Source organism: Protomyctophum parallelum (genome assembly GCF_964188405.1).
Source record: "Protomyctophum parallelum genome assembly, chromosome: 2".
NCBI lineage: Eukaryota > Metazoa > Chordata > Actinopteri > Myctophiformes > Myctophidae > Protomyctophum > Protomyctophum parallelum.
Window position 1 is genome coordinate 7,873,775 of NC_139699.1, and position 72,089 is coordinate 7,945,863.

Below are 72,089 nucleotides of genomic sequence, written 5' to 3' on the forward strand. Positions count from 1 at the left end.
TTATTGAACAACTCATTTGTATGTCAAACCTCAGCACTTTTGCACTTAACACATAAATAAATGCTGTCTGTCTACACACTCTTTCTCTGCCACTTCTCCACCACACACACACACACACACACACACACACACACACACACACACACACACACACACACACACACACACACACACACACACACACACACACACACACACACACACACACACACACACACACACACACACACACACACACACACCAGATGGAGAAAAAAAACAGCATGGAATTTGAAGCTGTCTGCATGTGTCCACGTGAATTCCACTTGGTTAGGTGCATGTGCTTCTTTGATAGTCCATCGCTGTGACACATGGATTCGCAAATTACCCCGCAAAGATTGCCTCTGTGTGGGTTGAGAGATGTGTTGTGCATTCACGACGTGGGCGGAAGCTGGCACACCCAGTACTACAAATTGCCAGAAATAAGAGAAACAGTTGGTCTCAGATTTCAAGGGCGTACCTGCTGATTCACCTTGATCTGGGCTGTTTCGTCCTGCGTTTCTCTTCATTTCTGATCTCAACAGTTCTGTTCTCATGCCTATTACTGTGGAATCACAGCCGCTATATACTGTACCCAGCCTACACCTAAACCAGACAACGCTAACACAGCATCTCTCACCTCGACATGCAATATTGTACATGAACAGGCTCACATTACTGCACCAACAAATAAGGCTTGTTGGTAACAACAGGCTCACATTACTACATTAACAAATAAAGTTTGTTGGTGCCCTGATAACAACATTCATGTGCAGTTCCGTGTGATGAAGGGGATAAACATCTTAATAACGATAACCCTGCTTGAGTTCTGCCATATTCAGCTGCTATCACCTACAAATCTGTTGAACAATAAGCCAGCATTAACTAGAGCACTGGTGAGGCCCTGTAAAAGAGATTAAACGTGACATCACACCTCTGGCAGGGCGCCATGTTCTGAGTGCAGACAGTACAAGGATAGAAGGGAAACCCAACTCAATTTGGGAACAAGTTCCTGCTGCTTAAAGACGTCACTGGGCTAATTTAACAGACCCGAAAGGCAATCTCCTGTGGCGTATGGAAAAACAATTTGCCTGTTTCATGCAGAATGAGGTGTTTATGGTGTGTTTCTGCAGACTCAGCCGGAAAGAAAGCTGTGGAGAAAGTTATAGTTCACAGTCACTTGAGATGATGAGAAGAACACGGCAGAAATGGACGTCATTGCATGTTGGACAAATTGGAAGGGATTTTTCCGTATAACCTGCATCTGCCACCTCAATTCGTTCTAAAGGCTAGTTCAGACCAGAGATTTCCGATGAGACTAAACCATTTAAACATAATCTACTGTATGTTAACAGCATCTGCAGTAACCAAAATCTCAAGCTTTGTTGCAGTGTTGTTAGCTTGTACTAGATCTGCTACTTTTGGTGTGTGACACCATCGTACGACAGAGCATAAAAAGTAGAATGTTGTAGAGAAAACTGGCAGGGCCTGAATTACCCCTTACAGATGCCAAATGCCTAATCCTGATGATATAACCACTCCATGAAACTGTCAGACACCTCGATCTCAACGTCTCTGGAACTTCTCAGCAGAAGTCTCATAAGCAACTTTTGAGTTCACTCGTGTTAAGCATCTTCCCAGATGTTTAAATGCTCTTGGGAAAAATTGAGAGGCTGGTCCTTTGCATGAATGCATCACATGTCTATCGCATTACATTGTTAATATTTTACGAGCATTTTAAACATTTTTGTATACACCTACAGTAAAATCCGGAGAGTTCATGTGATGTTTTTTGGTTTAAATAAGTGTGATACCTCACTTATTTTAGCCTCTCTCCAGCTGTTTACTAAACCTTAAATGCATGTTCAGGTCAGGATACCAGTTGCATCCAACAGGATAAACAGATACTGTAGAAGTGTTGTGAGCAGACAAAATTGGAACAAAAATAAATATTTTAACCAAACACCATCACTTACACAATATTTTAGTGAGACAACTCACGAATAGATTTAACCAATATTTATTATAGAATGAGAATACAAGTGTGCATATAATATATTATCTTATTATTATTATATTATATATTATCTGCTGCATTTCCCCCCTGCTCGGCACAATCAAACACCATCCTTAAGAGCAGGGAGATAGATATACAATTAAAAAAAAACATGGGGAGCATAAATAACAGAGCCCACTGGTGGTGCTGGGGTGGTGGTGGGAGCAAACATCACATAACAACCAGGAACCATAGCGGAAGGAAGGCAGGAAGAGCATGCAGACTAGTGAGCTTAAGTAGCCTGCCCAATTGGTCAGCTGACTGCCACATCAGCGAATGACATGTGGGTCTTGCACACACTGAATACACCCACATAGTAAAGCAGCATATTAACCCCTTGAGTATAGTATGCGCCCTTGAGCACGGCATAAAACCCCTCGAGTATATCTGACTGAACTAACTCCGCAAGCTACATATAATTTATGACAAAACATTTACACAATTTTGATACCGATATGGTCGAAAATTATATATGTAGGCCTATGTTTGTAACATGTCCTTAACATGTAGCCTAATTAAAAATGTTTTATTACACTTTCTTGCTTCTAAGATTGAGTTCCAAATGTATATATTTTTAGGCCTCAAGTATGTGTTTTCTTTTTCTTTTCATTAATTTTTTTCACCTAAGCATCTCTGAAAATCAAGTTTCACTAAAGCATGGCATGCATCAACTGCCCAGCTCACCTTAATGTTGGAGAACCAGAGGTCATTCTCATGTAGTGTGGCCACATAGATACAGCAGAGAAGACCCAGACCCACCGACACAGACCAACCAACCGATGTCCAGATAATTGAACCCCACGACCAATCACCTGCAAAAATATTAAGGTGACATTATTAAAACAGGTGATGCCAAGAGGAAATGTTGATTTTTGTTTCTACCTTGTACTTATTAGTATACAGTGTCTTATAGACATTTCACAATATTCAATCAAAAATGTAATTTCGGGGGCACGGTGGTGGCTCTTTGTCGTGCGGCCAATAGCGGTCGTGGATTTTCTGTGGCACAGAGAATGCCTGCACAGAGAATCAGCCAATCACAATATGCCTGCGCTGAATTATCTGTGCCCCAGTCAATCACAACAGGCAGAATTTCAGAGTAACATGTCTGGATAATAACAAACCACACGTGACCACAACACCACAGCACCTCTTCACCTCTTCAAGACAACTTTTTTATTTGCTTCGATCATCAAGTCGGAATGACCGTGAGTTAAATCTATATTGTTATTGTCTGTTCTGTTGTATAATGTGACACGTTGTCTTTTGCATAGCGTATTGCATAGCCCATAGCGTATGGGCTATAATGGACCAGAGCGGGTGAGATGGTTTTGCCACATTAGGAGGAGTTTTAATTTCAGCACAAAAGTTCGGTTATTGCAATAAACGGAGTTAACAATGTGACTTTCTAGGAGCCTCACATAGCCTGTGCAATGCATCTGCCTGTGCAATGCATATCCACACAGTGATATTATCCTCTCTAAATGTTCTGATGAATTGAAAATGGTGGACCCTATATTGTAAACAAGTAATGCTTTGGGGAATCCAAGCTAATAGAAACTGCAGGCTTTCTAGTCCAGAAAAGTTGCAATGCGAAAATGGAAGCCATCATTCTCATGATAATAAAAATCTAAATATTTTTACAAAAAAAAAAAAAACCTGAACTGCCCACAGCCCTCCTATGAGACACAGACTGAGTAGGAAAGAAATGTGCTATTTATCATGAACATTAGTGAGGATCAATTATATGAAGATAAGTTGAAAAGTGGTCCCCTAATTGTCACGCAAATAATTTCGATTTAACAAGTTAATTGTGTTTTTGGCATTGGACATTGTAACAAAAAAGTTTGCTTTTGAGGCAAACAAAAACTGCACAGAAGCAGAATTTGGAAAGTAGGCTATGTAGTATGCAAGTATACATGATTTGAACATGCGTGAACCTTTGATATTTAAGGTTTCATATTTCTACAGTTGCTACAAAACCTGTGGCTAGCCAGTCATTATTGGCACAATTAAAGCCAACTTAACATAGAGATGTTACAATGTTTAGGTGCACTCTTCCTGCATCTGCAGAAATTACATGTACAGTATATTTATTATGTAGTCTTCTTTGTATTTACTATGTAACCTAAGTAGTATGTGTGTACTTGGGTCACTCACCATTCAGGATCCTCTCTGAATGCTGAGCAGAACAGTTGGGTTTCTTGTTCTGGACCTCTGCAGGGCCAGGAGTCACCTCCTTCCCCTTACTGCCCTTTCTCTGTCGCACGACTGTCATTATGGAACTCTGCAAAGATCAGGGATATGATGTATGATTTGCTACATGACATGTGCATAATACCTGGCCAGCTCAGCTGATTCACACAGATTGATTGATTGATTCATTCATTGATTCATTGAATACTTTATACTTTATTAACAGTTTATTAACAGTGTGCAGAAAAAAAGCCCAGAAAAGTAGCCTACAGTATAGGCCTACAGAGTACAGCCCAAGATAGCTTATGGCTTATTTCCATTGGGATCCTTCTTTCATATTGCACGGACACTGTCGGGCAGAGAGAGAGAGAGAGAGAGAGAGAGAGAGAGGTCCCGTGAGAGGTAGGCTAATGCAAACAGAGACGTTAGATGTCACAGCTGGCACCTATATCAAGCTCATTAAATCTCTTAATATAGGTAGGATAGGCTAAGGCTACACCAGTTGTAGTCGAGTCCAATACATTAACAAACCGTAGACGAGAGTCACGAGACGACAAAACTCACGCATGCACAGTCACAGATGAAATCAACAATCAGCAGACCCAGACAGACACTATAGTGGCTGGCTGCGTGCGTGCGGGAGTCGGAGTGTCAGTGTCTGTTTGCATTGTTTTCATTCATTGTGTGAAAGAAAAGACGCAACGGGCCTGCTCTGCAGCGGGATTTCCTAAGTCCCGCCGCTGCTAGAATGACATGAAACCTCAGATCCCATCACTCCGGTAATCTGGGGCTGGGCCGCCTCGAAAGGACAGCACCGGGTCGACAACATTGATTCCGGGATACAGGATCGCTCCCATTTGCAAACGCTAACAAAACTACACACACACACACACACACACACACACACACACACACACACACACACACACACACACACCACACGGATCTCTCACACACACACACACACACACACACACACACACACACACACACACACACACACACACACACACACACACACACCACACGGATCTCTCTCACACACACACACACACACACACACACACACACACACACACACACCACACGGATCTCTCTCACACACACACACACACACACACACGGATCTCTCTCTGAGTCTCTCACACACACACACACACACACACACACACACACACGGATCTCTCTCTCTGTCTCACACACACACACACACACACACACACACACACACACACACACACACACACACACACACACACACACGGATCTGATTACACTATCGTACATTTAAGCCTCACCCTCTCCTACGGCGCGTTGCAGAATGGTCCTCCCTCTCTCTCTTTCTCTCACTCCCTCTCTTTCTCCCCTCTTCCCCTCTGGTTGATACTCGATACATACAGCTGCAGCTGAATGGATGGTAGGATGCGGTCTGTCTACTAGCAGTAGCCGCTATTCGTAGAAGCGCGCAGCAGCTGTATGTCGCATGGAAGCTGCACTGACTGAGGCGGGTTTATTAATTTGTCTCCTCCGGCTCCGCTCCATTTCCAACTGCACTGCGCGTAACGCAGAGTAGCCTAGAGGCTAATAGATGGGTACCACGTCGCCTGTCTACAAAAGCTGTACCTTGACCCGATCTGTCAACAGAGTGGTATTTTATTTATTCATTATCGTGTGTCACTGAGTCCACAGCCAGGCAGGCTACTGCTTACACTACAGCCTATGATGGGACATATGGCTAAACTGAATTCAACAGATATCCTGAACATGCTTATGATCCCCCAGCTAATTTATCCCCTGTTAGGCTATGTTACAAAGCCCACTTTATCAAGGCTATTTAACTTTCACTTTCAAGTATGTTGTGAAATAGTCCTACTCACTCAGACTGACCAAGGCAAAGAGAAAATAAATTATGTACACAGTATCTGTATCATTTAGAATCACTGTAATATAATGTCACTAGCCTTTCCGATGTCACATGACGGGTGCCAGTGAATACCAAAACACAGTCACCTCAGGCGTATACAGCTGGTGTAACTGCTCTGCCTGGTATTCCGTAACCTCAGTAAACTATGCCTAAACGGTTAAACCTAACCTAGTAACCTATAGTAATTCCAGTAAAACAGTGCATGCCAAAACTATTCGTAAACTTAACACCAGTAAAACTGGGAACAGAGTGACATTCTGACGCACCACTGTAATGATTTAAAAGGGCGACCATTTCTAAGGCATCTAGAAGTCTCATATAATCCCTTTGGGTGGTGGGTGAAGATCCCCACTGAGTGGATGGCGTGAGGTCAGCGGGGGGAAAAATGAGGGCGAGCGTACCGGTCAGTCAAAGAGGTCTATCACACACACCCAGTAAGGCAAGTAAACCTAAGAAAGAACCTCTGTCCCAAATTAAATCTGCGTTATCAGGCCGAATCACGTTTTGACCTAGAACTCTTTCAGTCAACAAATGTTTGGATCATGACGCAACTCCCCATATATACAGTAGGCCTACCTCCTGACTTTATAGCCGACTATAGATTTCTATAGACAGTTAAGGTGGTTGCACGCTGGACACGTTTTTCGGGAAAAACAACGGAAAAGGGCTGCTAGTAAAAACAACAGCGCCACTTTTGCTTATTGGTAAACATAGGGGACATACAGACATAGGGAGGGACGGACATTGCTGTTCCTTGGAGTGGCTGCACCACTCAAAAAGTGTGTTCTGCAGCGGCGATATGCTGGGTCTGGAAGGTGGGTAATGGAGGCTTTAAAAATGTACTGCTGGCTACAGTGCATATTTAGAAACAGATATGTCTGGATTATGGCCTGTCATTGTTGCTGCAGCCACCACAATAATATGAGTCAATTAGGCCTACAACAGGCGCACGAGGGGCTTGTGCTATCCTCGCGCCTCGCTCATTCGTTCAGTTAATTTGGGAGAAAAAGAAAGCAGTCAGTCGTGTGTACAACAACACTGAAGGAACAGATCGATAGACAGACACAAAGAATAGTTATATAATTCCATTCCCTATACTATACAACCAAAGATAAACAAGATAGACAGACAGACAGAGCTCCCTATGCGCATGCAGCTGATTTGAACTGTTCAGATGACCATTCACATTCATACATTCAAATGGTGATAATAGATGTTTAATTTTGAGCATTGTGTTTTATTTCATGGCACTTCATCCTGGCGCTGTGTACCCGCCTACAGTATATGGGCTGTGTAAGTTTCAGCATCAGGGTGCGAGGGAGCTGTAGCATTTGTACATTTGGCTCCCCCATATCTTACAAGTATGATTGAACCCTACAAACCCTCCCGCGCACTCAGATCAGCCAACGCAGGGAAACTGGAAGTACCCTCACTAAAAACGCCGGGACAACGCTCCACACGTCCCAAACTCTTCTCCCTTCTGGCTCCAAAACTGTGGAATGCACTTCCCATTGCAGTCAGAACTGCAGCATCACTCCCAATCTTCCGCCGTAGCCTGAAAACCCACCTTTTCAGACTCCATCATGGCCCATAGCACTTACCCTAACCCCTTAGATAGAATTTCTGTTGGCTTAGATAGCATTTGACTTAGACTTATAGCATGTTATGTAGACAGCACTATAATTGTATTGTATATAGTCATAGCACGCCATAGTACATATGTATAGCATAGTAGTGAATATGTATAGTTTATTATGTATAGTGTATGTATAGTTTCATCATATAGATATTCCACTGTTACCTTCTTAGCTTACGCATGTTTCATGATAAATGCTTTTATGTGATGTATTCCCATGCTTTTGTTCTTGCCTAAATGTAAGTCGCTCTGGATTAAGAGCGTCTGCTAAATGCCTAAATTGAAATTGTAAATTGTAAATTGTACAACATATCAACATTTCGCATTGGTGGCGCCCCTAAAGGGCAGAAGTCAAAGTGCTTTTGGAGCCCAACCCTGGTGCATGGTGTTTGGATATTTTCTTTACCCTGAGCCCGGCCACCAAACCGACACCAGAAATCATTCAATATCTGACAAATGGGGACAAGACACCACAATGGCTGTGTTCATGTTGCCAGGCCCATTTACACACCTTTGTATGCATACCGTAATCAAATATTCATATTTATTTAAAATGAATAACATTGAATAAAATAAGCCTGTGTTGTCTTTTAACTGGGTTGGGTTGATGTGATGTGGAGGCATGAGAGATTGCGAGGACAGGGGAGCTTGCTCTCTCTCAGTTGGAAAAGGGAATGTGTGTTCTGTGGGCTGTAGCCAATATGAAAGGCCTGAAGATTAGAAGAAAGTAAATTGGCAGGACGCTTGTTGGAGAGAGGGATTATTGGAGAAGAAAACTGTAAATGTTTAATGGTTCTCTTCCCCCCCCCCCCACCCCTTGTTGCTGTACTTGGAAGGGCCTTGTTTATATATTGTTTTTGATTTTCACACACACACACACACACACACACACACACACACACACACACACACACACACACTAGGTCTCTGTGTGAGTGAGCAACATGAGACTCCCACTAGACCCAATTGGAATCCCTAAGCCAGTGTAGGATTGAACATTCTTTGTGATTCCCTCTCGTTTTTATCCAATTGAACAAAAATATGGTTTCTAAATTCTGGGGCAAGGAAATATGGGCATTAGCCATTGCACAAGTTGAGAACTGATCGCGACCTGGTCGTGCAAGTCACTTTAATCATTGCTTTCTTGCAGATTCAACAGTTCCCCTCTCTCATTGCCCTCTTTTCATTGCCACAAAATGTATTTCTTGATCTCCACTTTCATGGTATATTATAGGCCCTAAAAGGTTTAGGTAGAAACCTTGACTGTGAAAAAATAATTTGTACGCTATTTATTTTTATTTTTCCCGAGCAGCTGACAGAGGGGGTCAGGGATTCATGTAAAGTGAAGGGATTACAGAAGCAGATATGTTTCCTTTCAAAATGAGAGCATGTGCTTGCTGTGCACACACAGCCTGCATGGTGGGTCTTTGTGTCGTTAAGGGGTGACACTCACTTTGCTTATCACCGCACCACCAGCCCTTGAGTTATTTCCCTTCATACTAACTTATTACAAAACACAAAACGCACTTTTTGCTGTGAATACAGGTGGCGATATTATGTACACCTGAAATTGATTTACGACTTATTTCCTCGAAGGCCCATGTAAAGCCCCATTCTAACAGCATTTGATTTCCTCTCCCTATAAGTCCAATTATTGATTTAATATAGGTTTAACCTTGCAACAAGAATGCAATACAATGAAACGCTATACGGTCTTTGGTTCACCAAGGCAAGCATGCAGTAAAGACAAGGAAACGTACAAATGGGCATAAAAAGGATGATACTTCCTAAAAGTTTCCATTCCATTTCCATAAGGTAAAATGAAAATGCTACATGCTCATGTCATGAACTATGATGCACCTAAAATCCACACAGCACTTATAAGAATATCCACCACATAGCTCATCGTCTTGTAAGAGAACTGACTGGAGCACTACACCACATTGCTTATTCTGACATATCTCTGGCCTTTTATCTATCCAATTCTTTTCCCATTCAACACGAGGGGCTGTGAAGAAAGCTTGTTGGAATGGAATGGGCTGCTGGATTCAGCCTGAAGATAACCGCAATTATTATTCAGCTCAACGCCCAGTTCCTGAGGGTAAATAAAAATACAAAAATGTGTTTCTGCCTGAGGCAAGGCTGTCTACAGGCCCTCACTGTTCCATGGTGTCTCTTTCTCTGGGGCTGGGGCTTTGTGGTCAAAGTGCTGCGGGATGCGCTTGGATGTTCTCGGAGGAGCATAATGCAGGCACGGCACGTGCCCAAAGGAGTCAACCAACCACCAGTGCCCAAGCACCTGCCCCATTGCCTTAATTGGAGAAAGTGCCCCTTTTCACGCCTACACAATTCCTTTTCTTTATTTATATTGGGTCACACTACAGTTGCTTTCCTCCACGGTGCCAAGTACGTATACAGTATAAGATAGGTTTGTTTTCTTTGCCTTGTGTCTTGCCAAACTAAAAAGTCTTATGACTATGAAGGGGCATGTAGCTCTTGCCCTAGCCTCGATGACCTTGCAGGCAATTAGATAGCATGTTATGTATAGACAGATGCCAGGTCATCATTGATCTGCCATTCTATAGCATTCTATAGTGTTTATAGTTTCAATGTGTGGATATTCTACTGTTAGACGAATGGTAAATTGTATGATTGGGCGCCAACCTAAAAGACACAAGAAATTGTAAATCAGGTCATCAGCCACTCACACATGAATATTACAGTATGTAACACTTTTGATAATGCACAGCAGCAGAAGAAAACAGCCCTATACCTTTGCAGTGTTTCTGAGACATGTGGGTTTACTACTACAGTAGGTTCCATTGACACTTGACAGGCTTTTAATCAGTGAAATGTGAAATCACTTCAGTCTGGTCTAAATTCAATGAATATGCAAAAACTATGTGGAATCAATTTAGATATACAGTATATAAACTGTATATTACAATTGTTTAATAACACCATTGCAGTGTCAAGGCAAAGATTTGAGGGCAGTCCGTTGTGCTGGGACAGTATCGGGATTGGTTTGCAGAGCAGTTTTGAAGCGTATATATTGAATTAATATTTCACCAGACATACTGTACCAGTATTTTCCAGTTTTTCCCTCGGTGGGCACTGCAACATACCTCCCGAAGATTTTATGTTTCAGTGTACACTGCAGTGCACAGAATAATAGTTATATTTTGAACAGGGCATCTGTGCCGTAATGTAACAATGTCAATTACTCTGGAAGCTCATTGGCCTTGTGGTTAGAGTGGACGCCCTGAGACTGGGAGGTGGGGGTTCGATCCTCGGCCGGGTCATACCAAAGACTCTAAAAATGGGACCCAGTGCCTCCCTGCTTGACACTCAGCATCAAGGGTTGGATTGAATTGTCCCTGCGACATACTAGCGTCATGTCCAGGAGGTGTCCTTGTACATCAAGCTGCCTCACGCTACAGAAACAGGAGATGGGCTCCTGCCCTATGGGCCTCATGGCTCGGCAAGGCTACTTACTATCCTGTTTGTGATTTTCATGGTGGATGGCGAGGTGTAGTCGTGGTGGAGAGGGTATACATATACAGTTCGGTGAGCTAAGGGTTGCTTCACTGCTTTAACTTACTAACAAATAGAATATTAATAATGGCATAGAATACAAATCACACCCAGTGTGACGTGAGCGGTGCCTTTGATGAGTTTGTCCCTGCCCCCTCCGACAGACATCAAACAGGTCTTTGATGCTTTAATTGATTAGAGACAGCACTAACGAGCACAGAACATGTTTGACACTTTCATGGCCCAATCAACTCAACTCAATTAAGAGCTCTGGCTGAGCTCCTCCCTCCCCTCACAGAAAAACACGCCAGGGATGAATGTAAAAATAAACAGTGGAACAAAACCAAAATACAGCCAGAGGGATGTGTGTAACTGCAAGGAAACCAGCACAATAATATAGTGGCTATGATAGAGAGACATTAAGGCTAAAACATTGATATACATATCTAACTATAAATGCACCAAGTCTCTGTGTGTACATGCATACATCTGTAATCCACATAACTCGAGAACCGTTTGCTCCACCGACTTCAAATTCGACACACGCGTAGTCGCGTACCACACCACCACAGGGAGGGCAGTGCACAGTGTCGCGTACCACACCACCACAGGGAGTGCAGTGCACAGTGTCGCGTACCACACCACCACAGGGAGTGCAGTGCATTGACACACGCGTACCACACCACCACAGGGAGGGCAGTGCACAGTGTCGCGTACCACACCACCACAGGGAGTGCAGTGCAGTGTCGCGTACCACACCACCACAGGGAGTGCAGTGCACAGTGTCGAGTCGGACCCACTGTGGCCCCTGCCCAGGATCCATATATGGAGCTGGCCTGTTCTGACCTCACAACACTCCATATTTGGGCATGTGCCTGACACAGAACTCCATAAGCTGGCCTGTTCGTACATCCCAACACTCCATATTATATTTGGGCATGCCGCATGGCTGACACAGAACTCCATACAGTGACCAATAGGCACTGCCGTAGAGGCACCACTACTAAATAAGACTTTTGGCGTTTTGGCGCAATTTATGCCATTTCCACGGGTCACACTTTTATATCGAACTCTTCCTAGCAGAATGGTCCGTTCCAAATGAAACTCGCTCAGAATACACAAAATACCACATAATCACATAAGTTTGTTTGTCATCTTACATGTCATGATAAGATCAGTTAAAGTTAGATATAATGTGTTATTACTTCATATATCTTGTATGTATGATTGTATGTACATTTTTCTTTAATGATATTAATAATATTAAACACATTGAATATTTTAAAACATTAAAACATTGTATCATCATGGTTAAAATAATATAAAGATAATAACATACGTTGACAAATTAATGGAAGTATATTCATTCTTTTTATGGATGATGTACGATGACAGAGCCCCTCACTTCACACGGGTGTGATTTTTTGCTATAAGTTTTGAACAGTTTGTCGTACAGACCTTATTAGCCCCGCCCCCTCTTCTGATTAATCAATATGTTAGTCTCTGCCATAACCTTTGAACAGTTTGTCGTACAGTCATGAGTCACCTCACTGGACTCAGTTGAAAAACCTTTTCATTCAGTAGAGTTACTTAGCTCTGCTCCAAGTTCCGATTGGTAAATATTTTAACTAGAAATGCACTCTGTCGAGCTGCCAACTTGCGCTTTGCACACATGTTGGCCTACTTGTGTGTGAGCAGAGCGTGCAACTTATCTCTCACCACTACAATGGTTTCTAAATATTTTAAGTTTCCTATATAAGTTTGAAACTCAAATTGGTTAAATCATCCACATATGTCAGTGTCGTCCCTCGGCCGAACGACGGCACCAACATACGGAGCCAATCCAATTGGCCGACATACGCAGCAAGTTGCCAACTTGCGCTCTGATTGGCAGAGTGACCAAAAATACACAATCCCTGATTGGATTGGACATATATACGCAGCCGAAAACAGTACTTGCGCTCTGCTCTCGCAAGTAATTAAGGTTTGAAGTTGGTCAGTCCCATATGCATATGCACATGACCATATATGGGCCATTCCTGTGCTGGTACAGACAGACAAACACATAGGGTCAAATGTTGGAGCAGCTAGCGCCTTTCCCCCCATGTCATATCGTACACAGGTTGTGTTGTATATCTCCCTCCGGGGGACTAACAGTGTAATCACTAACGTTAGAGAGGGTTTAGACCTGGTTTACAGTCCTGTGCACACATACACACCCACTCCATATTTGGGCACGGTTCAGCTCAATCAGATGCTTGTTGACTTCAGAGCATACAATGAAACCAAATGGACCATAATGGTGCTCTCGAGAGTAAAAATCTGCATTACTACAAGAAGTTTACACAATTAGAGAATGGAGAAGAATGTGTTATTTTGACCAACATTTGCCTGTCTCTCCTAATGGCACACAACATCAATACAGCGTGGAATTGTGGACAAAATCGTGTCCAATCGTGTCTAACAAAATATTTGTTAGTTTTGGGTCCTAGAGGCTCATTAATGCTGAATAAATAATGGACCTTGATGTGAAAAGGGTTGAAAAACACTGCAGGACATGTGGGAACTGGTATGGTATAGGACACGCAAACAAAAAGAAGGTATTCGATGCGAGTCTGGGGAACGTTTGAACAGACAGACTCAGAACAGTCTCTTTCCACGCTGTGAAAATGGTGATTAAATAATTGTCTTTGACAAAATAAATAAAATGCCACTCCTGCATGATATCCGGCCAATCACAATTTGCTCAGTCAATCAAATCATCGCTATTAACACAAACACACAAAGCTGTGCATAGGAGGGGCTAGCGCTCCTCAAAAATAAATGAGACAAAATAAATAATTTAGTTGGGTTGTTCCCTGTATACTAGTGTACAGAATGCAGTGGTGATGATGATGATGATGATGGATGGACCCGTAAGGTCAGGGGTCATGATGGATGGAAAGTCCTTGAATTTAAAAAAAGCTTGAGATGCACTGGCCTATGATGCATATGAAATTGCGGGGGTCACCTGGTAATGTTTGTTTAACTGCTATTAACAAACATCTGGTTTAGTGCCCTAAACAAACATTAAAAGTCCATATACTTGGCTGTACCATATGGTTTCAAAAGCCAGACGTTGGAAGGGCGTAGTGCGCCATCCTCAAAAAAGGACTGCCTGAGCTTGCTCTAAGCGGGCTTCAGCAAGGCATTCAACAGGACCTCCATGTTGTCCACCCTGCCGACGTACTCGCGTAACACCTGGATGAAGTAGGGCATGGCGGAGTCCATGATGTTGTTCTTCCAGGCTAACTCCCACACCACGTCAGGCCGCAGCAGGGTGTGGCAGTTGAAGAGGCACGCGGCGAAGCACTCCCTATTGCCACTCTGGACGAACCAGGCCAGCAGCTCCTCGCAGAGATTCTGGTCGCCCGAATGCGCTGCATACTGCATGGCGTCCTTGTACTGCTCGTCCTTCAGGCACACCTCCACGCTTTCCTTCCAGCGGCCTCCGGCCTTGAACAGAAAGCCGGCGACCACGCGAAACTCGCGCAGCTTGTGCCGCTGCAGCCGCTCGGCCAGCGCCAACGCATCAAAGTTGTCGTGTGACTCGACGGAGGCGTGCAGCGCCGCGCAGTCGCGCTCGGCCACGTGCAGTTCGTTGAGCGCCTCGTTGACGGCACGGTCGTTTGTGCCGGCGTGCTGCGCCGCCAGCAGGTAGGGTTTGACGAGCGTTAGCTCGTCACTGTGGGCGAACATGTCGATGATGCGGCCGTGGTCCAGCCGTGGCGTCAGAGCCACCAGGAGGTCGTTGAGCGCAGCATAGCGCTTGGACTCCCAGTAGAAGCGCACAGCCTCGTAGCACAGCTCCACGTCCTTCACCTTGACCAGCGTTTCGGTGAATGCCAGCTCCTTCCAGGCTGCCGCCGCATGGCTCATCATGACGCGGGCGGCCTGGTCGAAGTCCTCGCGCTTGTCATGCAGGAAGAACAGCTCGGCCCAGAGGTGGGCATCCTCGACGACACGCAGCACCGCGGGGGCGTCGAGGCGCTCCCAGAACACCTCCAGGTACTCGTGCAGCATCTGGGGCTTGAACTGGGCGTAGAGCAGGGCCAACTCTGTGTACATGTCGCCGTGCGTCTGCTCCTGGCCCAGGGCCGCCTCCAGCGCTGCAGTTAGCTCCATCGCGTGGCCACGCTCGCGATAGTATGCCACCAGCTCAGCCAGCTCGCCAGCACCGCACGCCACAACATGCAGGGCGCACATTTGCGCCAGACGGAACTCCTTGACGTCGACGCAGGCGAAGCACACCTCCTTCCACACGGCGGTGCTGTTGGCCCGGCGGGCCGCCTCGGCCGCCGCCAGGAGCTCGCCCATGTGCGCCAGAGCCGATGCCACGCGGCCGAAGTCGTTCAGGTTGGTGTAGAGCACACGGGCCGCCGCGTACAGCCCCTCAGCGTAGCAGCGCTCGGCCGCCGTGCGCACGTCAGCACTGTGGGGTCCGTCCAGCAGCTCGGCCAGCTCAGCCAGCCGGTCCGTCTTGGCCAGGCAGAACAGCAGCTCCGTCTCCACGTATGACTCGTGGCTCTTCTTGCGGGCCATCTGCAGGAACTCAGCCAGGACCTCCCAGTGGCCGCTCTGAGCCGCGGTGCGCACCACCTCGGCGCAGGCCGACGCGTCGCCGGCCTTGATGTAGGAGGCCACGGCCTCGCGGACTAGGCCCTTCTGCAGCAGTGCCGCGGCCAGCGCGCTCCACACGGCCGGCTCGTCGACACAGCCGCCGCAGTGCTCGGCAAACTCGTAGGCGCGTGTCAGGTCACCCACATGCTCAATGAGCACGCGCACGGCCGCGGCGTTGGCACGGGCTTTCTGCAGGACGGCGAAGGCCTCCTCGTAGAGGCCGGCGGCCAGGGCCGCATCAGCGACCTGCGCTGCATCGTAGCCGTCCAGCCGCTGCACGTAGTCCATGACGCGCGCGCGGTCGGCCATCTTGATGGCTGTCAGGAGCAGCAGGTTCTGCAGATTGCGGTGCTCCAGGAAGCCGGCCATGTTGTTGTCCAGGAGCATCTTCTCCAGCAGCTCGGCAACCAGCGTGTCGGGCAGCGCGGCCGCCACGAACGCCTCGACGACGACCGCGACCTCTTCGGGGTCACGCTCCGTCGACTCAGTCTCCGACAGCATCGTCTGCACAACATGGTCGACGAGCGGCCGCCGGAAGGGGTTGGACTCCGCCAGCACGCTGGCCCACAGCTCGGGTGCGTTGCGGCGCACCAGGTAGCGCGACAGGCTGGCGAAGAGCGAGTTGTCGTTGCAGACGCTGACGATCTCCTGGTCGCACTTGCCACGCATGTAAGCCATGCAGGCCAGATGCGGGTCTTCGCGCTTCTCGCAGTACTTGCCCACCACGCGGCTGTCGTAGTAGGGGTTCTCCATGAGGAAGCACTCAGGGCTCTCGCCCGTGTCGATGTAGACCTTGGCCAGGGCATTGTGCGTGGCAGGCTCCTCGCACCCATCGCGAAGCCGCGCCTCCAGCCAGGGCCGGAGCAGGTTCAGCCGTTTCCTCTTCTCCACCTCGGCTACCAGCTCGTCGGTGGAGAACTGCCCCCCTCCTCTTCCTCCTCCTCCTCCCTCTGCCGGTGCTGCGATCAGGCCTCGGATCACGTCCTCGTGGCAGTCGGCGTCCAGCAGGGCTCCGACCACGGCAGGCAAGCGGCCGTGGTTCACCTCGCGCACGTACGTCTCGATGTGGCCATGCAGCTCATTGCGGTAGAGGTAGAGGACCAGGTCACGGACCATGTCGAAGCGGTCACAGACCAGGATGAGTGGCCGCGGGTCCGAGAGCTTGGCCTCCTCCATGAGGAAGTTCTTGACACGCTCAGGCTCGTAGTGGTTGCTCTGGGCGCAGACGGCCTCCGCCTCCTTAACGTGGCCTGTGCGGCAGGCCGCCTGGATGTACCTGAAGTGTACCTCCGGGTCCTGGCTGGAGGCCACCACAGAGTCCAGGAAGAGAAACAGGCCGTCGGCCTCAAACAGCTCCATCAGGGCATTGGTGGAGAGACGCTCGTGGTGCGCCGACGCCACCTGCACGCAGAGCTGCAGGTTCTGTGGGACCGACAGCATGGCCCTGAGGCACTCCAGGCAGTCCGCCGGCGACAGCGAGCCGAAGAAGGTGAGCAGCTTCTTGGCGTCGAACAGCCGCGCCTGCTGCCCCAAGGCCCGCTTGACGTCCGACAGGTCTGCGTAGTGCTCCAGCGCTCTCTGCGGGAGGCCCGCCTCCTCGCAGAGGCGGGCAACATGCGCGCGGTCGTAGTGGGTGAACGTGTGCTCGACCAGGATGGCGTCGGCCGCGCGGGGGTCGCGCAGGAGGTTCATCTCCAGCAAACGGGTCTGCAGAGCACCGTCTGAGGGTCGGTCGCCCTTTAGGGCATCCAAGAGGAAGGAGGTGCACTGCGGGATGAGGTCCAACTCCACGAACACGTCTGCGATCTGCGCCAGGTCCCCTGACGACATCTGGTCGTCACCGCGGCGGTCGGCCAGCAGAGTCTGGGTGAAGCGCAGGCCCTGCTCCGGGTCGGCCCGCAACACATTCCTGAAGCTCTGGACCACCTTGCCGTGGACATTGGTAGTCCTCGTGTAGACGGTGAGGGCCAGTCCGGGGTCCACGGGGCTCAGCAGGTCTCCCAGCTCCTCCGAGCACTCCAGCTTGTCCTCCTTCAGCCACTGCTCCAGCAGCGGCTTGCTGTCGCAGCTCTGCTGCTTCTGCAGCGTTGCGCGGCAGAGCTCCAGAGACTCCAGGCGGTTGAGCTGGCCAAGTTCCATGAGGACGCTGAAGTACTGCAGCAGCGGCGAGGAGCTCTGGCCCGACGAGGGCGAGGCCGGCCTCATGCACAGGAAGCGTCCGACGGTGTCGGCCGTGCGCAGGAGGCCCCGGGGTGCTGCTGCGGCCACCCGGGCTGCCTCGGCGTAGTTACCAGCGGAGACGAGCTCATCAAAGTGGCGCACGAACAGCTGATCGGCGCCGCCCAGGTTGCTGCGTGCAGCGAGCCGCAGCGCCAGCTCGGGCCGCTCCATGACCTCGCTGATGTACGCCACCAGGTTCTTCTCCTCCACGCTCACAGAGAGCACGGCACCCTTCCGATTGACGCCCATGATGCCGGCGGGCCCCGAGTCTCCGCCTCCGAATCCGCCGTGCCACGGCGTCGTCACAAAGATGTTCTCGTCGCTGACACGGCTGGCGTAGATAGCCGTGGCCGTCTCCAGGTCGTGCAGGTGCACATAGCCGTACTTGGTGACGAGGAAGAGCACGTCTTGGCGCGAGCCCACCTGCAGCGCCACAGGAAAGTCGTTGGCGGCCTCGGCGGGGAAGCGCACGTCCACCGACCGCTTGGGGAAGGGCCGGTTGCCGGCCGGCGGTGCTCCCACCTCGATGACGTGCAGCCGCCCGCCGGCCTGCCGCCGCACCGAGAAGCAGAACAGTATCGACTCCTGGCGGTTGCCGTCCATCTTAAAGCGCGCAAAGGCGGCGGCATGGCCCTCGATGTGCTGCGACACGCGTCGCTCCACCGAGTAGAGCTGCATGGCGCCGACCACACGGCCCTGTGCCGGCGATGCTGAGATGCCCACCAGCACCAGCCAGCGGTTCCCGGCGTCCGCATGGTAGTTGATGATCTGGCAGCCCGCCAGGCTGCCGTGCCGCTCGAACACCTTGGTGGGCTCATCGCCCTCCGCCATGCCCCAGTGGTAGACGGCGTGCTCAGTCACCAGCGCCACCGTGTCTTGCGACAGCCACTTCCAGAAGGTCACGTCGTCCGTCATGGTGTGCGCCTTCACCTTGGACATGAGCTCCATATCAAAGATCTGCAGCGTCTTGGCCGCCTTGAGCGCGATCACGTTCCTGATGGGGTTCATGATGGCGCTGTCGGCAGAGATGGGCCGGCGGACGGGCGTTTCGGGGTCGGCCAGGTCCACGATGACCACCTGGGCCGTGTCGCCCACCTTCTCACGCACGCAGATGAAGCGCTCCGACTCCATGGTCAGCGTGCTGAAGCCAATGTTGGCCGGGTTGATGCCCAGACGCTGCAGCTGCAGGTGCTCCTGGAAGCGGATGGGCAGGAGCCGAGGAGACGCCATGACGGGGGCGTGGCCTCTCTGCCTTCCCTCCTGATCCTCCTTTTTCTTCTCTTGCCGATAAAGTGCAGCCTGGGAAAGGCTTGTCTACCGACCAAATGAGTAACTTTTGCGTGTGTGTATGTCCATGCGTATTATACCTAATTGGTGTATAGACTGCCCACGACAATGTGCAGCGCTTATATATTTGTCTCCCGAAGCAAAATGTCATCATCCAGTATGCTGACGACACACTGGTTAATAACTTGCAATCATTTAGCTGGGGACCCCCTTGAACACCAATTAAATACCCCCAGGGGTCCCTGGACCCCACGTTGAGAACCATTTATATGTAACGTTGTCATGACCTGGCTCTAGGCCATAACAAAAAGGAGGAAGACACAGCTTTTAAAAGTGCACAAAGTAATATTTATGTACAACCCTAACCCTAACAACTTAATCATGTGGGGTGTGTTAATCAGTGAAATCAGTAGTCTAGGTGAGATTGGTGAGTGGATGTGTGGTAAATGTAGTGTGGGGTGTTGAATGGTGCAAACCAAAGGCTAAACTAAAAGTGTTGCCAACAGGAAGAGAGAGTGAGTGTGGCCAACACCCAGCCCTTTATAGAGCACACTGGGGCCAGGTGCTCCCAATGTACTGATTGGCACCCCAATTTCCCAACCTGCAGGCCTTGTGGAGACAGATAGAGTAGGCAGCACAGACCCTGGTAGGCCAAGCTACAGGGGGCTGTGACAAACGCCATTACCCGCCGCCACACTGATGCGCTGGCTTCCCCGTGCCGCCTCTTTCAGATTCATTCAATTCGGCGGCATATCCGACACCGGCTTCTGCCGCATGCCTCTCAACAAGGCCTACTCCGAAGAACATCGGAGCTCTGTTGTGTGTGCGGCTGCTAATATTGGGCACGGTTGTGACAGATGTCACCACCGCATAGCTCGTCCAATCCGTTCTTGATAACGTGTAGCATCATGTAGCCGGCCCGTGACATCACTCACCTGCAGTCTGTCTATTATGACATGCAGTACCAGTAAGACGCCTTGAGGGCGTGGCCGTGTGCTCGCATCCGCCTGGGCGACAGCAGACTACTGGGCGAGCACTGGCCCTTTGGCATCCGCCTGGGTGACAGCAGACTACTGGGCCAGCACTGGCCCTTTGGCATGGGAAGGTCAGATCAACATAGAATTAATTTTCTACTGGCCATATACTGTATGGAGCATGTCTTGAGTGTACAGGGTTTGATGAGGTCAGTTCAACATATGGAATGTTAGAACAGGTCAGCTCCATATGGAGATCTAAGGGTGGCAGCGGACTTTGGAACAGGCCCGTCTATGGACAGGTATCAAAAGGGAGACATCGAAGAGGAAGGATGGATGGGGAAGGATCAACATATGGAATGTCAGAACAGGTCAGCTCCATATATGGAGATCTAAGGGTTTGAGGTGAGATGTAGGGCACGTTCGGAAATAGCGCACTGTGCAATGCAAACTAATAGGCGAGTGCTGGCCATTATTGATGACATCAGGGATCTCCATATATGGGCTTAATATGATGACATCATGTGATGTCATGAGGCATGACCATATATGGGGCGTGACTGACTGAAGGGAAATACACAATTTCATAGATAACTGCGACCTGCCATCGCAATAAAATAATCACACCTGTGTGAAGTGAGGTGCGCTCATCAGACATAATCTCATTCCGGCCAATGAGAATTTGCGTCCTCACCTTCATCTTTAATGTTTGTGTTAGGGGCGACTGTCAGGAGGTAGAGCACGTCGTCCAATGATCCATGGGTCAGCGGTTCGAATCCCGGCTCCTCCTGTCTACATGTCGAAGTGTCCTTGGGCAAGACACTGAACCCCAAATTGCTCCCGATGTGCTGGTTGGTTCCTTGCAGGCATAAGCATAACTCATCCCTCGTCTGTCTGTCTGTTTGGGGTACAAACAGCTGCAAATAGTGAAACATTACAAAAACGTTACAAATGTTTAGGGGTAAGGCTGCGCCCTTAATGTTTGACACATCACATGAACAAAACACAATCACGTCTTTTATTTCTCAGTCTTTATTTACCAAAAATACAACAGCACGGTCGTGACGTAACACTGCCTATGATGTTTCAAAAATAAATAAAACAGAGCAAGCATCACAGCGGCCTGAGACCGCACCAACGGATGCATCAGCACAGAGATCCATTACATATCCTCCAGCCTCCTTTGGTTTCAATGCACATAGCTCGTTGTGCTTCGTTTAGCTTAAAATTGTCAGTTCCCTCAAATACACTATTAGTAATAATAATAATTACAAAAAAAGTCCCATCTTTTGATAAAGCTCAATTTCTCACCTTAGTGTTTTTGTTTTGTTTTGTTTTTTTAATACAAGATAATTAAAAAATACATTTTGCTTTTCTTAAAAAAAAATGAATTCTACAGTATTCAACCTCAGTATTTACAGACTGAAATTACAGTACCAACTGTTGGGTTTTTTACAGGGTAAAATAGCTGGAAATATAGTAAGCATCTGCATCTTTCAGCTTTTGCTTGAACAAAGTTCTGCACCGATTCCTCTATGATTATTTTCAAATTATAATGTTAGTACATGTTACGAATGAACAAATACAGACATACATTAGAGTAGACTCGGAGAACGTGCAGAATGACATTTTGAACTAAAGGCACCATGAAGTATGACGAAAACAATGACACTCTTTCTTCGACAATCAGGTTGATGGGTTGTTTTTCCAACAAGACCATCAAGGCGCCTGACACAGAAGAGACAGCTGTCTCCTCGGTGTCTCCTGTGTCTTCTGTGTGTCGCACCGTTCACATTTTCAATGGGAGTCACGTAGTTTGACGAGACAAGCTTGCTCCCTGGCTGTCTTCTGCCCTCCTCCTCCCATGGAGCAAGCTTGTCTCGTCAAACCACGTTACTCCTACTACAATCCATTGCGAGCCGTGCAACACAGGAGACAGAGGCCCCTTAGAATGGGGTTAGACTAAGATATTCTGAAATTGGGAGATAAACAGTTTACATGTGATAACTATACATCCACAAAGGCGACTTCTAATTCATCAATGGGTAAATCTGAGGCCACTAACCAGGAAAGGATGTGAGCACTACACAAGGCTATGACACTAGATGGCAGATGCACTAAGAGTGCTTTTCAAAGTTGTAATTAATTCAACATCGTGTACTTTGACCACCTGTTTCCATGAAAGAGACTAAGCCAAGTGAATCAGGAGAAGGCAAATACTTCCTGTGGGTATAGAGTTGACCGGGGATTACATGTTCTCTCAAAAGCCATTGATGAGTTCAAGATACGTATACATTTTGTTCTGCAAGATAATCTTCAAAAATGAAAACCTGTTTCATTTTTGAAGCTTAAATGAAATTGGCAGAAGTAAAAAGATAACGTTACGACGCTAGCCTATGAATGAAATGCACCAAGTATTGACTGTCCCCACCATGAATGCTTCGCTTGCGTGTTTGGCCTGAGGAATAATAACAGAATAAAAATGTCGTAGCATTTACCACTTCGACATGTCAAGAAAATCAACCAACTGCCTTAAACAAACCTGCTTTGTGAGGCGGTATTCGTTTGTTAGAGCTGAATAATTGCAAACTGTGTCAAGAGGCAAGATGCTCTGTGTTGTAATGGGTGAGACCTGGACTGTCACAGTCATCCGCCAGACGGTTCTGCCAAATCTTTTTTTCGCCCAATCTCATTTAAATGCACGCTATGCAAATCGGACAGGAGGAAGAACGACTTTTTTTCATTCCCGTTCTTTTCTACACACAACACTGTTGCCGTCCTCTGACACATGCGCTTTGAATTATGAAATGGCAAGGCAGACAATAACGATCGACTATGATCATTTGAATTTCAGCTCAGGCAGTTAGGTCTTTGAGATACAGAATTAATATGGTTTTGATACACCTACTGTAGTTACACGTACACACGACATGTGAATGCACGGCACGCACACACGCATGCAAATGCAAACTGGTCAGAGGGGGGGCAGGGCCATGAATTATGGATATTACATTTCCTCGTATTAATTCCCTCAGCCTCTATCTCTGCAGGCATAAAGCAGTTAAGGGAATGCAGATGACTTAACGCGATGGATGCTCTGCATGACACTTATTGCAGCCTGGGGTGAGCATGACAAAATGTTGCAATCTGAATGAATGCATCTACAAACATTTTTGTTCTGCAACTGACTTTGAGGTCACCTCGTGGTCCAGTGGGGTTCAGCTTCCACTGGACGTTCAGAAAACATAACAATAATTTCAGTGAAAGGGAAGAAAATACAACCCAGAGTGATCGAACACTCTAGCAAGGTAGTCAAGTGTTCAAACCAAACAAAAGGTTGCTGTAAATGAACAAATTAAAGAACCACTTTACCACTTTTCAACCTATCTTCATATAATAGGTCCTCACAAATAATCATGATAAAATGGCACGATGTTTTTCTACTCAGTTTGTGTATCATAGGAGAGCTGTGGGCAGTTTATAAAGCGTCCTCCATTGACATCATTAGGCAGATCTTTTTTTAAACAAGATCTTTTTACAAGTTTTTTAATTTTTCATTATCGTGAGAACGATGGCTTCCATTTTCACATTACAACTTTTCAGGACTTGAACGCCTGCAGTTTCTATTAGCTTGTATTCTTAACCGATGATGTCACTGGAGGACGGTTTCTGAACTGCCCACAGCCTTCCTATGAGACACAGACCAAGTAGAAAGAATTGGCGCCATTTTTTCATAATTATTAGTGAGGACCTATTACAGTATATGAAGGTTGAAAAGTGGTGTAGTGGTCCTTTAATAATCAAACAATTTCATAATCTGAATATCACCATTCTAGCTCCCCTAAAAAATATAAAGAATTTTAAACACAAAGGGGTCACTAATAACATCGGCTAGCAGCCAAGCTAACTAGAGTCCTCTTTGTGAATCTTAGCAACACCTGCTATAAAATATAAGTGATAAATTTGGCAAAATAACACGTTAAGATTACAAACATAACTTTACATATAACCTCTCAACTGAGACTAGCACTAAAATGAAAATGAGGTTCAACCACATATTCCTGGTTAAAATTAAACACACAACAATTCAGTCAATATTAGGCACCATTACTTCCCTTTATAACATGTCCTTTTAAACCTCTGGTCTCATACACCAACAGCTACTACTACTGTGGGCCATATTCACCATTGTTACGTCGTCATCTTCTAATGTATTTCCATCAGGCTATACATTGCCGTAAATTCATGCTGACTTAACAAAGCTCCCTAGAGATAAAAATGTACAAGTGACAAAAACAAATGTAAAAAAATAATTTGCTTTTCCAAACTGAAACAAAAATGTACTGTATATGTTATGCATTTAGGCATCTGAGTTTAAACACTAGCGCACATGCCTTCTTTCCTAAGCTAGAGTCTACACTGTGTGGGATTAAATACATTAAATAATAATTACAGTAGCGATACTAGAGCTGCCTCATGGTCAATATACAAGTTATGCTGGAAAAGAAAGGAGATAATTATAATTCCATTTCTGATGAGGGTCTGTGTGGTTTTGTGAGGTATCAGCTGGTTTGAACTCCTTGTGTATGGACATGCAAACTTGGGTTAGTTGGCATTCTTTCCCCTTGAAGTTAAATTCAATGCCCAACTCCAAACCAGACTTGATGTAGAAATTAACAACTAATGCTCATGCAATATTTCCCTCAAGCTTCATCTCCCTGACACCCTGCGATTAGCCATTTGATTTTCAATTAGATTTTTCCTTTTATGAATTGCCCTCCTCCACTTTCAATGCCACTCACTAAAAAAAAACTATTATGGACAGCTTCCTGTCATTTGGACTCTTCCAATTCAAGCCTAATTTATAAGGCTTTATACGAAAAATAACATCATTTCATCTAAAAAGCCAGCTGAAGCCATAAGGTGATTAATCTCTCGATGAGCAGTTTGGTGGCTTGCATGGCTGCCTTTGGCGTGGGTGAGTGAACGAGTGTATGGGTGAATGTAAAGCATACATTCCTTTGAAAAGGGCACTACAGAAATCCTGTCGACTTACCAAGACACGTGGGGGTGGCATCACTTCTTTCTACGTAGGAGATTTCAAACTGGAGCTTTAAATACACTAAGACGAAAACAGAATGGCCCCCGTCACTGTCACTATGGTACAGTACAATGCAAACATAATAAGTCAAATAAAGACAACGTGTAATTTTAACAGGATGAAACGCATTGAAATGCTTATTTTTTTCTGTGAATGATATTTTGGAGTCTATAGCCAAATTCCAATACCCAATATCTCGGCCACTCGCTCACGCACACTCGCTCACTCCAGCATGGCAAATGACGGTGAAATTGGTGACCTGCCAAATATGTGACCATCTTGTTCACACAACTATTACATGGAAGTCTTTAAATACATGGCCTAAATACAGTTAGGTTGAACTCTGCTAATGAACAAACTGCAACAATTGACATTAGGACACATTTACATTATGTGATTGTCTACACGGTTGTCACATATTTCAGCAGGTCACCAATTCCACCATAACACCACCTTGCTGGAGTGACTGAGTGCGAGTGAGCGAGTAGCCGAGATTCTGGGTATTGGAATTTGGCTTAAGACTAAGGACTGTTGCATTAATGACAGGAAGGAGGAGTGAATGCAAATACTATGGTCTCACTGCGCTGCACCGCCCTCTGCTGACTGGAGGCCTAACGCCTGCTGTTCCGGGGGATGCTGCTCTTTATTGAGGATGATGCTGATTATATCTCCCTCGTGGCCTTTCATGTGCTCCATCAGACACTCTTTACTCGTGGACTCGAAGCCGCAGATACAGCAGCAAAAGAGCAGCATGCAGTACTCCATGCCTGGGCCCGGGGTGAGGCCCGTGTGCAGTTGGCCTCGTGGCTGGGACTGTGCTGGGTCCTTCCCAAGAGGGCTGGAGGCTTCGCTGGGCCACTGTGAAGGGTCCACGGTGGAGGAGGGTAAGTGAAAGCCCTCCGAGCTGTCCACTACCAGTCCCAGGCCTGCTGCCGACGTGTGGGTTGGGTCTGGCAGAGCCGTGTCGTTGTCTCTTGGTGGCTGAGCCGCCCCATGCCGCTCTGCTACTGGCTCCAGGACCGAGGACAGCTTCTGAGGGGCATTGGGCGTCCTGGGGGACATGGAGGGGGGAAGAGAGAGACATAGAGAGGTATTAGGGACAGTCAGGAGCTTTTTTTTGGGGGGGGGGGGGGGGGGGGGGGCAAATGTACTACATACTGTAGTACATTTTTTGGGGGACCTTGACTACAAAGTACTATTTATAGTAGGCCTACAAACTTTTGGATTGCAGTAACCCCACATTGTTTCTTCAATATTAATATTACCTGTGCTTGCTACTGGATCTGCTCCTGCTGTCAGTACTTGCAGGGTCTCTGCTGGCTTATTATCCAGGCTAGCTAAGTCTCTGCCTCCTCCCCATCTGTCTCACTGTCAGTCTCAAGCAACTCTATGGTCTCAATTTGCTCTGCATCTTCATCCTCTGGCGTTGTTTTTCTAACTTTTTCTTTAACTACATTATCAGCTTGTTCAACTTTCTCTTAAACAGTTGAGTTATTGTTCGTTGCATTGCCATTTTGCTTAACCCATTCTGACCTGAGATCAGATTCATACGAGGTTTCCACTGGACACACACTGGTCTGATTATAACCCATTCTGACCTGAGATCAGATTCTAAAAATGTCAGTCATTCTTCGATTTTTCAAAAATAGCAGACCTACAAGCTCGTAGCGCGCCACTCGGTGGCGCGCTATGAGCTTGTAGATCAATCAGAACTAAGTATTTCGCCGTTTCAGTCTGTCAGCCAACCAAAATAGCATTTTGATAGCTCCGGTGCGCTCCGATTCTCCTGCTGATCTCCTTCTCCGTCCTCGCCTCACTCGTGAACAAGACCCGAGATACTTAAACTCCTTCACCTGGGTTAATGCCTCATACCCTACCCGGACTGCACAATCCACTAACTGAAATAGATTTCTTTTTTGGGGTCAAAACTAACTATAACTGGCCTGGGCCGGCCTAGCGGTCCGGGCACCTAGACTGGTAATCCTGATCTCGACGCCCTTTGCTGCATGTCACTCCTCATCTCTCTCCACCCATTTCATGTCACCATACTGTACACTAACCTATAAAGTTAAAAAAAAACTAAAAACAAATCCAAAACTATTATAACCTTATTGAAAGCAAACCAACATTACTCACCGACAACTCTGGGAGATGGCCTCATTGATGGCTTTGTTCACCTGCTCATAATTATAGTTCTGGTCCCCAGCGTGCTTCCACATGTGGGACTTCAGAGATGGCGGATGGCTGCACACATAGCCACACAGGGAACACCTGGACCAGAGCACATGGGAAGGATGCAAGGGAGAAAAAGATTCACGGAGGAAAATGAGCAAAAGAGGGGGCGTAATGAAGATTGTAGCAAGACGGGACGGGAGGGAGGACGAAGACTCATTTGGCTTCATATTTATGCATGCTGGTGGTACTAATCCTCTTTTCAATCAAGAGGAATCCAACTAACTAAAGACCCTGCAGGGAGTCTCAGGGGAGTCGAATGCATGAATCCAATTCTAGAAATGCCTTCTAAATCAGTAGTTCTCACACTTTCAAGATTTCTCAAAATGTTCCAAAATAGCAGCTGTATAAGCTGGGTGCGGTGCGTCACGCATCATTGAACAGAAACACGAAACCTGCTACCTGCTGCTATATTATCATCATCACAACATAATATTATATCATTGACCTAAATGGCGTTATATCAACAAGGATAGTATAATTTAAAAAAAAAAGTTTTTTCAGAAATGACTTTTGACAGGTCAGGTGTAAAACTTTAGCAAAACTTACAGAGTGACTTTACCTGGGTTATCTTTTGATAGTTATACTTGAATGTTTACATGAAAGATAAAATAATAATCCAGTTTAGTCTTTCATTAGCGCAAGCGTATGGCTGCAGCTGTTGTTGCTGCACACTGAACACACATGGACGGTAAAGGCTTCGACAGTGATATCACTGTTAGTGTTATGCTATGCAACACAGAAGTAGCAAGGCCTCAAAACGGTTTATAAATCACAGTCAGTGACGTGTCGCATCAGACATCACTGATGAATCCTTGGTAATCTTCATGCAACCAAGTCAACTTGTCACCGCTGGAGAATCCTTGTGACGCAAGGTTATATATTCACGGTCGGTCCCTTCTCGGCTCCCTTCTCTCAGTGATGTCTGATGCGACACGTCACTGACTGTGATTTATAAACCGTTTTGAGGCCTTGCTACTTCTGTGTTGCATAGCATAACACTAACAGTGATATCAACCAGATATAATCAGGGAAAGTTTATGCACACACACTATGTGAACTATGTAAACTCTAAATTTCCATTTCCCAGCCATATAATAGAAGGGGGGTGGGGGGGGCACAGGTTGAGAACCCCTGCCCTAGGCATGATCATTAATTAATCTCGCCCTAGGCGGGGAATGAGTTCAAGATCAACTGCAGCTAATCAAGTTGAAATACCCTTTCAAAAAGAGCTCTCCATTGCCGTTTTGCTGCCAAAACCTCATCCCTAAGTGATGCAGCAATTTAGCCACAGAAATCCAAGTCTTTATGGATTCATTATGAGGAATTGTACAGGTGCACATATTATTTTACTTGTTCAGCCAATGTCTCCTCAAAACCATCCACAGTAGTTTCTTAGCTGTGCTCCCGCTCGTCGCCGCACCTGCATTTAAGTGCCGCTTAGCCATGCATCATCCTGGAATATTACAGTCTAGTAGTCCCTCATAATGCCACAATATTTCCATTGAATGTGTGTGAGCGCGACAGACAGCGAGAAAGCTAGACCGAGATTACAGTACCCTGGACTTACTGCTTATCCATTGGTTATTCAATAAGATGCTTTATGCACGTCTGGAACCGAAAACTACGTTCTCTGCATTTAGCCATATACGTGTTCATATCAAGCTAAAGTAAGTACAACCACACATGCTTCAGGTGCGCTCCATCCGGTTTGTTGCGGGACGCCGTGACGGTGCGGACACTTCTTATGAACAACCTTGTACAAATACAGCGCTCTCTGTTCAGAACAGGAGGACGTGTGGATGTTCTCACCTGTACTGCTCCAGCAGCTGTACAGCTTGGTGGTCCTGGGGGTGCCTCCGCATGTGGCTTTTTAGGCTGTTCATGTTTGTGGTGGCAAAGTCACAGCTACAACACCTGGTACACAGAGAGGGACATGGTGGAGAGGAAGCTTTTTAGGCTGTTCATGTTTGTGGTGGCAAAGTCACAGCTACTGTACAACACCTGGTACACAGAGAGACGCATGGTGGAGAGGAGGGTGTAAAGATGGAGGTGGATATAAATGACAAGGAAAGAGAGAAGACGATCACAGAAAGGGAGGAGAGATCAGAGGGTGGCGGGAGAGGTACGGGTAAGAATAGAGCGGGAGGGAGGAGAAATAAAGAGAGACGGATAGAGAGGAAACGCGAGCGAGCGAGAAGGAGTCGGGGAGATAGAGACAGAAGTGAATAAGGGAGAAAGCCTGCAGTTTAACAAGCTGTTGTCTGTGGTCAATATGGGATGCTATTGGTGTTGCCCGGAGGGAATTAGGGATTTAGAACAAAACACAGAAAGTTGCTACTGTAAGGAAACAAATACTAATTATTTTTTTCTACTTGGTTGCACTGTACAGTAGATGTTTTAGTTTGACGATGAAGCAACCTTGTTAGTTGCCTCGAGGGTACAGAGAAAAACACAAGGACTGGGAAGGCATGCTCCACTCATAACTCATGGTCACCAAGACGCATAACGAATGGGACTGTTCCACTCCGTAATGCTGCTGCAGCACGTCGATGCTGCTACAGGTCAACGAATGGGACTGTTCCACTCCGTAATGCTGCTGCAGCACGTCGATGCTGCTACAGGTCGAATGGGACTGTTCCACTCCGTAATGCTGCTGCAGCACGTCGATGCTGCTACAGGTCGAATGGGACTGTTCCACTCCGTAATGCTGTTGCAGCACGTCGATGCTGCTACAGGTCAACGAATGGGACTGTTCCACTCCGTAATGCTGCTGCAGCACGTCGATGCTGCTACAGGTCGAATGGGACTGTTCCACTCCGTAATGCTGCTGCAGCACGTCGATGCTGCTACAGGTCGCACAACCTGATTTGACGAGCACTACAGTAGTGGATCTCTTTCCATACACATTTCTCATCTCACCAAAGGGTCATTGCTTGTTTATCAATGCCATGTTTTCACCATTTGAAATATAAAACAGTAGAAATACAACAATTAAATGGTGCATGTATTTAGCGCCTTCTATTCAACACAGAACACCAGAAAACTAAGCAGCCAATCTACCACCTGAGCCACGGTCTTTTTACAAGAATGAGGCCCATTTCTCATTCTAAAACAATGTGTGCTTGCCACCCCTTTATTTCTAAGTACTGCCCTCATATGATATGAAGCCCAGAGAGGATCTCCCTATGGAAAACATTGGAAAAGTTGCCACGCAACAAACTATGGGCTGTATTGTCTTCATACCGGTGCATACAGTAGCTCTATTCTTTGCAAAGTGAGAATTGAGTTTTTGCTGATGTACAGCGTTGTTTCTTCTGCATTTTGGTGACTCGCCAGGTACAGAAGTAGACAGTTGAGGGTGTGTCATTAGCAATCCAACATTGTCCATATTGACATACCCAAATAAGACATATTGACACTCATCTTTATGCAGGAAAAGTTGGCTTAAAGCAAAACAAAATCCCAAGACTGAAAATGATTTTTTGCAAATCTGCACTGATCTCATTAAATGACCCCTATGAAATCCTCAGGACTGAAATCCGTTCCCAGGACTGAGAACTTTAAGCCCCGTCTTTATGTAATCTAGGATTATCTGTTTCACCTTGATTCATATCAATATATCCTCAAGATGGAAACAACATTTTATTTTTGACAAATGACGGAATTACAAAGTTGTTCTTGGCCTGAAAAGTAGGCCTACTGAGGAACTATGAATTATTGCGCTAATATGCCGCAAGGAATGGGAAAAGCATCTCTCCCTGACACAGGTTATTGGCTAGATCGAGCAAAGCTTGAAGTGTTGCCAAAGAAAACACAATAAAATAAAAGCATTCATGCTAGACTGAGTAAATGCTCTTGCTTGCTATGTTTCCAAAATAATGAAAGCACCAGTGAAATAGCTTTGTTAGTTAGAATGATAGACCACTATTTAGTGGTTGTGTGTGACATTTAGTGTTCAAACTAATCGGTTTAGTCGATTATAATTTTTTTCAATGTCAATGTGTTGATATCTAAGAAACACTATGCAAGTATGCATATAAAAAGAAACTTGATGGGGAGAGAGTATGTTTTGCACTCTGTCTATCCGTGTGTCCGTCCGTCCGTTACAAGCTAATCTCCGGCACCGTTAAACCGGTCGATGCCAAATTTGCAAACACACTCCCTAGATGAACCTCTGCCCCAAATGGTCCAGAATGGCCTCTTATAGCGCCACCAGGAGGCCGACTTTTACTCCTGCAGATTTTGTCAAAATATCCTGCAAATTGTTACACAGTATCTATATAGTCATGTGCTTAAGACGGATCGGTCCGATATTTCAGCTTTCAAAGTTTGCAGGATTGCCCCGTTTTGAACAAAAATCCTCAAATCATGACCTGGCCTGGTTGAGACCTGTGCCCCGAGGGGCACTTTTTCTAGTTTATAATAACCTTATGCTACATACAGACAGACACGCTTACACTTACGCACACTCACACAGACTCACACACCCACACATTCAACTGCACAAGTGTATTTGTTTTTGTCATACCTTATGTTTGACTTTGTTTAACTTACCGTTTGTAAACTTTGTTTATTATTTTAGGTGAGAACCATGTATAAGCCTTAAATGGGTTTCCTTTATCTCTTTTAATAATATTTACCGTTTTGTACTGTTTTTATGTGCGAATAACAACAAAAAACTAAAATTGGTTTCTTCAATATTTTCTCGTCTAATTGCCCAGCCCTAACTCCAAAACGTTCGGGGTTGTTTTTACAGCACAAAAGGAAGTCCATCAACCACAGTAAATGTAAGACAGAGTTTGAATGAGTGCCACAATTATAAATGGGTTCACGGAGGCAATGTGCAGCTTCACCAACCCACTGAGTTTACACTAGCTTGTTACATTTTAACCCACTCTGACCCGAGATCAGATTCTAAAGATGTCTTCTACATCCTGACTGTTTTCTGAAAAAGCTATGTTTCTACGTCAGTCCTTCTTTGATTTTTCAATAGCTAAAGCATAACGTAATGATAACACCAAAAGGGGTTCCCGCCCAAAATGGGTTAATGTGACTAGCCACCAACAAGCTTTTCTTGCATAATTAATAGTTATCCGTTACTCGCCAGTTGCCACACAGAAATTGTGAAATATGAAAGGGAATATCTAAGGGTAATCTAATCACCTGCCTTCATATTGAAGTTGTGATTGGGATTAGGCATGCCTTCGAGGTGTTTGCATTTTCACATTATTAAGATTTTGTATGGTAACGTTTTTTCCCCATTACTTTGTGTTAGAATGAGATTTATTCCTGTGATATGATTTCCAATTGGACACTTAGTGTAATGTTATAAGTGCTAATTATAGTGACAGTGCTATCCTCAGGAGTTATACAGAAGAGAATCAGAGAGCAAAGTGTTAGGGCAAAAAAATCAATCCATTACAAACCCCTTTCCTCCCAGGTGTTTTAGTTTGAAGATGAAGCGTCCTTGTCAGTTGCCTGGAGGGCACAAAGGCAAACGCGGGGCCTGTGGAAGCAGACTACGCTCGTAACTAATGGTCCATTGTGCAGCAGCTGACTGCCGCTGGTACATCACGGAAGCCGATTTGACAAATCCTTCTGTAGTAGAGTTTTTCCAGAATAATTTCCAATGACACTGGCCCAGGTTTTGGAATGGGTACACGACTACACGGGTTTCAGAGACCAATTTCAGCTGTCTCCTGATTATTTTAAAATAATCTGTGAACATAATTTTGGAACATGGCATATGTTCTTGGGGGTGTTGGTTCTAGATTGAGTATACGTATTAAGTACATTTAATTGCAGTTATTTAATTGTGAGTCAAATACTTTAAGTCATCAGTAGGAACATGAATAAAAATATTCTTATTATATGCAATGTTAGTGTTAGGAAGAGTAATTCCAAATTAGGGTTTTATAATTTTGCTTTCACAGTGAGAGCCATTTACTCAGTAACCTTTCATCAAGAGAGAGGTTCACTCTGTGAGTTCTCAGTCTAGGCACTGCCAAGCCCAAACCACTGCTAAAATGTTTTCTCCATCAGGTACTAAAGATTCCTTATGACAATATGGACTAATGGAAAGCAAAAGGGAGAAATTCCCTCACATAGGGATGCCTTAAAGCATGTGGAACCTGCAGAACAAATGCTTTCTGTAAATGTGACTGTTTCCTACAAATGTACACAGTCAGCAGGCAAATTGGATTTGCCCCGGATAAATTGAATTTGCCCTTAAAGTCGGGCCAGAAAACTGTCAATCAATTACAGGGGGAATTGCAACTTTGCAAAGGCAGAAAATCGAAATATGCAAGATTTGTACGTGTTTGCATGTGTCAGGGTGTACCCGGGAAATGGATTTAAAAATGGCTAAAAAGCAAATGTTGACATGTGGTGTGGTAACTGTGGTTGAGATGGTCACAACCTGGGGCAGAATACCAAAATAACCTTACAATGTTTCTGTTCAATTACAATAGGGTGGCTAGTGGACTGTGTGAAAAGGTTATCAACACATGGATTTAAGCAGTGGAAAGCATTTGAATGTTTGAATCTTTTCCGTGTCTACAAGTGGACAAGTAAAGTGGTTCCCAAATTGGTGGGGCTTGTCTGCCTTTATTTGGAGGAAATTATGTGCTTTGATTTGCATCCGCTTAGATGCAAATCCGCAAGATGTTTCAGATGATGACAGGGAAAAGACTTGAGAAGTCTTCAGTTGCATTATACGTGTCCACTTTATACTGCAATATATATTAGTCAATACTTAAGACCTATTCTGGGGAAGGGAAATAAATATCTGTGTGTGTGTGTGTGTGTGTGTGTGTGTGTGTGTGTGTGTGTGTGTGTGTGTGTGTGTGTGTGTGTGTGTGTGTGTGTGTGTGTGTGTGTGTGTGTGTCCTCTGGAGCATAGCTTAGTGAGACCTCATCTTAAATAAGCCAACATCAAAACCAGTGTTTAAACAAGACAGCTGCTACTAAGGCAGGAGACCATGTGCTTGCTTGGAAAAAATATGACAGCACCAGACCTGACTGAGCTAACCAAGGCTTTAGTGGGCATCTACTGGCACCTAGTGGATATATAAAATATCTACAAATTCTGTACAACAAAATATGGAGTATTTAAATCAGTCAGTCAGTCAGTCTCTCTGTTCCGCATGGTTCTCATCAGTGGGTTGAGCAATTTATCTGAACTTGCACACAGGCACTGACCGTTGGCAGTAGTTTACCCACATTTAAGCTGTTTATTTGCATTTTTGTGTAAACACCAGCGATTTGGAGTTCGTGGACTTCGGGCTACAGGTCCGCATCCACCCACAGACACTGCGTTTTATGAGTGAGATGGTGCTTTGGATAACATTTCCATAGCACTAGCACGCACACTGAAGTTAGAATCCACTGTGTGTGATTAGCACACACAGTTTAGCTCAAACATTGTAAACATCAATGCTCATGATTGTGGGTGGCAAAGATTCCACATTGGGTCCTAAATGTCCCCACCCACCCCAAACCTACAGGATTAAATCACTGTCAAAAACTTTTTTTTTTTTTTTAACGAGCCCGGAAACTAGCGTCAGCACATTTTAGGCCACAGAGCCGTTTTATTGAGTCATCTATGACTATTGGCAGAGTAAAATGCATAGCAAAAGTGTATTCACTTCTAAGTGAAGAGAATAAACTTCCTAATTAAAATGGAAGAAAAGCGTTCCTTTTTGCTATGCTGATCTGTTGAGCTCCGATGCTCTGTTTTTTACACTGCCCCTCATCAACTTGTTCCCTACACAGTGCATAGAAAATATTCCTGGCACAGGCGGGCGGGCATGTGTGTGAGAGAACAACTTGTCTCAGATTGCCCCACATCATGACATTTTGTCTATATTGTGCAGCCCTAATTGTAGGGGGAGCAAAGTACATTTATTCAACATTGTTTTGACAGTGGAAATCAATAATGTGTGCTAAAATGTGTTAAGTGTGTGCGTGTGCATGTGTGTGTGTGCCAGCTTCTATGACAGCCAAATTATGTATGCGCTCTTGTGCACAACTATTAGTCACACAGTGAGACATAGTAGGAAGGAAAGTTGTTTTAATTCAAATCTGGATAAAACATTAATGTTATTAAATGTTGTTCTCTCTCTCACAGAAACACAGTATTCCAGGCATAACAGCTGCCAATAGTTTATAATTGTACACATTATGGAACTTCATCATGTATTTGTATAAGTTTGAGTCCTTATATATTTTATTATTAAATGTTCTGATGAATTGAATATGAAGGACTCCAACGGAGGCTTTCTTGGGACGGGTGTTTAAATCCTCTTAGCAGACCTTGTATTGACCTGTATCAACTATAACGTATTCATAAAGTATTATAGGGCATTAACCAAAAAATCGATCTACAGTCGACACTGTAAATCAAAAATCGAGTACCGTAATCGCTAATATTATTTTAAATATGTTTTACGTTTCTTTTGTTGTATTTTTTTCTTTTCTACAGCAGATATGCAGCTGTGAGCTCTGTTGTTTTGTTGGTAGTTCTCCAACTAATCCATTCCTGGCTGATTGTTTTCATATCATATACAAGCCTACTGTACGTGGGTTTTGCCGTCACCGTCACTCGTGTAGGTGCGGTGGTGGCACTGGCAGCATTCAAGACAGATTTGCATTGGGAAAGGCATGCCCCATAGGCTCATATGCTCAATGGGGACAACTACAGACGTGTAAATACTTTTACTATTGGTGCATTTATTACTGTTGTTTGTTCAACAAGTTAGATTGGAGACGTCTTGTCGTGTCGTCCGGTACAGTAAAGTATAGCAAGAGTCCCTCCTCAGTTCTGCCCAATATTATGCAGTTTGCTGCTATCTTCTAAAGCTATGGACCAGAGCTAATCATAACCATTATAAAGACCAAATGAACTGTGGTTGTAACTTGTTGAACATTTAGGGTTGTATGAATTGAATGAAAAACATTGCATCGTGCTGTCCTCTCTCCTCTCCGCTCCAGTCTCTACTGAACAACGTAACATGCTATGCTGCGTGGTAGAAAGGTCTTGCGCATCAGAAATAGCAGATCTACAAGCTCACAACGCGTCCATCCGTGAGTCATTGTGGACTTGCCACTTTGACGTGACTTGTAACAGCTGATGTGAATTTCGGCCAATTAGAGCGGCAGCCACACAGCCAGCCTGCATTCAGAGTAAGAGTGGCGACACTAGCGTTGACTCGCGGAAGTGCTCATTCTATCTCAATGGGATAGTTCCAATGTTTGGAACTATAGCCCATAGGCACCCGCTTTGCGGCGAGATCAAAGTGTGTCGCCACTCTCTTGCTATTCCACTCGGACTGCATTCACCGGTCCCCGTTTTGCAGTTAATCCTTCACTCGCTGGTGTTTTAATGCTTGATTGGATGGGGAAAAAATATCACATTTTACAGCCGAATAATCGACTATTAACCGATTTTGATGGTAGTCGAGTCGACTATCAAAAATCACGTTTGGTTAATGCCCTACTTTATATACTATAAAGAATTCAATCAATCAAAGAAGAGATCACATTTTTATATCAAGGTCTCCAATGTCTTCAGAATGATATTTCATTGGTACAGTACACCCTGTAAGACTGTAGGTAAGCCGACTCACCTGTAAGGTTTATCAGAGTTGTGGATACGTCTGTGATTCCTCACGCCAACGTAGGTGGAGCTAGTGTAGTCGCACACGTCACATTTGTACATGTTCTGCATGATGGAGTCTGAGGAGGACAAATGATAATGCACAACAACAATCAATAACATAACATGCCTATTGTCCAGGCCAAGATATTAATGTCGAACCTCAGTCAGATTTACTAATAATACCAATACTACTACCACTAAGGTGAAGAAGATTATTTAGTTAGAATAGGAGGGGAAAAACAGAAAAATAAAGAAGCCGGGAAATGACTGTATTCACATTTCTCAACAGGAAATTAGTGACAGATCAATCACACGCAATATAGGCGAAGGTCACACAATGTGTGAAATAAACAATGTACAAACAGACATGGTTGATTAAAGGATGATTATGCAGCAGTGGCAGTATTTATTATTTTGTCCAGCTTATTAAAAAAAAGGAAAGTTGGATGGGTGTGTTTTACCACATCTGCAAACTGGGGTAGGTGCTACTCTGCTATCTTCACTTCTCCTAGCCTGTGATCTTAGCTTATAGCCCTGAAAAGAATATCCTATGGAATTGATATATTTTGACAGCTAAATCAATTCTAAAACCAACTAAGGGCCGATTGATACTCCTATTTTAGAGCCGAATAAAAGTCAGTTTGGCTCTGTAGAGCCTACAATGTGACGTCATTTGAGGTTCGGGGGGCGGGTACCGTCCTAAAGTCGGCTCTTCTGTGCTACTGAAAATTTCTGACGAGCCAAAATCATTTCGGAACTACAGCGCCGGAACGGTAAAATAGGAGTATGAATCGGCCCTAAGTGTAACACAAGTCAAACAGAACAATATGTTCCCCGTCTCCTTTATCTGGTAAATAGCCTTGCTACTGAATGTTAAAATAGCTGAAATCGAGAGAATGAAATCTGAATCCGAATCCGAAATGTTGCTCAATAAATCTAATTCTGTAAGTGAAGATAGTGTGCGGGATCCTTTTTTCTACTAATGTAATTGTGGAAATAATAAAAGGTGGTGTAGACTCTGAACTTTATTCTACTTCCTAGCAAACATTTCAAAAACCGCACCCAGGTACAGACACCTCCTTAAGTCACTTCCATACCCATTACCACCCATAGATAGAATTGTCACAGATAAAATTATCACAAAAACAACCTTAAAGCTGCACCGTCTCACTTTTTAGTGGATACTACTTTTTTGAAGACTACTATTTAGATTATTCTGCTGTGAGCCAGCACTTTGGTGTGCATAGCATTCTCGTGAACGTCTCGTATTAAATTGGGGCGGTTGAATTTGGTCTTGCTCCATTCTAGTATTGAGACATTTATGATATTTTTTAAGGATATTGTTGGGGCCCGCGATGCGCTATTATGCTGCATTAGGAAGTAGAAAGTATTTTTTACTGCCAAGGACGACTTTGACTTTTTTTTTTTTTTTTTTTTGATCGCTCCTCACTGTTTAGCTCTCCGTTTCTAGGCAATGCTTGGCTAGGCTATGTGCCTAGTTTAACCTGAGCATCAAAACAAAAGGTCTGAATCAGAAAGCACATCCCACGCATGCTGTGACTAGGCCTGACGATGTTCCATGTTTCCTACCTTCTTCCGTTGTCCGTTCTGCGTCCTCTGTGGTCACCATGGCTTCACTGACGGGCGTGAGAGACGCCACTGCACTGGCGGAGCTGTGCTGATCCCGCTCGTGATTCCGCAGCTGACTCTAAGGAAGGGAAATGTTATGATAAATTACTTACATTTATTACTTTCATAATCATTACAGGTATATTCAGTGATCTCACTTAATTCACATATCACTTTTGTTTTCTTTTTTGTGATAATCCTCCCTACTGTGTGCTGATCATATAAGGAGTTACTCCCGGTCCCCAGTTAACCCCTGGGATCAAAAAACCTTAGGTTTAGTTTTTGGCTAGGTTGCCCAGCCTTCATCCAATCAGAATAAAGAGTGGCCTTCCACCAATCATGATCGAGCGGGGGCGGGCCTTGGTGTGCGTGCTGTTAGCCTGCTGCATCATTCTACATATATACTATAAAGTGCTATGACTACATAAAATGGAATTCTAGTGCTGTCTATGTAACATGCTATAATTCTGTATAAAATGCCATCTAAGTCTACATAAAGTGCTTATCTAAGGGGCAAGGGCAAGTGCTACGGGCCATGATGGAGTCTGAAAAGGTGGCTTTGCACAAAGTATAAAATTTAAATGTTGGCTGAGTGAGTGCTGACTGAAGCAGGGGAGCACTTTGATGAAATGTAATAGCCTCACTTACTCTCTAATACCACTTTTGGAGCGGATAATGTCAAACTGGACCGAGCTTCACCCAGAAACATTTAGGAAACTTTCTTAAACCAACTCCCAAATCTACTGAATAATACGGTGCACTTAACTCTGCTGCACTAAAGGGCACTGAAGTGAAGTCTCATCATGACAGCAAGCAGAGGAATCGATAGTTCTCTCCTCTCGCTTGTATCATCAACAAACTACGGCCAACTTCAGCTGCAGCATTGCATCAGTTTTCATCTCTAACAACAAGGTACAGCACATTGTCGCAGAGCAACGCGTTGTCAGCTTGTAGATCGGCTATTTTCAGCATGCAACCAAGTGTCAAATCAGGCATTACGACATGTTTGGACACTAAACCATTTTAGATGACTACAATATGACTAAAACCAAATGAATATACAAAAGACTATGACTAAACTAAATACAAATTTGCTGTCAAAATCAACACTGGTACAGCAAGCATATTACTCCATCCATAGGGTCCATTTGACAAAGTGCCTTGTACTTATATCTGTGTCCTGATCCAAAAATAGATCTATAAGCTCACATGCAACATTTTGGTGTCTTTCATGAGTTTATGTTTTTATTGATGTTGTTCGGGAACCCCTAACCAAAGACAACTTCCAATCACTATGTGGAATTATTTTTAAAATCTGGAACCATGAATGAAAGGGATTCCACTGACCTTATAGTGGAAGGTGTCAGGGCACTGCTTGCACTGGTACATCCTGGTCTTGCAGTGGTGAATCATGTGGGTCTCCAGGTCCTTGCTGTCCGAGGAGATGTGCTCACAGATGGGGCACTGGTACGGCTGCCTCTGCCGGTGCACCCGCAGGTGCTGCTTGATGTACCCTTTGTTGCCGCTGCTATAGCGACAGAGGCGACAGCGGTATGGCCTATCGCTCCCGGGGATAAAGTCCACCAATCCCCCGTCGGGACTAGGCGTGACAACCGCGTCCATGCCTGACACGTCACACACATAAGCATCGGCCTCGCTCCCCGTCACCACGGTGGCGACCGATCCATTTTGAAACTGCGCATTGTCCTGGAGTTCTCTCAGGATGTCCTCATCGGACGCGTTCTGGTCAGAGCGTTCTCTCAGCCTCTCGATGACCGTCAGCAGAGACAAGCTGATGCCAGCTTTGGTGGTGGAGCCCCCGTCGTCCACCTCCCCTAAGCCCAGGCCCAGCCCCAAGCCCAGGGATCCCAGTCCCTCCCCTTTGTCCTGGGCACGGAGCTCCAAGTCCATCAGAGCTGTTGCCTTGTCGACCTCCGACACTCGGCCGTCACAAGACGTCACTTCCAGCAGTCTTTGACCCATCACGTCTTGGCTCTGTGCCTTAAGAGCCATGTTGGTATTGTGGGCGCTGGTGGTGTTGGTGGAGGGGAGTTCAGGGGTTCTCATGGGCATAGCAACCAGGGCCTCAGCAGCCAGCGAGTGTAGTCGGAGCGACTCTGAGTGGGTCCTTCTGCGGCCAGCAGGAGGGATGTTCTCATCACAAGGTGGTTCGATGCTGGTGGGTTGTTGATCATCTCCTGAAAGCTGTCTGTCACTGATACAACTACCACTCCAGCCAATACCCACCTCCTCCTTCTCCTGTTTGCACAAGTCCTCTGACGTGGACGTGGACCTGTGGGTCGTCTCCAAATCTCCCACTTCTTCCTCAGTTTCAGCCAATAAGCTCTTATCTCCACCCATATCTGGGCTGAGGAGGAGAGGGTTGGTAGCCATGACTGAATCCTCAGCAGAGGGCAGCCGTTCGACGATCACATTGATGTGGCCGGTGCTGTTCGGGCTGCTGTTGATGATCTTTTGAGCAGACGTCAGTAAACTGTCCGTCGCAGAGCTGTGGTGACCGCCATCAATCTCAACCTCCGCCTCTGTAGTCACCTGCACCTCCACCATAGGCTCCTCTGCACTCAAGTCCTTGACAGGATACACGCCCTCCTCCTCCATAGTGATCAGGCTTTCATCGTGATCCACAATTGGGTGATTGATCAGGTCCCCCTTGCCCTCAGCGGCCAGTGGCGTGCAGAGTTGGAGCTTAAAGGCAGCGGGGATCGTTTGGAGGCTGTCGTCTTGGACAGGGGAGAGGACGACCAGCTCCTCTCTGGTTGTAGATGCATTGGCAACACCGCCTCCAGAAAGGCCAGTGGAGGCCTGGACCTCCCTCCTCGCAGGGGCATTGTCCTCGTCCTCAAAGATGGGGTACGAGCAGTCAACAAGACCGGCATGCTTCCAGGCGTGGGTCTTGAGCATTCGCTGCTGGCTGCACACGTAGCTGCAAATGAGGCAGCGGTACAATCCGTACTCCTCGTAGCTGTACCACTTCTTATTCTGAGGGAGCTCATCAGTGCTGCAGTCCATGGAGCTTTCGGCCCCCTCGGCCCCCGAGCCACTGCCGCCTCCCGGCCCGTCTCCGTTTGCCACGCTGTGGGGGAGAAGGTCCACCGAAGGCGGGTGTTTGTTTGGGTCGTCTGCGTAGTCGAAGTGGAGCCTGACGTGGGACTCCAGCTCGCCCTGGTGGCGGGAGGTGAAGCGACATTCGGAGCACATGAGGATGAGGTCACTGTGCTGCTCGTCGTGCTGCCTCAAGTGCTCTTTGAGCAGCACCAGCGTCGGGGAGAGGTAGCGACACAGGCTGCACTGATAGCACGTTACAGTCCGGTTGTTGTTTTGGTGATTATTGGCGGTGCCGACTCCCTCCGACAGAATGCTGGCAGTAGTACCGTCAACAGCGAGGGAACCGACCGACTTCAACTCGCTCAGTTTCACTTCGGACTTGCAGTTCCTCCTGTTCTTTTTACTGGGCAAGGCTCCTTTGTTCTCCTCCAACGTCACTCCCCTAGCGGAGGCCTGGTGAAGCACCCTCTTCTGCCCGGCCAGCGTGCAACGCCGCTGGGGCCGCTTGTCTACGATCTTGCTGAGCTTCTCGATGACCTGAATGAGGGAGTCGGCGGCCTGCTTCTGGTGCAGACGCTGGGCGCTTTCCTCTACGGTGACTGGCCTGCTTTGAGACTGAGCGTGTGCGGCTGGGAGCGGAGGGGTCGGCGGTGCTGACGGGGAGTGTGTGCTGATGACAACATCACCGGTCACCTCCATGGTCTGAATGGGAGATAAGACAACAGAGCAGGCTGGGTGAGAATTCAGACAACAAAATAGGCTGGGTGAGAAATCGGAGAAGTCAAACTAACTACCCCCAATTCACCAGCTAAACGTAGGTACTTTTCAAGGGTTTTCATACCCTGAAGAAGGCAGTTGCATCTGCCGAAACGTTGGTTCCTACTCTGCATCCTAATAAATAATCGGCACTTTGGCTATCAGTGTGTGCGGCCACTCTTTTGTCCTTTTAAGACTTATTTTTAGATGTTTCTGCTGTGAGCTGGCACCACTACTACTAAGACTGGTGTGTGTTTAGCATCCTCTTGCACAGTGTTTGACATTTCAAGGGTGGATCAGATAATACAAGGTATATGATATTGTTGATGTCTGGAGTAAACCACTTAACTCCTAACTAAAATAGTAAAAAGCGCTTCGGCTAAAACTGTCTGCTAACGCAGCTAACTCCACCAACTCTCCCCCCTCTTGTGCAAGAAGTAACTGACAATCACAATACCAACTTTGATGAGGCAGTATTGCTTAGTTTTTAAAATATATGGTTTTCTTAATTTCCTAAAAGAACTTATATTTTTCATTAACTGAAAAATGAACATTTTGGAGTGGTTTCTAACCAACAGCAGAGATATGAACAACTAGTTAGGAGAGGAAGTAAAAATAGATCATTAGGATAGAAAACGACAAGGTTTGTTTGCAGTTGTAATTACACACTTGTTGCTGCTAACACACAATAATACCACGCAGATCATGCAGGCATGTGCACGCAGGCATGCACACACATGACATTAACCACTCACATCATGCAGGTATGTGTGCATGCGCACGCAGGCACGCACGCACACACACACACACACACACACACACACACACACACACACACACACACACACACACACACACACACACACACACACACACACACACACACACACACACACACACACACACACACACACACACACACACACACACACACACACACACACACACACACACACACACACACAGTCATGACATGCAGGTATGTGTGTGTGCATACACAGACTTTTCCATAAGGAGGTAAAAGGGTAGGCACAATTAATAGTCCTTTACTAAATCCTGTGGGGGAAAGTTTAAGCTACAATGAGCTGATGGCTCAGGATATATAGGACAGACAGTACACTACAGACAGCCTCTCTCTCTACCCTTAAAGAAAGCAAGTCCATCAAGCTGTCATTGTGTTTTCCAATTCACACCAAGTACTGACTTTATGTAGCTAACTGGTTTGGGAGCCTGTTGTGAGGAAGAGGCAGCTAGCTACTACTATCTTCTCTAAACAAGGACCATTATGATAAGCATGGCAAGTTACTCTCTGACAGTGAATAGTATTGTCTAGTCAGAACCATGTGCATTTGTTTACAAACAGATAGGCTTCAGCGAAAGTGAGGAAACCATCTTGTGGTTGAATTCTAATTTCATCTTTTCCACTTTCTGACCACAAACAGGCTTCCTCATTTGCAGACTTCTGCTTCTGATAGCAATATGAAACTATATGAATGTATTGCAGGTTTTACATTAGCTTGCATAAGCCAACACATACTGAACCTATTACCAAACAACGCCTATCTTGAAGTCTACTTTGCAACCACTGTTTGTGAAAGACTTTGTGCACGTTTAGGGTGTAGCTATAATTGCAGTGGTATAGTCAAAAGGTTGATTGTTGCTGTGGACATGTGGTGTATATAACACTTAAACACTATAGGCCTTCAGCCCTGAAATAAGTTGTCGAGTTAATTGTTAGTCAACTCAGTTCAGAATGTCCATGTTCATTTTGACTTTGGCTACTTTTAGCCAAGATTGCTCAGATGCAAAAGGGCCATGTATGCATGTACAATAATCAGACTCGGACAGGGCATCTGACTGACAGTGTATACATGTCATAGTCTAAATATATATTTCGCCGCTATCTACAGCGAGTCGATATAAGGATCTAGTTCCAGGTTCCACTGTTCACAGCTTCAGAGATATCGGATCACTCCTCTATCTAGCTGACAAGACAAGACAACATACGTTGCATAAGATGTATGGTTTATTTAAACGACCGCTACAGACAAGCAAAGCCGCGTCGATTCAACACAGTACTAGTAGAGCAAGTTCAAAAGGAGTGTGAAGTCAGGCAGGAGTGCACACGCCACACACACACACACACACACACACACACACACAGAGCTGTTAGCGAGCTAGCTGTTCTGCTCTCACTCACACACATACACGAGTGAGTCTCACTAGCAACAGTTAAACACACACACACTCACACACACACACACACACACACACACACACACACACACACACACACACACACACACACACACACACACAAGGACATTTTAATGATTTCTCTCGGTTAATGAATGACGACAAAAGATCACAAGACTGCATCTCCCAGCGGACAGCTAAGATACTCACTGATCCGGAAATGTTCGATGGTCTTTGGCCTTAACACATAAAAAATGATCGCGTTTGTTTTATTTCGTTAGCAATAAAAAAGTACTGGCCTCTGTAAAAATACCACACTGCAAAATGGCGAGGATGGAACAGCGATCACGTGACCCAGTTTGGGTCAGGTGACCGAAATGGAACGTTTGTGGTGGAAGATTTATTTGAATCAGGTTTAGAATAGAATGCAATCAGTGCATACTACTGCTGCCATGCTGATAATAATAATAATAATAATAATAATAATAATAATTATTATTATTATTATTTGTATTATTATTATTATTATTATTATTATTAATTATTATTATTGTTGTCAGTGGTGGAAAATGTACTCACATGTTTTACTTAAGTGCAATGTAAAGTATACTATGTTACAAAAAGTCCGGAATAAAAATGTACAAGTTTTCAACCCTTTCGAAAATAGCAGATCTACAAGCTCACAATGCATGGCATCGCAAAGCACTTGTGCTTGTAGATCTGTCCCACATAGCCAATAAATACTAAGCCAACATCAGTTTGTCAATAATACTGTAAAATCTGAAACTCTGAGGATATATTTAAATGTTTACATAATATCAATAATAATATTATTAATAATATTACTTATGGAAAAGTAGTGAATGTTGGTAGCTAGGAGAAACTATGTTTTCATTTTCATTCATGTAAACGTTTAGAAAAACGTATTGGATTTTAGAATCAGACAGTAAATCAAAAGGGCAATGTCTCCTCCTAGTGGTTGTATGCTGTTTTACAGGTTTCTTTTTAAAAATCTTTTGTTGACTAAATCTGATCACCTGCCTGCATGGAGTGGAATGGTGGCCTGGGGACATGGGGTGTGTGTGTGTCCTTCCTCCTTTGTGTTTGTTCATCTCAGGAAGTACTTTTTGTGTTTACTGTACATTTGCTTATCCTTTTGATTTATGTTAAGCTCCCTTCGGGATGGAGTGTTAGGTTTAAGTTGTAGTTTCTCCTTTGTTATTGGTTAGGTTTTGGTTAGGCAAAGTTATTGTTTTGTTTGTCTCCTTTTTCTTTCTGGGAACACCCCACCACTGTAAGTTACACCGCTCTGCTCTAATATCTTACTCTACTGTCTACTAGTTATCGCTATTATAAATGATTGCCAATATACTTGAAAGTCGATTAACTTCCATCATGTATTTATTGAGCCATTTGTATTAAGAACAACACTTTTACCTCTGTAACGTTTATACCTGAAGTGCAAGTAAAATATTTCTTTCAACTTTACAGTGAGGTTTCCTTTCCATTTTATGTTATGCGTACCCTTTACCCCTAGACCAGTGGTTCCCAAACTGTGGTGCATGCACCCCCTGCGCAACATGAAAAGACTAATGGTGGTGCTATGGTTTTATAATTTATATATTAACATATTATGCCAATATATGGCAAGTATACGCAGAATATAGCCTATGCTGCATATATATGCAATATTCAGGTTTATATACAGTATATGCATATATGTGGATAAATAGGAAATATATGTCTCTATATATAGCTTATGCAATTCGTATTTCCATGTGGGGGGGTGCGTCAGCTAGGTCGGGAGGTAACGGGGTGCATGGCCAAAAAGAGTTGGGAACCGCTGCCCTAGACTAATTGGTGTGTAACAAACGGGCTGCTGTAGCTTCCTGGCACCTCTCCTCTTCAACGTATACACCAACGACCAGCCCCTACCAGGAGGATGCTGCAGGTTCATTCTATGCAGATGACCTAGCCATGACAACGCAGCAGCATACCTTCTCAGAAGTGGAGTCAACCCTGGAACAAGGACTGACAGATTATGTTCACATACTATCTGGAAAATCACCTGCGTCCAAACCCCGGGAAGACCCAAATCTGCAGCTTCCACCTAAAATACAAGGAGGCTAAACGGGAGCTCAGGCTTGAGAACCACCAGCACCCAGTCTACCTAGGAGCAACCTTAGACCGTACCCTCAGCTACAAGGAGCGCATCCAGAAGACGAGAGCCAAGGTGTCCACCAGGAACAACCTCCTGCGCCAACTAACCAACTCAAAGTGGGGAGCTCACACAAGCATGCTGCGTACAACGGCACTAGCCCTGTGCTTTTCCACCGCCATATATGCCTCCCCAGCATGGTATAAATCAAGTCACACACACAAACTAGACTAGACCCTATCCTCAACAAGACCTGCAGGATAATGACTGGGTGCATCAAAACAACCCCCATACCCCGCCCATATGGGCTCTGCTCCAGTAGCTCGGCTCCACAATGTACTGGAGATTACCATGGGCGAGCCAAATGCCGCTGCACTCGCCTGCGCCAACCACTGGAAAGACGTGATATAGAGGATGGCCGGACAGGCTTTACATGCCCATTAACCACATGCACCCTAGGAAATGAAGGAGGAGACAAAGTATAGACCTGGTCAATGAAATATATGGAGTTTAAGTGGTTAAACATGTATCATACACAAAACAAATTAAAAGCATACAGTAGCTAGGATACACCTGATACATTATTGTCTCCACCAGGCCGAAGGCATGGGGAGAGAGTATCCGTCCGTCTGTTACCAGCTATTCTCTGGCACCGTTAACCCAGTCGGCGCCCAATTTTGCACGCACACTCCCTGGATGACAATGATGAACCTCTGTCCCAAATTCTCTGCCTGTTATAGTGCCACCAGGAGGCATTTTTAGATATTACTCCTCCAGATTCTGTCAAAAAAATCCCGCAATCGTTACACACTACAGTATCTCTATAGTCATGTGTTCAAGACAGATCTGTCCAATATTTCATATTCCATCCTAATTGGCTAACATTGGCTTTCAAAGTTTGCAGGATTGGCCCGGTTTGAACAAAAAGCCTCAAATCATGAACGCAGCATGCAATTTACATGCAATCTTTCACAGACTTTCCTACTAGGCTGAGGAATATATCCCTACCATTTTCACATTGGCCTGTTGTAGCGCCACCAACAGGTGGAGTTTTGCAAAACAAACATGATTTGAGTCATTTTGTTCCAAAATGACTCAAATCATCCAATTGCCATCCAAGGCATGAGAAGAAATGGCACCCTTTTCACATTGGCCTATTATAGCGCCACCAGGAGGCCACAACCTGACCTGCCCTGGTGGAGACCTGTGCCCCGAGGGGCACTTTATCTCGTTCAATGTGCTACTTTGTCTATGCAAACCAAGCTCAATGTCAAGTACCTACATATGAGTGCAACATATGATGAATAAATATGACTTCACTGCTTCTACTGTTAGAATGTGTTTCACCTCAGCATACAGAAGTTGCTGTGGAACATGCAACTGCATCCTTCATAGTGATTGAAAGCCTTAGCTGTCTCTGGAGTCATTCCACAATCTCCCGAGTGTTCAATTACAGGTCGCGATTTTCTGAGAATAGAAAGCATGTTGTTGGCTTTTAAAATGGACTGTCATTATTATGGGCTACTATGACTCTGTCAGATTTAACATGAGGCAGAGACAAAGATTTATCGTATAGAGGTGCATAATTATAGTTGTTTTGTTCTATAATATTATCAAATACCCCATATGCTTTGGTGGGAGAGTTAACCTATATATTTTGTCTTCTTTTTTTGGACTTTATGAATTTATGAATGCATCTACAGTAAATGACAGAGAAAAAAATGTAAAGCTGAACAAGGCAATGGTTAAAAAAGAATAAATGCAAAAACCGGCACGCACACACGCACGCACGCACACATGCACGCACGCACGCACACACACACACACACACACACACACACACACACACACACACACACACACACACACACACACACACACACACACACACACACACACACACGCGTGCGCGCAGAGTAATTCGGGTACGATTGGAGTAAAACAACAATGTGGTAAAGTGACATATTTCACAGTTCCATATCTCCATTCATGTGATTTTTATGAACTCTAATCTCCCCCACCTCCCTCCCATTACCCCTGTTGCCTCTCCGTCAAAGGAACACGGAGGCCGGTCTCTAATCTGAAGTGACAGCCCATATACTTTCACTCACACATTACACGCTCGCCTCAGGCAAAGCAAAGGGAGCCCTGCTCTTTTGAAAATGTTGGAACCAGGTTATTTCTATTGAAGTATTAAAGTAATACTTCAGTTTAAGCTATTATTATTTCAGTTTTCCAGGTTTCTTTTCCCACCTGCAGGGTGCAGTGGGCTTTGATGGAATGTCAACTGGGAGAAAGGAGGACAGTTTCTTGAAAAAGGAGAATAAGGCCTTTTTACATTCAAAGTGACAGATTGCTGTAATTTGTTGCTTACACGTGTTGTTTGTGTTTTGATATAAACTATGCATACCGTCGCAAGAGAGAGAGAGAGAGATAGTGAGTTAGAGTTAGTGTTGATTTTGACAGAATTATTTTATTTAGTTTTTGTCAAAGATCTACTAAATCTAAATCTACAGTTGATTTAGTTGACTAAAATGTATTTTGGCAGGACTTGATGGCTTCGTCGTAATGGCTGATTAAAAAAAGGTACTCGAGGAAGAAATGTCGCTATATATGTCGACACAATGATCAACACTGGTGTGCGTGCATGCATATTAACCATGCAACGTAAGTTACGGAACCATACTCTGTTTACCAGGGTCCCCCAGGGCTCAATACTTGGCCTCCTCCTTTTTTCCCCTCTACACCGAAATATCTTATTCAAATAAACTACAAACTCACAATATCCATCTTAATCATATGCTGTTCATCTTCATTTCCCTCTCATTACTATCACTTACTCTACAGCCCATCAAAACCCTATTGAAGAACAACAGTTTTTCCTACACATTCTTGTTCGTTCTCATTGTTTTTGGTTACCTTTGTTTGTTTCACCTCACTTCCACTTATGTAGTGTAATCCTATAACACACCACAGGGTGGCAGTAGTGACATGCAGGTCAGTGGAGAAGTGGCAACAAGGAGCAGAAAGGGAGTAAAGGTGGGGTATGGCGCTGACCTTTGACAAGCCGTCATCTATCACCTCCATCCAGGAGAGAGAGAGAGATAGAGAGAGAGAGAGGGAGAGGGAGAGAGAGAGAGGGAGAGGGAGAGAGAGAGAGAGAGAGAGAGAGAGAGAGAGGTGGACAAGCAGTATTTGCTCGCTCTCTCTCTCATGTTATGTGAGGCACAAGCTAGAGGCAAAAGGAGAGAGAGAAGGCAAGAGCACTAGGTGAGAGAGAGAGAGAGAGAGTGTGTGTGTGTGCGTGTGTGTGCATGTGCGTGTGCGTGTGTGTGTGTGTGTGTGTGCGTGAGCGTGTGCGTGCGTGCGTGTAGGGGGAAAAAAAAGACCATATTGTTTTTGTGGCAAATTGATGCGATCCATCTGACCATGTGACTCCTACAACACAGTCCCCGAGTGACCAGCACCACGGCACACCGAAGGCGGCTGGAATTGCATTGTGGGTCTTTAGGCAATAAGGGACGATGTATGTCCTCCATTTTGCCACGGGAGTGAGCAAACAAAACGACAGCCCGTGGTTATATGTTTCACACTCCTTCTTCCCTAAAATATATCCCCCCTCTCTCTCCCCATGCAGGAACACATGTGTGTGAGAGGGGTCGTCGTGCCGCGCGGCTCAGCCGGGGTGGGCTTTTTCCAGGTCATTTTCTTTAGAGTTGTTGGTTTATTGTGCTTGCTGATCCGATTTCCCCTCCTGTGTGATTTCTCTTTCCTATGCCGGAGCTGCCCTGGCCAATCTCTCAGCCACGCTTCACCTGTAAAGGAACAGTGCAACCGCTGCGCCCCACCAACAACACAGCATAACCCATTCTGACCTGAGATCAGATTCAAAAAAATGTCAGTCGTTCTTCGATTTTTCTAAAATAGCAGACCTACAAGCTCGTAGCGCGCCACTCGGTGGCGCGCTATGAGCTTGTAGATCTGCTATTTTTCAATAGCTAAAGCATAACATGATGCCAACACCAAAATGGGTTTCCCGTTCAGAATGGGATAATAATGGTTTCACTTGAGGAATGGGAAATAATATGTCTTCCTGATCTATCTGGGGCACAATATCAGAAATATGAATCATGTTATTATAGGAGAATTGGTATAGCGCCCTAGAGTGTACTGAAGCTCCCACAGAACCTGTAGCCTACCGTTTCAGTGTTTCTCTGTGAAAGGAACGGTCGGCTTCGTTTGTTTGGGAAGCCAAGATTCTGATGCGACGACACTGCATGCACTCACGCATGCACAAACGCACAAAATATACCTGAAAACCCAATGTGACAAAATATTAGAGCGTGAATCTACCTTTTTGTGTCTCCATTACTATGTAGTACTGTAGAGTAATATGATTTCATAACTGTAAATTGTTGTATTAATTATGCATGTAGGATATGATTATCAAGTAAGAACTGTGCGTGGATAATTATCCTACAGTATATGCCTCACAATGCACTTTGGCCTTTGAACGAAACACAAAGATTAGAAAGGCTATTAAAGAGTATGTGTGTGTGTGTGTGTGTGTGTGTGTGTGTGTGTGTGTGTGTGTGTGTGTGTGTGTGTGTGTGTCTCTCTCGCTCTCTCTGTGTGTGTGTGTGTGTGTGTGTGTGTGTGTGTGTGTGTGTGTGTGTGTGTGTGTGTCCTGAGCATGACGTTAAACTGCTCCGTTGTTGTAACTACCACCGTTAATGTACTGGGTGCAGATTTAAGATGCATTTGCCTCTGTGGACTGTGTGCTTCAACACCATCGCAAGCTTGCAGCATACTACAAGGCACTGCTGGAGTATAGAGCGTCGCAGTCCCGCCCCCTTGCATGACGACGCCAGGCCCAGGAAATAGTTCCCAATGCATTTGTCCCATAGACATTTCAAAACGTATTTATTTAAAGACAATATAAGCGTCGTACAAAGCCAAATCATGACAACAAACACAATATTTTGGACCCAACAAAAAAGTGTTGTAACCTGCCGTTTTCTTCTTCTTTCTAATTATTTGTTCAGCCCGAAAAATTTTGTTTGTTGTCATGAACAGTGGGTGGATTTTGGGCCCATGGGATCAGCCACGCTACAGAGAACGATATGACACCAGGAGGCAATGCAGGAGTGGACTGGGAAACTGTTTCCTCTGGTGGTCCAGACTGGGACATACCCGCAGACTGGTTGTTGGAGGGGGTTTCGAACTTAGGAGGCCTACACTACTTGTTCCCATGGAATGCATGGGTGACATGACATGCTTTTGTTGTATCGTGACTGAGGACATATGCCTTGATTTTGTAGATGTAACTTTGCTGCACCTGAACTATTTATGTCCTGCGTGCGTGCGTGCGGGCGTGCGTGTGTGTGCGTGCGTGTGTGCATGCGTGCGTGCGTGTGTGTCCACACACAGGATGAGTGGGCAGGAGCATATATACAGCACTAACTCAACAGTACCTCAGCAGTTCAATAAGTCAATCCAAAGTTCCCGTCCCAATCTTTGGCTCCGATCCGGCGATCCCTCTCCTTCAGCAGCTTGGCCAATAAAAACAATACAGTGTTGTCAAGAGGAGGCGCTACCCGCTACCATTAAAACAACAGGACAGAAGAAACATGCAGTCTACGCTCAGAGAAAATGAACTGAACAGAAGCTCATTGCTATTTCCTCTTTCACCCATGCCTTGAATTTGAAGTTTGGAGTGGAGTCGACATTACCATTCGGCCGAATGGTAATGTCGCTAAAGAACCGCCTTCTCTCAACCAGTGAAATTAATTACTTATTGATCAGCAGAGTAGGTGAGTGAAATGAGGGGAATTAATAAATAAGTGAACAGATAGCACAGTTTCTAGCCTTAGGTGGGCTAGTTATTCACATTTCCAAACATCATGGTTGGCAGATCCCATTATTTTTATGTTTCATTACTACCAATGAGGGCCTTACTAGATTGTGGCTAGGCTTACAGTCATGAGCGGGTTGTTTTAGAAATAAAGAATGGCATTGGTGCCCCAAAATAAAATAACGTAAAACTGAGAGGTCAGTTTCTAGAATTAAGTTATTTAAAGTTGTGTGAATTTAAGTATTTAACATGTTAGTGTTTCATGAACTGAAAAACAGGGAAGGTTGGACCGATGGAGGGGGGACTACTGTTCAACAAATTATTTAAAAAGTTTAATACTCAAATTCAGGGCTATGGTGCATGTACTGTATCTGCTTGTCATGTCCATAGGGCAGCAGTCATCGCAATGCTGGCTTGTGGTGGACATTTTTGTCAAAATTAAATTTTTGCCACGGACATAAGGAGCGAACAGTAATGATTACCAGAAACACATAGAGCTATAGCCCTCAATAACAGGTCTGTAACTCTGACAGTGTACACATGTGTACACATACATTAACAGTCAGAGTTATACTGTAGTGGTCTTAGAGTTATAGTAAAACCACTAGTATAGGCCTCCTAATGTGCCTTATTGTCATAGTAAGTATTCTGAAGAAAACCTGGAATCTTGACATTCAGTAATCAAAATGTATGATCGAAATAAGGACAATATAAGGGTGTTTAAAAAATCTAAGAAATTCCACGGACACATAATGAACAAATAATATTGTTTCACTTTTGTTCACTTATTTGTGTTGAAATACGGTATTATGTATGCCTGTATACTGGGTGATGAAAGGTCCAACCTGCACTGTTGTGTGGAAAGTTATGTACTAATTGGAATCTTCCCCAAAACTTGCTAAGTACATATCATTAGTACAGGATGGACCAGCTAATAAACAATTATTTATAGCAAATTATTGCCTAATGTATCAAATTAACAACATGCAGCAGTTGAGATTTATATTCCACGCTAGCCACATTTATTACGTTTACTTAAGGTATTCAGCCACGCACATTTTCGTATAACACATCTTTTTTATAGATCTAGCTTTATTGCCAAATATGTGAGATTAACAGTGTGCTGTGTGTTTTTGTTCGGTTGATTTATGGGCACCATAAAGTCATGTTTATTGGGCTGGTGCAAATAATTAAATGGTGGAGTTTTTAAGTGCAATATTCACCTAATGTAAAGAAATAACGCGCATAAATACTGCCCCGTAAAGATGGAGTTATCTCCAAAGTCAAGGAGTCAAAATATTTAGATCTATAAATCTGTCCTTTACATCTCTCTGCTAACAGGGGTGGACGGCCTGGCGAGCTCCCTTTTGTATCAGCCAGACTGAGATGAATGTTGTCTCCAGATTCCTCTCTTGTTTTTCATCGCCTCTAATTGCCTTTTTACCCTCTAGTATGGATAGTTTAGGACAAAGAGGAGTAAAACTTCTGAACAGCAAACTATTCACTGCAGAGTCCGGAACGCACTCACTCAGTCACAGGGACAGCCACACATCCATGCATTGCATGCAATGTGAAACATACAGTAAAGACACACACACACACACACACACACACACACACGTGTGTGTGCATGTGCACGTACTGTACTGTACACGGTGCATGTGTACACACATATTTCCATGGACCCCTATACTAGGTCAAAAGCAAAGACTGAGAGAGTCAGATTGATCTCTTAGATATTGGTCGTAATCTTAAAATTCCTCTGTGTTTGGTAATAAGACACTTTATCATCACATAGGGTGACAGGGGCATTAGTCTTCACCTGCCAGTGGGAAAGGATGCACTGTTTGATCACCATAACAACCAGCTTATTGATTATGACAATATATGGTTGTTCCGAGGGTAAGAGTGATTGTGCTCGAGGAGAGGAGAGGAGATGAGAGGAGAGGAGAGAGAAGAGGCAGAGAGTGGAGGGACAAGGGGAAAGGAAAATATCTCAGATCTCTGATGGATATAAAAGAAGAAGGCAAGGGAGAGGGGGTAGCAGAGATCTGCATTTTCTGACTTGTTTGAATATACACAACATTGATGTCTAGTGCAGACCCGTTACATTTGAGGAAATCTTACCGATTACTAAATATTACAAATTACCTGTGTACCCAATGGATCTAATGTAGTTATTATCATTGGTTAAATATGTACAGTATATCTTACAGGGGTAAGACAGAAATCCAACAGACAACCTACAGTATATCCGTATTAATCTTTAGCCATTGTCATGCATTTTAGCCTGGTTGTCATTTCAGATTATTATTATTATTATTTTGTAATGTAATTTCATCATTATAAGTGAAACTGATAAAATCTGACTTCTCCACAAAGGCCTATACAGTTATTTTAAATGTAGGCCTACTGCTATAATGTTGAGCAAATTTGCTAATGTAATGAAAATGCAAGTAGCAAAGTTGTCAGTCGATATTAGTTGAAGCTGGCTGGAGTGATGGATATTATTTCAAGAGCACGATGCCCTGGTTTGCTGCTTATCATCATCATCATCATCATCATCATCACACCATTATACAAGATGGGGTGCTGTATTCATAGCAGACACATCTGGCACAGACAGCACCAGAGGTTCCTTCTTAGAGTGTTTAGCCAAGGAGACAGCTTCAATAAAGTTCATTTTGACCTTCGCCTTGCTCATACAAACAAAACTGGAAAAGGTTGCTGGAGGGTTTATAGGCATCACTGGAAATGAGACAGCTAACCGTTGGTTGATGACTTGCAATGGACATGCAATCTTGGCAGAAGATACCAGATCATTGTTTGCATTGACACATGAGGTTGACGACGACACCCACAAAGACCAAGAGTCAAAAGAGATCATACTGATGTCATTCAACTTGTTGAACAGTTCCATCGATGTGTCTTCCAACAGGAGATGTGTATGATCTAGTGTCTGTTGCCTCAGAAGATATATACTGAAGGGCCTTGGAAATACTGCAGAGTCTGGCAAGCAAATGATCACTGAATTTGAACCGACTGGAAACCGGAAACTATAGACTTCCACAACAGCCTCACCAAGAGAAAACCATAAACCTTCTCAAGCCCCTACAGTGCAAATGAGAGGTCAACATGGATGAGTTTCTACAAATTAAACTGTGTGCAGTTCCCCTGCCACTTGCCACAACTGATTCAACGCTCAGACCGACAAAGCTGAGTTAGCTGCCATACTACAAGAAGATTCAAAGGAGACAGAGCTCAGTTCTTCCAATGTGAGAACAAGTGATGCCTGGACTCTCCACATCATGAGGGCCCACTGGATTGGAAACAGTCACTATAGTGACCCAACCCCAGCTACCCTCACCAATCAAATAAGAGATATGCAGGGAAATGGTCACATGCACACAACGGAGGACACAGAATCAAACTTAGATACATTTTATATATGGTCCACATCAACATATTGTGCGGCTGTGTCTACACTCATGTGTTACAAAACTGTACAGCACACAGATGCTTACACATGTGTCTGTCTGTGCCCACACACACCTGAGCTATATGTCCTAATAGGATAATGAATTCAGTGCGCATGGAGCCCGCATTATGGTCTGTGTTGGTGTGTGCGTGGTGGGCTGTGGTGGGGGTTAATACAACATGATAAATATTTGATTTCTGCTGGGGCCCCGTCTCCCACCTACAGAATGGGAAATGGCTGTAATGCGATTCAGAACAGATTGTCCTCTGGGAAAGCTGTGTGTGTGTGTGTGTGTGTGTGTGTGTGTGTGTGTGTGTGTGTGTGTGTGCGTGCGTGCGTGTGCGCGGTGTATAAAGGCTGTGTGTATGGCCAGGGGAAATAAAGGAACAAATCGCCTTACAAATCACCATGGTACCACAGCGTGCCATGGACCCCTGCTCGCCTATCACCACCGTGCAATGACCCTGGCTGCCGTGTTCACGTTGACACGGTCTCTGATGTGACGTAGCAGCGTTCAGGGGTCACATAAGTGGAGCTCAATGCCGCGGCACACACACCACTCCCACTGCATCAAATGAATTGAAGCGCTATTTCACATTATTATATACCCTGAGCTGTGAGTGAGTATATCAAAAGGAGATGAGACGTTTGTAATAAAGCTAACCAACATAGTACAATGAAACGTTTTTGTCATGGTGGGATTTCAGGTGTAACTCACAGGGCCGAAATTGAGGAATTTAATTAAAAAGTGAACTGTAGAATAACATACTGTATGTAACATACTGTATGTAACATACTGTATGCATTATATTCATAGTTGTGGTATATCAGAGGTTCAATATTGTTCATACAGCTACAGTATATAGCTGTTATTTCAGGCAGTGATATTTGTGTGCTTCAAGCATCCTCTACAGTGTAACGCTCTAAAAACATATGAATATTTAGAGATATATGGACAGTAAAATGCAATTTAAAAGCCCTATTTTATACTTGATTGTATGATGGTGTTGCACGGGGGGGGGGGGGGGTGAGCCAACCTGCAGTGCAAGCTCAAGATCAACATCTGCAAGATCTTGTAGATGATATTTGCAAAAATGTGCACATCTTTTGCAATTTTGGATTTGTATTTTCTGCATGTTTTGGCTCAATTGGGGAAGAAAGAATCCATTCATCAAATTAGCACTCAATAATTTTAGTGTGTGATTTCTACATATAAAAGCTCTATTGTGAAACTCTACAGAAGTCACTGAAAAGCTTTGTGCTCTGTTCAGGTAGGCCTGAGTCTTCAGGTAGGCCTGAGTCTTCAGGTAGGCCTGAGCCAGAATATCATATTGTCTCTGATTTCTGAACCCCCCCCCCCCACACACACACACACACCAACAATCGTGTTGTGAGGAGGAAAAAAAGGTCCCTCAAACCCAATTCAGCAGGGAGGGCCGGGTCCGTCTGATATATTTATAGACAAGTGTACCACACAATCAAGAAGCATTTTGTCCTCAAGTGGCGGAAATATGGTTTCAGCAATACTGGGTGGCATGGGAGTGAGGCTGGTGATTGATTATAGCCAGTGAGAACTCTTGTTGCTAATTTCATCATCGCTGAAAAATGACAAGAACAGACAGGCACGCACGCACGCAAGCACGCACGCACGCAACACACACACACACATGCACACACACACACACACACACACACACACACACACACACACACACACACACACACACACACACACACACACACACACACACACACACACACACACACAACCCCACCACATGTCTTTTCTTTTCCTGTTGTGCGATTGTCAGGGCAAATTAATGCAATTAACTTGGCCTTGGGCGGAAAGCGAGGATTTTGAGTTTGTCACACTGAAATTCTGTTATCTTGTGATGAAAAAAAAAAAAAGACGGGGGGAAAAAATACGTGGAAAAAAGAGAAAAAAGAAAACGCAATCCAGTTGCTACAGCTATGACTATTTTCCCTTATTTCACAGGATATATTCCTCTTTGTTGTATGTATGGGTGTGTGAGAGAGAGAGCGTGCGTGTGTGTGTGTGTGTGTGTGTGTGTGTGTGTGTGTGTGTGTGTGTGTGTGTGTGTGTGTGTGACTGTGTGTGTGTGTGTGTGTGTGTGTGTGAGTGAGTATGTGTGTATACAGCGGTCTGCTGTCATCACTTCCCTTCTGGTTTGCGATGAGATGAAGACACTGGCGTCAGCCCCAGTGATATCACTGTTAATGTGTCCTAATGAGTCAGGCAGACTGATACTCATGTTGGCTGCCTTGTGCTTTATGCACGCAGGCCAACACCACACACACACACACACACACACACACACACACACACACACACACACACAGACACACACAGACACGCGCGCGCTTATGCACGAGTGAGCACCCACAGTATAGTACATGCACCAGTGTTGATTTTGGCGACTAATGTTGACAATTTTGTCAATAAATAAAAAACTATAGACTCAAATGTTAGGGAGAGACTATAGTGAGATCCAGTAGAACTATACAAGACAAGTTATGTTTGGATGCGCTCTGAAATCTATTTTCAGAGTGCAGCCATGTATAAAATCAGCCAATACGACGCCATCAAGGCCCATTTTAGTCGATTAAATCAACTCTTAGATTCAGTCGGCTTATGATATTCAGTCGACTAAAACTACAATAACACAAAAACATTTCAGGTGTTGTCAAAATATCAAATTACACACACACACACACACACACACACACACACACACACACACACACACAATTCTCATACGGCCATGTATCCGGTGGCAATACCAACCTTAACCTTGACTGTTATTACAGCATGACACTTGTTAAAGGGATATCTGTACCTGCATTCTCATAATTGTCCTTGTAAATGCCAATATGTGACATTTACCAGGGACCGTGTGCTCAATATTCACTTGGCGATTTATACGTGTGATATACGATACGCATAGATTATAAGATGGAGATGGAGTGAACATTTTATAACTGCTTGGGTGAAACTAGCATCACACGCATGCTCTCATACACAAAACACACGCACACACATGTGCACGCACGCACGCACGCACGCACGCACGCGCGCACACACACAAACACACGCACGCACGCGCGCACACACACACACACACACACACACACACACACACACACACACACACACACACACACACACACACACACACATTGAGATGCAAACTAATGTCATCCGTGACCTTAGACATGCTGAGCTGACCCTATTAGTGTTGTTTACGGTATGTTTAAGACCAGTAAACAGAGCTGTAAACACTCCATTAGGCCTCCGAAAAACACACCTCACTACCCACATTGGCCTTTAAATCAGTGTGTGTGTGTGTGTGTGTGTGTGTGTGTGTGTGTGTGTGTGTGTGTGTGTGTTTTGTTATGGTAGATATGAAATGTGGTTGTGCTTGTGTGCATGTTAAGTAATGCAGTTGTTTAACAATAATTTAACTCTTGAGAGCGAAAAATGAAACCAAATGGACCGCAAGGGTCCATTTTACACTCGCAAGAGTTAAAGAGGGTCTACATGGTTAGCAACATCATTAGCTGGGGACCACCTGGAACCCCCTCAAGGACCACTGGTCGTCCCCAGACGAACATACACATATAAAATGTGTGTTTTTTTGCATGTTTTTCCTCCATCTTTTTTTTTTTGGGTGCATAAAACCAGACATTTCTCCCACCAATCCAGGCCATCTCTGGCTGCTGACCAGTGACTTCATACGGTGAAGATTTACTACTTGTAATAACGTCTTCAGACGACGGCACCGGGCACCACCGCTTGTTTGCTTGCTTATTTATTTATTTATTTATTTTAACTGGCACTCACTCACTGGAAATGTGAAATATACATTTGATTTTTTTTCTTCCCGACCGTGCCGTGAAATGCAGGGACGGAGCTATGTGTCTGTGCGGAGGTCACTGAGGTCAGGGCTTTTTTATGTTTGTGGACTCTTAGCTGACAACTTTGAATGAGTGGTCCAATAATGTGCCGTATGATACAGGGCACCTACGTTCAGACATGAAGAGAGACAGTGTTTTCAATCTGACCGCACCCTCCTGACCGCGCACTTAATATCTGCTCACGGAATTATACGCAAACATAAACAGTATCTGTACTGTGTATATTGGAGGCGAAACGGAAGCCTATAGCATGGTGAAGTCTCATCGAGATAATAAATATGTAATCCTCCATGAGCCGCATGGAGAGTCAGAGAATAACGTTCATTTATCCCAACTGCAATTAGGCTGCTAAATGTGCCTGTAATGTAATTTAATATTAATATAACGGTACAGCGTGTTGTTGCTGCATGTGTAAGAACTTCATGTCGTGCGCCAAGTCTTTGTTTGGCATCGACATCATGTTTCTTTTCTGTTTGACATACAGAACTGCCCGCCATTGGTAATGCAGTAGATTGTCAGTGCATTGTCAGAACATTGTCAGTGAGAAAGGGGGGCATTTTCAGGTGTTATATATTCTATTCAGATTCCCTGAGCAGCTGGAAGTGTCAAGGAGTGACCCTTCTTTTCAGTAGCGAAGCAGTACAATTAGCAAGGCTAATCAGTGAATAAAACACTTTCATTTTGAGAAAACCTTCAGGAACAGATCAGGAAACCGTGTGAAGAGGTGGAATGGCACATCTCTATCGACTGGCTCCCCGGAGTTCACAACAGTGTTGATATTGACGGAGATTTTTGATTTAGTTTTAGTCATAATCTTTTGACTAAAATGTAATTTAGATTTAGTCATGTGAGCTTTTAGATCTGCTATTTTTTAGTGCAACCAAACAAACGTATCTCTTCTCTACTATAATCCCTCCTTAACAGTCTAGTTTCCATTTGTTGACGAAATGTCAGTATATTTTGTCAAAGTTTTAGTCACCATGGCGTTTTCATCAGCGAAAAAAAGGTATTCCACGAACATTCTTCGTCATAGTCAACAAAATCAACTCTGCTATACTGCTTCTTTAAAACCTTATCATGCCGAGCAAATTTCACCTGTGAGGCTAGACAAATTAATTGAAATGGAATAACATCTTTAATCATTTATATCGATAGGAGCATAAATAATTTCTGGATTTCGCTACCACATACAAATACCATAAGCAATTATGCAAGTCCCAAAAATCCATTTTTGTCCGTCCTGTCTCTATATGTGCGTGCAGCAGAGAGGTCCATGCAGGTGTAAAATGTGTGTGAATGTGAAAGCATACCCAAGAGACAAAAGCATAGAGGCTGAGCTGAATGTCACGCAGGTAATAACACAGACGAATTGGCCAGAACCAAATCAGTCCAGAGAATCGCTAATTAGAGCTGGGGTTATTGCTGACTGGAAGAATAGAGAGAGGGGGGGGGGGGGGGGGAGAGAGAGAGAGAGAGAGAGAGAGAGAGAGAGAGAGAGAGAGAGAGAGAGAGGGAAGACAGAAGGGAGAGGGAGGAAGAAAGACAGAGACAGAAAGACAGATCGGCGAGAGCAAGATATTTCTTTTTTTTTTAATTCAATCTTTATCTTTAATAGTAATGTTTAATTTGTCATGAGGAAGGTGGTGTTTCGTAAAGGCCAGCCAAAGCTCATGTTTAATTGGGGTGAACGAGGAGGCTGGTGACTATGAAAGGAGGGCTGGGGGTGGGGTGCAGAAAGGGAGGGAGGCGTTGGGGGGTGGTTGGGGGAGGAAGAGGACGAAGAGGAGCAGGGCCGGATTAACACCTCTGAGGGCCCCTGGGCACTGAAGCTCGAAGGCCCCCCCCCCCCCTTCACCCACGTGCAACATTTTTGCTGTTTTTTGGAGCCGTTTTGGGGCGGTTTTTTGCCGTTATATTGGCCTATTTCCGGTCGCCTACCCCCCCCCCCCCAGAGTGACAGCCAATCTAGCGCATTGTTGCTGCTTTACACACACAATTTCAGCTGCCCTTCTCACCAACAAATGCAACAATAAAACACTAATCTTTTTAGACACCATTTATTTCATTCGGATTAGCAGGGACATTTTCTGTGAATTGTTTGAGGGGCCCCTGGTGCCCAAGGGCCCCTGGGCACGTGCCCAAAGTGACCATATGGTAGATCCGGCCCTGACGAGGAGGGTATAATGGTGGGCGCTGCGAGGCTTGATTTTCATGTAGCCATGGAATAAGGCAGCATTGCTCTCATATGCACTCACGGCATGCTATCAAATGAAACGGATGTTGTATAACGTCACAGAGTAGAAACAGATGCCGTAACGCTGCAGGACGGAGATGAGCATTGAGCAAAGCGGAGCACTGCTGCCAAGGTCAATACAGTAGTACATCAATTACAGAAGATACAGTATATATAGGTGACTTGACGTGCAAACATCACAAAAAATGTGAAATAATGACTAGTTTAAAAAAAATATGGATTTGATGCACAATACCGTGTGGTGGTGGTTGATGGTGGTGATGGTGGTGGGTGGGTGCAGGGGGGGGGGGGGGTTAGCCCCTCCTCCAATTGTATACTGTACCATGTCATTGGAATCACAGTTAATTTCTGTCATGGAATAGAAATAGGCCTGGCCTGTGTTCCCAAACAAGTAGGACGTAAACATGTCCACACTCATTTGCGTTCATGTTGTTCAACCCATGGCCTTGATGTTACACATGGGGGAGGATTCACGGGACAGCTTTACACGGGGGAGAAAAAAGACGCTCATATGTGGAGCCGATAAAATCTTTGTCCATCATGAGTGCATGTCAGTGCGAGTGTGTATGACTGAATGCACATGCACTGCATGCGTTTGTGTGTGATATAGGATGAGCGGGGGGGGGGGGTGGGCGTGTTGACAGCCTTAGGCTACAGTTTTAAATGTATGGCAGAGACGGAGTGCTCACCCCTGGTCACAGCAAATTGGTGTGTGTGTGTGTGCGTGTGCGTGTGCGTGTGCGTGTGCGTGTGCGTGTGCGTGTGTGTGTGTGTGTGTGTGTGTGTGTGTGTGTGTGTGTGTGCGTGTGTGTGCGTGTGTGTGTGTGTGTGCGTGCGCGTTGCTACATATCATACATATGCCAGGCTCACTGATGTGCCTGTCTATCTGAATGGCACCTGGCCTGCAGGCACCCTTTTCTTCACCCTGACATACATGGGACAACTCTCCCTACAGGCTATAATGACACGGACCGTAACGATCGGTGTGTTCAGGTACAATCACATTTCAAAGCATTGAAGGCCTTTATAATGTGCTGGCATAATATGATGCATGTACACTACAGTTATTAGCACAGTGTTTCATGTATTGTTGTTGCATTCAAGGTGGTGTTTTTGTTTCGCATCTCTGAAGTTGGAACAGAACTCCGGTAGCATCCGAAGTAGCCTACGTTGAGATGATTGCCTCCATCTCTCCTCCCCACCGTCCCTCCATTCCTTCCAGTAAACATTTGTTGTTGGTTTGTTGGAAGATTGAGTTAGGCGCCTGACTTAGTGTTATGCCCAGTAGCAGGTGGCCAAGATATCTATATATTGTAGATATCTGCATGCTATGTACAGCATGCAACTAAGTATGAATCAGGCTTTATTGTGATTGTAACGAAGGTCTTCAAAAAGTGCCACTTCCCCATACATCCTATAGATGGTGCTGTTATCCACGGCTGTGAGCACTCAACTCGAGGCACTGCTCCCTCTCTCTCCTCCTCTGTGCTGAAGGTGAAATCTCACTCCTCCATCTCCTTCCATTACCTCTGATTGCCGCGTATCTTACGCCCCGGCCACTAAACTTGTCTGGTGACAGTGAATCTCTTTTCTTCACTCAATAACGAACGTATAAAATACGCCGCTCCTCTGTGTATGACAAACCTAATTTATGAACGTACAGCTCTCCAGTGCGGATATTTGTGACCTTTTCAGCCAGGAATGTAAACTGACGTTTTCTTCTCCACTGTGAAGGAGATAAAAGACGGATAGATGTATGTATGTATGCAGGGGAAAGAGGACCTCGAGACAGATGAAATTATCTTCTTTTTTCCTCCCACCTCTTTACTTTTCTCTTCTCTCTTGACACCAACTGCCATTTTGCTGAGGTGACTGGCACACATGGCGATAATTAGACAGACAGACAGACAGACACTGTAGATAGATAGATAGATAGATAGATAGATAGATAGATAGATAGATAGATAGATAGATAGATAGATAGATAGATAGATAGATAGATAGATCCCTACAATACAGCACCACGCCATCTGCCTCTCAGAACCAGCCACCACTAAACACCCAGAGCTCATTTCTATGCAGCGTGCGGCGCCTGGTCACCATTACCTGGTGTCCAGCGCCATGGATAAGAGGCCCTTGCATATTCATAAGACCAGATAAGGGCCAGCCATCCAACTCCCTTTAATTGAGAATGATGGAGAGGGAAGACGGAGGGATGGAGGGACGGAAGGGGCAGAGGGGAGGGGAACACGGAACGATAACCCGGCGCTTGCCTTGATGCATTAATTGAGGGAATTAGAGGGCGGGATGGATGGAGTGGTGGAGCAGAGTGGTGGGAAGGAAGGCGTACCACGGAAATGCCAGCCGTGCCAATAAATCACTCCCCGCGGTGATTGACTCTGCAAATGTAGTCTCGAAAGGCCGGAGAAGTTACAGGGAATCAATCAAAGCCCTTCCGAAACTTTTACAACCCACTCGACTTGAATCGGCCCGCGGCGGAAAAGGTTGCGGTCGTAAAGCAAGGCGGCACGGGCGTGACCTCCTCCTCGAGGCATTTTGGCGCGGCACAGACCTCCCAGAAACAGACTCACGTCACCGTGGAAGGGGTGAGATGGAACCGTGCGAAGCACGGGAACATTTTTTAAATGTTTTTTGGAACTGTGGTGGGCTATAAGCGACGCTGTCCGTGGCCGAAACTTCACAAAGCCTTCAGCCTTGCAAACCGTAACCCGCAACAGTCAAGATAATAATGGGATTCGAAAATGTCAGTTTTTTGTCTGACAGATTCAGCCGCGGCTCGAACTTTCACGGTTCACGCGCGGACAGAGATCCAGTTCCTGCACGTCCACGACGGAAGGCGAGAGCAATGAATGCTACACCTGGTACTATTATGGGATGTCGGGTTGCTAGGGGAGCCGAGTCTCTTTGACCTGCTTTACTGGAGGTGGCCTCCATGTCTGAGGCTGTGTCTGCATCACTGTGTGCTCTGCCCTGCTTTATAAGGCTGTCTGACCACGGATTTGTGAGTGTGCATGCGTGCGTGCATGCTTGCGTGCGTGCGTGCATGTGTGCGTGTGCAGTGGTGTAAAGTAACCAAGCAGCAAGCACATTTACTTAAGTACTGTACTTAAGTAGGCCTACAATTTGGTGGTATTTGTACTTTACTTGAGTATTTGCAATTTCCAATACTTTTTCTACTCCAGTAAATACATCTCAAAGGCAAATATTGTACTATTTCTCCACTACATTTATTTGAAAACGTTAGTTGCTATAGTTACTTTATAGATTTTGATTATTATTACAAAATATCAATTAACCACTTTAACCGCTCTATATACATTTCGACCATTTGAAAATAGCCGATCTACAAGCTTGGATGTAACGCATTGTGAGCTTGTAGATCTGCGATTTTCAAAAGATGTTTTATACATTTGATACAACTTGAAATGGGACATTCTGCATAATGAGTATACTTTTGGTACTTTGAGTACATTTTGATGCCAATGCTTTTGTACTTTCACTCAAGTAGGCCGACACTTGGACTTGTAACAGAGTATTTATATGTATATTGCAGTATTGATACTTTTTTTAAATGTGACTTTTTCCACGTGTGTCAGTGCGTGTGACGTGCACCGTGTACGTGTCAGTGCGTGTGACGTGCACCGTGTGTGTCAGTGCATGTGTGTGACATGCACCATGTGTGTGTGTGTGTGTGTGTGTGCACATGCATGAACATGCATGCAGGTGTAGGTCTGTGTGGACATTTGACTCTGTACATCCTCTATAGCAACACAACGTCAGTGCATGCATGGGAGTCTTCTTCTGTCTGGGTTACTGTGTGGTTCTGCAAGACCACATCTGTGTGTGTGTGTGTGTGTGTGTGTGTGTGTGTGTATGTGTGTTGTGCGTGCTTGCGTGTGTACGTGCATGCGTGTGTGTGCGTGTGTGAGTGTGTGTGTGTGTGCGTGTGTGAGTGTGTGTTGGAGATGCCATTGTTTTGCCTCTGGAGGTTTCATTAAGGCCCGGTGTCCAGAGGTAAAAAGTCATTCATCTCTGCTGTTGTGATGTGGCAGCTCTGGGCTTTGTCCTCACAACACTATACTGGATTCTCTCTCTCTCTCTCTCTCTCTCTCTCTCTCTCTCTCTCTCCCCCTGCTCTCTCTGTGTGCTCTCCATCTTCTTATCTTTACCTTCTTTACTTTCATTTTTCTCACACACCCCATCCCTCGCTTTCTGTGCTCTCTGTCTCTCTTTCACCTCCTCTTTATCTGTCTCCCGCATCCGCCTATCTCTCTCTACAGTTCCATCCCTCTCTTCAGCCACTCTCTCTCAGGCGGAGAGAGAGAGAGCGTATATACGATGGGGTGGAGAGGAGAGGAGAGGACTTTGTGATGTGTTTGATGTCTCTCCGGCGGACCAGGCCTGTCTAATGAATCCTCAGCTGCTCTGTCCACCACATCAGCTCCTCTCCTCTCTATGTACATTAATTAGAGCTGTCAAAACTTTACCCCCCCCCCCTCTCTCTGTCCTTCTCTCTCTTGCTCCCCTCCCTTTTATTTCTTTAATATTTTGTTCCTTCAAGTTTGCCTGAATGGGATACGGTTAATTAAAAAGATATCAGATCGGGGGAGGCCCCCTGAGCACTACAAGCCGTCAGAGCCTGCGCCCCTGTGTGTGGACTGTCAGGAGACATGTCCGTACCCTCACCCTCCCCCGTTTATTACCAACAGTGGCTCCAAACTCTGATCCCTATTGTCCGACCGCGCTAAGGGCAGCGAGCGCATTGAAGTTCTGAGGCGTTGGGAGTGTAGGGGCGGGAGGGGTCTGGGGGCGAAAAGAAAAGAAGAAATTTCCCTTTTTTGATTTAATTGTGTCTTAGTATTACACGTCTCTGAAAGGGATGTGAGAGGCTCTGACGAGCACTTCAGAAGGTCTGCTGTTTTAAGTGGCGTATCTTTAGTGACAGAGCAAAGCCAACTGGCTGCTCCCTTTTCTGCACAATCCACCTCTTAAAGTGCGGCTCTCTGCTGGTGACATGAGTCTGTGTGTGTGTGTGTGTGTGTGTGTGTGTGTGTGTGTGTGTGTGTGTGTGTGTGTGTGTGTGTGTTGCATCTGGGTGCATTTGTGCGTGCACACGTGTGTTTCTACATGTGAGTGTGTGGGTCACATGTATGTCGGCATGTGCCTTTAGGTTTCACTTCTGAATGTCATTATAACAAAATAGGTCACTGGATGTGAAATGGAACAGGGTGAATGAAACGGCACATCCATCCAGTTTTTACATGGTAAAGACTTAGGAAGAAAAGGAATGTTTTTACATGGTAAAGACTTAGGAAGAAAAGGAATGTTTTTACATGGTAAAGACTTAGGAAGAACAGTTTTTACATGGTAAAGACTTAGGAAGAAAAGGAATGTTTTTACATGGTAAAGACTTAGGAAGAACAGTTTTTACATGGTAAAGACTTAGGAAGAAAAGGAATGTTTTTACATGGTAAAGACTTAGGAAGAAAAGGAATGTTTTTACATGGTAAAGACTTAGGAAGAAAAGGAATGTTTTTACATGGTAAAGACTTTTAAAAAGAAAAGGAATGTCAGAAAGAAAGTGACACATGGCTTCATACTTTTTGTTTTCCTCTCTCTCTCTCTCTCTCTGTGCGTGCGTGCGCGTGTGTGTGTGTGCGTGCGTGCATGCGTGCGTGCGTTCGAGCGAGAGAGAGAGAGGGGGAGAGAGAGAGAGAGACAAAGAGAGAGAGAGAGATCCATCATTGCCATCAATAACATATAGACATCCATCAATTTCAACACTGGCTCTCAACATGATAGTCACTACACAACGAGTGCACACACACACACGCACACACACACACACACACACACACACACACACACGCACACACACACACACACACACACACACACACACACACACACACACACACACACACACACGCACACACACACACACACGCACACACACACACACACACACACACACACACACACACGCACACACACACACACACACACACACACGCACACACACACTTTCTCTATCCGTCTCCTTCTGTTTCCTTCATTCCAGTAATGTGGAATTAAACATATTTGGCGTTATAAGACATCTGACGGAGAGCAGTGATCAGGAGTGGTGCTGACGACAGCCCCTCCCCCCTCCTCCCCGTCGACACGAGGAAGACCAGATGAGACCGGTCCGGGATACATAGACCAGTGGTTCTGGGATACATAGACCAGTGGTTCTGGGATACATAGACCAGTGGTTCTGGGATACATAGACCAGTGGTTCTGGGATACATAGACCAGTGGTTCTGGGATACATAGACCAGTGGTTCTGGGATACATAGACCAGTGGTTCTGGGATACATATAGACCAGTGGTTCTGGGATACATAGACCAGGGGTTCTGGGATACATAGACCAGTGGTTCTGGGATACATAGACCAGGGGTTCTGGGATACATAGACCAGGGGTTCTGGGATACATAGACCAGTGGTTCTGGGATACATAGACCAGTGGTTCTGGGATACATAGACCAGTGGTTCTGGGATACATAGACCAGTGGTTCTGGGATACATAGACCAGTGGTTCTGGGATACATAGACCAGTGGTTCTGGGATACATAGACCAGGGGTTCTGGGATACATAGACCAGTGGTTCTGGGATACATAGACCAGGGGTTCTGGGATACATAGACCAGTGGTTCTGGGATACATAGACCAGTGGTTCTGGGATACATAGACCAGTGGTTCTGGGATACATAGACCAGTGGTTCTGGGATACATATACCAGGGGTTCTGGGATACATAGACCAGTGGTTCTGGGATACATAGACCAGGGGTTCTGGGATACATAGACCAGTGGTTCTGGGATACATAGACCAGGGGTTCTGGGATACATAGACCAGTGGTTCTGGGATACATAGACCAGTGGTTCTGGGATACATAGACCAGTGGTTCTGGGATACATAGACCAGTGGTTCTGGGATACATAGACCAGTGGTTCTGGGATACATAGACCAGTGGTTCTGGGATACATAGACCAGGGGTTCTGGGATACAAACTTCTTCATGTCAAGGACCCCCACATCGACACTAATTAGCCCGCGGACCCCCATTTGAAAACATATAACATGGGACTGTAGCAGTGATTCTCAACCCGTTTAATTTCAAGGACCCCCAGTTTGACATGCATTAGTCTACGGACCCTATTTAATGGCATGTCTATGAGTCTATCTCTCGGAACCCCACTTTATATTGTAAAATCAATTAATTTAACTCTGAGAGTGTACAAATGCAACGGGTCCATTTGGTTCCATTTGTACACTCTCAGAGTTACAGACCCATAAGGGTCGACTTGGTATAACTATCATTTAGCTGGGGACCCCATGGAACTCCCTAAAGGACCCCTGGGGGTCCCCGGACCACACTTTGGGAACCACTGACATAGACACATGAGGCGCAACCACCATGCATCGCACACAATGCCATGTCCACATGGGTGAAAAACCCTAATTAGTTGTGTGCAGTGAATTCAGAATTGATGGTGGTTATTCCGTTTGTTGTAATTCTTCATTTGGTTTTCAAGGGCTACCCGGCTACTCTGTTCCTCAGCCGTCCCTTTGGTCTGAGCTGAGGACATGCAGCGTCAGGAAAATGTTGCGTGTGTGTATTTTTGAGGGTCGCTTGCCCCTCCTATATACAGGTTTAATGTTTGTTTTTAGTTCAATGTTTGTTTTAAAAACGCCATTGACAATGAAGGGAAAATTTACGCCATCTTGCCCCTAACACAAACATTAAATGCCATTAACAATAAAGACAATTTAATGTTTGTGTTGGCACCGTTTGTTTTACATCACCATTACATCACCTAATCAACATGAGTTAGACTTTAATATATTAGCTCCCCTCACTTCACACGGGTGTGATTTTTCTATGTGTATATGTGTGTGTAAATATATTGCAGGCGCATGAATGGTAACATGTTTAGCAGGTATATTAATCAGATGCAGAGGGACCGTGCAATGCACACAATGACATTTGTGTTTGTCTGTATATTACACCCGCTTTGAGCCATTATACACAGCTCAAAATATAACATACATACAGACAGGACCACTTGAACAAGGTCTCTGTTATGTTTACCGATATTCCAAGTCCACGCGTTTGGTTATTTTATTTGAACAAGTCTGTATGGTATACTATAGAGCAGCGATGCATCCACTGTTACCTCCTGACCTAGCTTACGCACCCCCCACATGGAAATAAAAATTGCATAAGCTATATATAATAATATATACACAGCATATATGCACAATATATGAACCTGGATATGGCATATATATGCAGCATAGGCTATATTCTGCACTTGCCATATATTGGCACAATATGTTAATATATTTATAATAAAACCATAGCACCACCATTAGCCTTTTCATGTTGCGCACCCCCTAGAAGGCGCTCGCTCACCACAAGGGGTGCACGCACCGCCGTTTGGGAACCACTGCTAGAGCATGCCTCACTTTTCATAATATACTGACGACATGGACCGAGGACCTGTGGATGTGATGCCATGTAGCAGCCCGGACCTCTAGTATTCTACAAGTTCATACAGTATGTAAACACATTAACAGCCATTCTGCTGAAGATAATTACAGGCTGCCATATATAAAACCAACTGCTGTATAATAAACTGTACTCCACAAATCCATATTGAACTATATGCCACAAGTCCATAATATTATCACAATTATTCATAAAAACCAAAGAAGAAGGGCTCCCTGACTAACCACGTGGCGTGTAGCCCCCATTTTATTGTCATTGGTGAGCTGGCGGTGGGGCGCCATACCGCGGTACCCCGGTAGGTATCACCATACCGCGGTACCCTGGTAAGTACCGCCCTCGGTAGTTACCGCCATACCGCGGTACCCCGGTAGGTACCGCCATACCGCGGTACCCCGGTAGGTACCACCATACCGCGGTACCCCGGTAGGTACCGCCATACCGTGGTACCCCGGTAGGTACCGCCCTCGGTAGTTCAGACACCGCACGTGCAGTCGCACGCCCCCCACATGCAATTCAAATGAGCTTTATGCACAACACGCAACGTCATTAAAATACAGCCAGTTTAAAAGTCCACAGCACATTAAAATGGATTCTTGCGTCCGTGGCTTAGATTGGGTTAAGCAGTTGCGATCAAAAGTTTACATACGTTTATAAAGGACATACTGTCATGATAGTCCTGACTTTCCAATA

The 72,089-nt window shown here is 45.2% G+C and overlaps 3 protein-coding genes across 4 annotated transcripts in view; all 3 read right to left on the reverse strand.

Annotated features, from left to right (window-relative positions):
* The window catches only part of dpy19l3 (dpy-19 like C-mannosyltransferase 3), a 57,335-nt gene extending 51,679 nt beyond the window's left edge, over positions 1–5,656 (reverse strand). Inside the window, exons 1-3 of one of the 2 annotated variants that reach the window (XM_083760073.1) lie at positions 5,556–5,656; positions 4,235–4,361; positions 2,759–2,886 (exon numbers count right to left, since the gene is read on the reverse strand). In XM_083760073.1, the coding sequence (XP_083616199.1) occupies positions 2,759–2,886; positions 4,235–4,352 (246 nt within the window). In that variant the 5' untranslated portion in view covers positions 4,353–4,361; positions 5,556–5,656. The remainder of the gene's footprint in view (positions 1–2,758; positions 2,887–4,234; positions 4,362–5,555) is intronic. The other variant, XM_083760074.1, reaches the window with a different exon arrangement.
* An 8,876-nt stretch (positions 5,657–14,532) lies between these two features.
* On the reverse strand, positions 14,533–19,473 carry LOC310877420 (clathrin heavy chain 1-like; the record flags this gene model as incomplete). The annotated part of the gene is made up of 1 exon (XM_083791257.1): positions 14,533–19,473. The coding sequence occupies one exon, from the start codon at positions 19,471–19,473 to the stop codon at positions 14,533–14,535; it is 4,941 nt and encodes a 1,646-aa protein (XP_083647383.1).
* Positions 19,474–24,072: 4,599 nt separating this feature from the next.
* On the reverse strand, positions 24,073–45,455 carry znf507 (zinc finger protein 507). The gene is made up of 7 exons (XM_083791544.1): positions 45,356–45,455; positions 40,475–42,895; positions 39,089–39,206; positions 37,467–37,575; positions 29,650–29,754; positions 27,742–27,876; positions 24,073–26,656 (listed from the first exon to the last, which is right to left on the reverse strand). Exons 2-7 carry the CDS (start codon positions 42,890–42,892, stop codon positions 26,182–26,184), a joined length of 3,360 nt encoding a protein of 1,119 aa, XP_083647670.1. The 5' UTR covers positions 42,893–42,895; positions 45,356–45,455; the 3' UTR covers positions 24,073–26,181.
* Between the last annotated feature and the right edge of the window lie 26,634 nt (positions 45,456–72,089).

Bases quoted from the DNA above. Each gene is read 5' to 3' on its own strand.
- znf507 (XM_083791544.1), bottom strand. From the start codon at position 42,892: ATGGAGGTGACCGGTGATGTTGTCATCAGCACACACTCCCCGTCAGCA. The intron at 39,207-40,474 runs GTCAGTGGAATC...TCCCTTCCTTAG, and splicing joins CTGACACCTTCCACTATAAG to AGTCAGCTGCGGAATCACGA. The intron at 37,576-39,088 runs GTAGGAAACATG...TGTCCTCCTCAG, and splicing joins AGAACGGACAACGGAAGAAG to ACTCCATCATGCAGAACATG.